At 38.9% G+C, this 72,089-nt stretch overlaps 3 protein-coding genes across 3 annotated transcripts; 1 reads left to right on the forward strand and 2 right to left on the reverse strand.

Moving 5' to 3' along the window:
* The first annotated feature begins 8,018 nt into the window (after positions 1-8,018).
* LOC124283350 (UBX domain-containing protein 4-like) lies at positions 8,019-47,258 on the forward strand. Its single transcript, XM_046719390.1, has 12 exons — positions 8,019-8,187; positions 11,868-11,973; positions 12,197-12,225; positions 13,565-13,683; positions 15,660-15,871; positions 16,299-16,353; positions 19,079-19,248; positions 19,610-19,732; positions 20,013-20,112; positions 20,225-20,347; positions 44,870-44,902; positions 47,148-47,258. The coding sequence occupies exons 1-12, from the start codon at positions 8,106-8,108 to the stop codon at positions 47,256-47,258; spliced, it is 1,263 nt and encodes a 420-aa protein (XP_046575346.1). The 5' UTR covers positions 8,019-8,105.
* Positions 20,919-42,112, reverse strand: LOC124283308 (meiosis-specific coiled-coil domain-containing protein MEIOC-like). The gene is made up of 8 exons (XM_046719340.1): positions 42,009-42,112; positions 39,680-39,814; positions 37,791-38,137; positions 34,792-36,240; positions 34,390-34,474; positions 30,971-31,105; positions 23,205-23,385; positions 20,919-22,438 (listed from the first exon to the last, which is right to left on the reverse strand). The coding sequence occupies exons 1-8, from the start codon at positions 42,102-42,104 to the stop codon at positions 22,209-22,211; spliced, it is 2,658 nt and encodes an 885-aa protein (XP_046575296.1). The 5' UTR covers positions 42,105-42,112; the 3' UTR covers positions 20,919-22,208.
* Positions 47,259-50,506: 3,248 nt separating the features above from the next.
* Positions 50,507-55,041, reverse strand: LOC124283309 (dnaJ homolog subfamily C member 9-like). Its single transcript, XM_046719341.1, has 5 exons — positions 54,864-55,041; positions 54,167-54,319; positions 53,739-53,855; positions 52,000-52,211; positions 50,507-50,940 (listed from the first exon to the last, which is right to left on the reverse strand). The coding sequence occupies exons 1-5, from the start codon at positions 54,955-54,957 to the stop codon at positions 50,743-50,745; spliced, it is 774 nt and encodes a 257-aa protein (XP_046575297.1). The 5' UTR covers positions 54,958-55,041; the 3' UTR covers positions 50,507-50,742.
* Positions 55,042-72,089: the final 17,048 nt, after the last annotated feature.

Raw genomic sequence — 72,089 nt, forward strand, 5'->3', positions numbered from 1 at the left:
ATAATAATAAAGTAATAATAATAGTCCACTTTTATAGCACCAATAAAGGATGAATATCTTGCTCAAAGCCCTATTATTTATATTAGGCCAAATAAAAAAAATGTTGTGGTTCCGATTACACCTCTTTAAAATTTAGGGTAGGTAGGCATTTTACCTGTTACAGCTTTCGTGTTAATTCCCTTTCTCACATGACAGTCATGGTGACAGAAACTAAAAAAGGTGGGGTATGGTCATATTTAGATCTAAATTGACAACTGACTTTAAAGATGGTGGCACTTCCTAAATGTGGAAACGCCTGGCTTCCAGTTACATTTGATGTTCAATAGAATGGCAGAGGATTAGAAGACCACTGTTGACATGGCAACTAATACTCAGTAATAGTCACATGAAATCAGTTTATAAAATAATTCTAGATAGGTGTCACATTGGTCATTTCAGGGAATTATGTGAGTGAGGTTATGGCATTGTGTATTTCATAGGTTATGCATGTTAATCAAAATTTAACTTTGTGATTTTTAGTGCAACATGATTGGTTATTGTAATAACATGTTGTGAATGAGATGTTTACTGTATGCTAAAACTGGTTGTGAATACTGACTTTTAATACTTACTTGGTGTTAAAATCAAGCTGTGCCAAGAATGTAATTTCACCCAAAATAGGCCCCTTTGAGGTCAAAACTTGTGATTTTTAGTGCAACATGACTGGTTATTGTAACAACATGTTGTCAATGAGATGTGTACTGTATATTTGCAAGAATGGTTGTAAATACTGAGTTTTAACACTTTGTTAAAATCAAGCTATGCCCAAAATGAAATTAGACCCAAAACGGGCCCCTGTGATTTTAGTGCGACAGGATTGGTTATCATTAGTACATGTTGTAAAAGTGACCTATAGTTTATATTTGCAAAGAAAGTTGTGAGTAATGAGTGTTTTGGTAAACAACTGGCAAGTAATTGAATTACTGTCCACAATGTATTGCAACCCTAATTGGGCCCCTTGAAGTTAAAACCTTGTGATTGATGTTGACATGTTTTTTTCATCATGAATACCTGATGTAAAACTGATACTATTTGTATGTAAATAAAATGATAGTTGTAACTAAGTCATTATGGCACACTGATATTTCAGACTTCTTGCTATTTTTCAAGGGAACTGATAAAACCCATTTTGGGCCCCTCTGCATTGAAATTACGCCTCAGATCATCTAAAAAATAGTAGTTTTATGCAAAGCAATCTTGTCTCTAAACAAATAACATGTGTTCAACCAATTCTGTTTGTGGGCCAAAACCTTGTCCTTCATGCAAATGCAATTTGCAAATGCAATTTGCGCAGTTTCTAAAAAACAAAAAACAACAACAGAGAACCATGTAATACTTATCTGCAATAACAATCTGAATTGGAAAATCTGAAGAATGAAGCTAACCAATTGTTTTCAATGATTGCTCATTGGTAATGAACCAATCATCAATTGTGAGATTTCAACCAATTCCCAACACTAGCACTGTAGCACAGACAGCGTTTGTGAAATCATTTAGCTTATATCATTGTGACCGTGCACTGTGATCATGGTCAGGGATATCATCATATATCACAGTATCACTACCAATCCAAATGCAGGACCATAGGTACTAAACATGCTAAACTGATGATTCACTGTTACATAAATGTGCATAAACAATATGATTACCATGCTTTAAAGAGACAATGATAAGATAGAAAACTAAATTTGAGACCTTTAATGTACCAGCCTAGTTCAAATACTAAGATATATAGCAAATGTTTACACACAGGATTTATAACAATAAAAGTAATAATAATAGTCCACTTTTATAGCACCAATTGCTTCCTAATAAATCAGAAATTCCAAGGATTGGTATGTTAAACTCTACTCTACAAAACAAAATTTGACAAAATTGGTTATTGTGGTGTTCATTTGAAGATGAATTGAAGTGGTCAGTGAAACTATGATAAGCTTGGATTGGTGAAGAGAGACCCACTCCTGCCTAAATGCACCAATCGCCAATAATGTAACACAAAACCTTATACAGAAGAAGCAAATTTGTCATGCTCATTTTTATGAATGAATAACGAATAAAAGCTGTTCATGAAATAAAGTAATGTATCAGCTAGACCATCAGTTTCATTTCACCGTGTCTGGGTAGAAACTGCCCTTTGCAGTTCTGTAAATAATCAAGTCATGACCCTATTATCAGGGTCATATATAACAGGAATCAAAATCATCAGCACATTATCATGTTCACATCATTTCCATTAAGAAATCTTGCCTTGTTCATTTTTTATGCTAACAATCGTCCTCGCTGCAGCTTAAAGTTAAAGGCTGCTGATGTATAACGTTGTATCATCGGCTGATGGCCTACATAAAGTACATTCACATGAATAAAGAACTGAGAGACTCTATTCATGAAAGTGACATAATGAAAGACAGACTATTTCGACATTCCTGAATAAAACTGTAAGAATTTACTTTACAATCCTTTGAACACATCTTTAACATCATCCTTCAACAATCGGGTAACTGATCAACAATCGGATGACTGACACTTTCATCACCTAAAGTTCAGGAACATATTTGGAAATTTCACCTATCATGTTTATCGTTCATTTGTTTATCATGTCAGCCATTTGTAAGTAAATGTATTTGATGCAAATGAATTATGACAAACTGTTACTCTGATCAACTAACTGATGCAGACACTCTTATCATCTAAAGGTATTATTTGAATATCAAACTCCAATGTTCATACAGTGTAGCCTTTGCTCCATTAAAGTTCATTCTCCGTGAAACTCCCACAAAGTCAAAGCCAATTCTTAACTGAATGTTGGAGCACCACATTGTCATACAAATGATTCATGACTGTTGTTTGTTTCGCAAGTGAAATACAAAACCTAACGAGCAAAATACTGACAGAAACATAACATAACAAGAAATTATGTGTTTCTTAAAGATCACATATACTCTAGGGGGGTACAAATACATAAATCACTAACTGGCATCGCTATAAATGAAACCCCGTCATTAAAACTACTCACTTCAATCTTTAAATAACTTAAATTGACCTTTTGACAACAATGCACAATTCTCAACCGCGAATCCAAATTTCAAACAATCAGAGCTGGGCTCTCTGTGACCATATGAGGAATAGATATGAGGGCCGATGCAGAATTCATCTACATTTCAGGGGGTAAATTATCTTGTTTACAGGTTTGTACAAACCTGAAATCGTGACAACTGTTGTGGAAAATGAAAGCTATATGTTCTCACAATCTACTGTCATATAATTTTGTCTCCTGCTTTGCCTAGTTTCCAAGTTACAACTTGTTTTCATAGACGATTCTGTCAAAATCGCTTGGTGTTGTTAGGCCTTATTTGTATAATGACTGATCCAAATTGATCCCATTTCTGTGTTTTTTTACCTAGATATTTAATCATGTCATGTAAAAATATGACGTCTATTACGTATGATATTAAAAATTGACATTTGATTTATTTGAATCGGTAAACTAAACAACCCTATTTTGCCATTGCTAGAAGAATCTGAAATTTTACTTAGGTAAATAGGTACATACAGTTTTAGCACATAGCAAATGCTTATATGTATTTCTTATGCAACAATGAAGTTCTGTTTGTATTCTCAAAACAGTGTCGGCCCATAAGTTTTCACATGCAATTAAAATTGCATGCAATACAGCAATTAATTCTCCCTCGTTGTAACCCGTGTTAGGTGGTATAAATCTACACGTTATTTGTCATCATTCACTTGATGGTCAGTTAACAAATTTATAATAGGTATAATTAGTGGTAACACCACTTAGATTACCCGACAAAGGTTCCCATTTGGCATTTCTTGTGTCTGGAGTAAATATTCAACATTATAAACATCGATCAAAGGATTAACCGATAACACGCTGATTGATTAATTACTTTTATCTTACACAGCAGATTTGTCAAAAGGTAGTGTTTATGTTTGTAGATTTACTAATCTGTACTGAATACACTCTGTCGCGGTCTGTGTCTGGCGAAAAACAACGCCCTTCCTTCAAAGGATTAACCGCCAATACAGTGATTGATTGCTCATTATTGGCTAACTAAATTACCGTTTTTAAAGAATGGCGGACATTATGCAATCAGTTGCCAGGTGTGCTATCTTGGGTGACCAATGAGACTATGCACCAATGTGACATGCCTGAAACGATGTCACTTTTCGTATACTACACTGTTAAAAGACACATTACTTTGAACAGCTGCAGATGAATGGCATATCACTCGTTTTTGTGGATATTGATGGATACATTCCTCGAACAAGGTAATAGCCTGACATTGTTCCTATAAATTTAATCTGTTTTAATTTTAATATTTGCATTTTGTTTTATTCATTTGTTGTAGCATTCAACAGAATCGTTGTTTTCGCCGTGAAGTGTAATGAGACATACACTAGGGCGTGTGTGCGAATTATCATTCACATTGGCAAACTATAAAATGTCTAGATATTACAGTCCTGTTATAAATGCACTATAAGTATCAGCAGATCGTCTGCTTTTTATTTAGTTTCAAAATGCATACAAGTATGATAATAAACTAATTAGGATTATAAGACCAAATATAAAGACGTACATTGACTAGTATCTACATACTGGTGAGTGCACGTTAACCACGTGAATGTAGCAAGAAATTTATCGCACAGTATTGTCATTTCAACCCCCCACCTCGCTTCCGTGGAAGAAATCGTTATGTTATAAGTTGTGTCATGCAAAATGCTTTTGGTTATGATTCAAATACATATTTAACTACGAGTAGAAAGTAGTTTTGATTTTCTAACTTGATGAAAACAAACCATAATCTCATTAATATTCTAACAGACTTTAGCCCGTGACTTCACGATTTTCAAAAATGGCGGCGCCCTGTCGCGAACATCCGCCAGTCTGAGTATAAATGCTATTTAGGTTTGTTTCACCGAGTTACAAAATCAAAACTACTTTCTACTGATAGTAAAATATGTATTTGATTGATGGCCAATAGGATTTTGCATGACATAGCATATAACATAACAATTTCTCTCGTGGAAGCGAGGTGGGTGTCAATATAATACTACTTACAGTATCACTGTTACTTTGACCACAACCTCGCTTCTGAGGAAGAAATCATTATGTTACAAGTTGTGTCATGGAAAATCTTTATGGTCATCAATCATATACATATTTTACTACGACTAGTAAGTAGTTTTGATTCTTTAACTTCTGTGAAGCGATCTGAACACAAGTAAGATATCGTTTCAGGCTTCCACAACGCCAAGCCGCACTCACAAACATAACCCATTTTGCACGAACTGCGGGTCCTGTGGAAATCTGTGCATGGCGACACCATCGCCCGACCTCTAGGAGCAACTGACGACAACGCAAAACGATTTGGCATCTCTTCGTTGATGTCGAGAAATCATCAAAATGACGAGCTTGCTACACACTTTATATACAACTAACTGAAAATCCTTCCTCATATGACGTCACTGCAGTGCTCTGGCGACAGAGTTACGTAACATGTCTGTGGTTTCGTTGGCGGGCGAGAGTGAAGCAGGCGACTTTTAGGCAACTTTTATTCGCTCGGTACTAATTAACCACAAGTTTTTAAAGAATGAATTTGGTGTTCTGCATAAGACTGACCACAAATCTTTCATATGTAATAGTTAAAAGAGTAAAAAAAACAAAGTTTATTTGTTCTTTAAGTGTTTAGTATTTTAGACATAGTATTTGGTTGCTGAGATCTAGTTTGGACATGGACAAGAGATGTGTCTACACCAATAAAACCAGTGCCTGAAAGCATGAACAACAATCACTATCATCAGAGTAATAGGAAAAACAAGCAGCCAAGTCAAACAACATAAGCACTGGATCGCCATTTTGCAATTCCTAGTTGACTCCCATGGCTAGCATGAGATTCCAGAATCACTCAACTAGCAGCCATAGCCACTTCAGAATGTTTGAGAAATAGTGAGTGAAGTATTTAAGTTTCTAAACTGTCAATCTTTCAAAATTTATCATATCACTTCCTGCTTTCAAATACTGAACACAGACTAATCTTCATGCACTTCGTATATGTGACTGAATCAATAACCATTGATAACGTAGCCATCAAAATCAACCTATTCAATGTTATAAACACAAACAATTGTGATCTTACCTTATCATGCAGTTTAACTTATGTTTCACAAATTAGAAGAATATATTCATACCTTGTAATTGGCTACATATCCAGTAGATCCATAACTCATTCTGTAATAGTGTACTCAACATCAAGATGGTACTTAGAACAGTTTGAATACTTTGATACACAATCATGTGATTGTGAACAAAAGTGTATTCAGTGGCTCACATGACCTCACATAAAAGGAATAATAATTTGATGTTTCAATTTTTTATGGTAATAAACGATTAACTAACCGGAGAGGACATGTTGACATACATGTTATTCAAACATGCAACTCATGTTGAAAGGAGGCCCATTCAGTGTGGGTCAAATTCCATTAAGTAGATAGCTGTGCATTCAATGTCTCACTCGCCTGATATGACGAGGAAAGTGGACCTCCGTTCTGTTCGGGGTATTGTTTGCAGCTATATTTGGAAACTTGCTAAGCGGACCCTAGCTGCGCCAATGGCCTGCTTTGTTGTCAAATAGTGAACCACGCCGATTTAAATGTTCTGAACACCTTAAGAACAAAATGCAACATAAGATACGTACCGTATTAAGAGACATCACTGACATGGTCCTAATCTTCCTGTTGTGTCAGCTGTCTAAACATAGTATGCAAATGATCAGTAAATTCTGTCACACGGTACTTCCGCCATTTTGTCCATGTTCATTCTTTTACCGACTAGTGATTCCAGAATCACTCAACTAGCAGCCATAGCCACTTCAGAATGTTTGAGAAATAGTGAGTGAAGTATTTAAGTTTCTAAACTGTCAATCTTTCAAAATTTATCATATCACTTCCTGCTTTCAAATACTGAACACAGACTAATCTTCATGCACTTCGTATATGTGACTGAATCAATAACCATTGATAACGTAGCCATCAAAATCAACCTATTCAATGTTATAAACACAAACAATTGTGATCTTACCTTATCATGCAGTTTAACTTATGTTTCACAAATTAGAAGAATATATTCATACCTTGTAATTGGCTACATATCCAGTAGATCCATAGCTCATTCTGTAATAGTGTACTCCAACATCAAGATGGTACTTAGAACAGTTTGAATACTTTGATACACAATCATGTGATTGTGAACAAAAGTGTATTCAGTGGCTCACATGACCTCACATAAAAGGAATTTCAATTTTTTATGGTAATAAACGATTAACTAACCGGAGAGGACATGTTGACATACATGTTATTCAAACATGCAACTCATGTTGAAAGGAGGCCCATTCAGTGTGGGTCAAATTCCATTAAGTAGATAGCTGTGCATTCAATGTCTCACTCGCCTGATATGACGAGGAAAGTGGACCTCCGTTCTGTTCGGGGTATTGTTTGCAGCTATATTTGGAAACTTGCTAAGCGGACCCTAGCTGCGCCAATGGCCTGCTTTGTTGTCAAATAGTGAACCACGCCGATTTAAATGTTCTGAACACCTTTAAGAACAAAATGCAACATAAGATACGTACCGTATTAAGAGACATCACTGACATGGTCCTAATCTTCCTGTTGTGTCAGCTGTCTAAACATAGTATGCAAATGATCAGTAAATTCTGTCACACGGTACTTCCGCCATTTTGTCCATGTTCATTCTTTTACCGACTAGTGATTTGGTAAGTGGTTTAATAGACACAAATTGAGTAATGCAGCGTGTCAAACACCGAATACAGATTGTGATTCTCTTAGTACCATCCAATTCCTTCCTTCCTATTTTTAGCTATTTCCGCCGAGTACGGACGGTGAAAATTGACAATATAATGTATACGCGAGACATAATGTATTGGGAGTTATTCCCTTGGCGGAACGCTCGCCTAGGAAAGGATAACTTCCGGAAAGAAACCATCAGTGGGAAAACACGTAGATTTACATGATTTGCATATTTTTCTAGAACAATGAAGTGGTTTGAAGGAGCTATTCCCGAAGCTATACAAGCAGCAAAAGTTAAAAACAGTATTTTTATTGTCTACATCGCAGGTAATATTTCTATCGTGGTCAAAATCAGAGAAATGGTGAGAATTGTTTTGAAATTGTTTTACCAAAATGAAAGTGACTGTTATTTTTACGTCTCATTCGGGAAGTTAAAATAACAGAAAATGTGAAATATGACATGAAAAACATTTTCGTATACCCATACATAGGGACCCATACATAGGCACCCATACTCAGGTAGTACATGGCCGTGAAGTGAGAAGCCTACAAATTTAGGTTACTGTCTGCTGTAGACTTAACTAAAATATTCAAAGTAAATAATTTGAGTCAAAAAATAAGTGATGACAACTAAACCCATAAACTAAGTCTAACAACCTCAGTATTTAATGTGTTTTTCCTGTTGGATAAAGCAAGTCCCTGTACGGGTACCTTATTGTTTGCTAGTTATAACAACACGATGTTATTATTATTGTTAAAATACAGTTAACTTATACAACCAATCAAAACATCAATGGAATAGGAAGTGAAAACAGCTATGATATAATCCAGGCATATACGTAATCTGAATTGATTTATGCAATCCCACACCATTAAATGTATTTGAGACATTAACAACAATATACATTGATAAATAAACTTGTAAGATCAATAATATTTTAATCCGACCTTCATTAGTCAAGATATGCTTATAGGTTTGACTGGACAGATGTTAATTACAGTCTTAGTAGGAAACTAATGATCAAATTTTGAGCATGATCAGGAGCTTTGTAGTTTTGTGTATTGTTTGTGTTCATCTTATTAGTGGCTTTACACTCATTGTCATAGTTGAGTCTAGAGTAATTTTCCAGTTGTGTGAATATGACTCAAGTTGAAGGTGTAAGCAAGATTTGGTTCCAGGCTTGTAACATCCCTTTGAATTCAAACACATAATATTAGTTCCTTTCTTCTGTTTCATCCATTAAAGCATTCTTTCCCATTTCAGTGCATTTGTTCCTACATGGTGGGACCTATGCTAAGGATACATGAGAAAACTGCCTGAAGGGGGTTGCTTTGAGGATATGAATGTCTTTTTCAGATGGCAGAGAAAGAATAGATATATCACAAAAAGGAAGGAATCCTTTGTGTCTTAATGTACCTTCTGGAATTTTCTCTTTATGATGGACAGTCCATTATGAGCAACCTATTTATGTTGTTGAATATTGGTTCTTTCATTTTTAAGTAATTATTTCTTTTATCTGGACATACTTAAAGAACAAATAACCTCTTTTAACTATTACATATGAAAGATTTGTGGTCAGTCTTATTAAAACTTGTGGTTCATTAGTACACCAAAAAAGTTGCCCAAAATTCTTTAAAAACTTGTGACAGGTTCATTAGTGTCGCCAGAGCACTGCAGTGTGATGTCATATGAGGAAGGATTTTCAGTTAGCTTCACTCAAGCTCGCCATTTTGATGATTTCTCAACATCAGCGAAGACATGCCAAATCGACGTCAATTGCTCCTAAGGTCGGGCGATGGTGTCCATGCACAGATTTCCACAGGACCCGCAGTTAGTGCAAAATGGGTTATGTTTGTGAGTGAGGCGTTGTGGGGAGCCTGAAGCGATATTTACTTGTGTTCAGATTTCACAGAATTAAAGAATCAAAACTACTTACTAATAGTAAGTAGTAAAAATGCATATGATTGATGACCATAAAGATTTTCCATGACACAACTTGTAACATAATGATTTCTTCCTCAGAAGCGAGGTTGTGGTCAAAGTAACAGTGATGCTGTAAGTAGTATTATATTGACACCCACCTCGCTTCCACGAGAGAAATTGTTATGTTATATGCTATGTCATGCAAAATCCTATTGGCCATCAATCAAATACATATTTTACTATCAGTAGAAAGTAGTTTTGATTTTGTAACTCGGTGAAAACAAACCTAAATAGCATTTATACTCAGACTGGCGGATGTTCGCGACAGGTACTTCCCTTTTGAAAATCGTGAAAGTCACGGGCTAAAGTCTGTTAGAATATTAATGAGATTATGGTTTGTTTTCATCAAGTTAGAAAATCAAAACTACTTTCTACTCGTAGTTAAATATGTATTTGAATCATAACCAAAAGCATTTTGCATGACACAACTTATAACATAACGATTTCTTCCACGGAAGCGAGGTGGGGGGTCGAAGTGACAATACTGCGAGATACATTTCTTGCTACATTCACGTGGTTAACGTGCACTCACCAGTATGTAGATACTAGTCAATGTTCATCTTTATATTTGGTCTTATAATCCTAATTAGTTTATTATCATACTTGTATGCATTTGAAACTAAATAAAAAGCAGACGATCTGCTGATACTTATAGTACATTTATAACAGGACTGTAATATCTAGACATTTTATAGTTTGCCAATGTGAATGATAATTCGCACACACTTCCTAGTGTATGTCTCATTACACTTCACGGCGAAAACAACGATTCTGTTGAATGCTACGACAAATGAATAAAAACAAAATGCAAATATTAAAATTAAAACAGATTAAATTTATAGGAACAATGTCAGGCTATTACCTTGTTCGAGGAATGTATCCATCAATATCCACAAAAATCGAGTGATATGCCATTCATCTGCAGCTGTTCCAAGTAATGTGTGTTTTAACAGTCTAGTATACGAAAAAGTGATATATCGTTTCAGGTATGTCACATTGGTGTATAGTCTCATTGGTCACCCAAGATAGCACACCTGGCAACTGATTGCATAATGTCCGCCATTCTTTAAAAACGGTAATTTAGTTAGCCAATAATGAGCAATCAATCACTGTATTGGCGGTTAATCCTTTGAAGGACTTCATTGTTGCATAAGAAATACATATAAGCATTTGCTGTGTGCTAAAACTGTATGTACCTATTTACCTAAGTAAAATTTCAGATTCTTCTAGCAATGGCAAAATAGGGTTGTTTAGTTTACCGATTCAAATAAATCAAATGTCAATTTTTAATATCATACGTAATAGACGTCATATTTTTACATGACATGATTAAATATCGAGGTAAAAAAACACAGAAATGGGATCAATTTGGATCAGTCATTATACAAATAAGGCCTAACAACACCAAGCGATTTTGACAGAATCGTCTATGAAAACAAGTTGTAACTTGGAAACTAGGCAAAGCAGGAGACAAAATTATATGACAGTAGATTGTGAGAACATATAGCTTTCATTTTCCACAACAGTTGTCACGATTTCAGGTTTGTACAAACCTGTAAACAAGATAATTTACCCCCTGAAATGTAGATGAATTCTGCATCGCCCTCATATCTATTCCTCATATGACTTCACAGAGACGCCCCGCTCTGATTGGTTGAAATTTCGTTCGCGGTTGAGAATTGTGCACTGTTGTCAAAAAGGTCGATTTAAGTTGATTAAAGATCGAAGTGAGTAGTTTTAATGACGGGGTTTCATTTATAGCGATGCCAGTTAGTGATTTATGTATTTGTACCCCCCTAGAGTATATGTGATCTTTAATTGGAACCCAATACAGCATGTGCAGCAACCTAAGTGTAATGATTAATAGGATTCCATTTATTTGTTCATTTTGTATGCAAAAAATGTTCATAAAATCCTGCTTGGGTAACTGCCTCTACATTTAATGTAAGATTGCATTTGTTGAAGCATGACCAGCTATAGTAGGCCATGTCAGAGTGGTGAAGCTGTTCCCAACTTCTTGCAGGTGAAGATGACTTGTCAAAACAGATGAATGCCACATGGGAAGACACACAAGTTACTGAATTATGTGAACAAGAAGGTTGCGTTGCTGTCAAGATCAAAGCCAACAGGTTTGGTCATTTTAATTTTTTTTTGTGCAACCTATCATTCCGTTGTAATCAAGTCACAACATTTTAGAATGACATTTTTTACGCATCAGTACAGTAATTAAAACTTTTCTCATTTTAAGAAGTGAAGATCACATTATTTGTACACAATGTTTAATTTCTTAATTTTCTGTTTACCGGTATATATTTTGTCAATTTTAACTTCTGATTAATTTCTGCTTTTCAGTGATGAGTGTGGCTTTTTCTCACAGATCTGTATCCTTTCATTATGATGTGTGTTAGATTTCTCAGCTGACATTTGCTGATCAGGGCTTAACTGTGTTAACCGCATGATAGATATACATGATAAATGTGTTGCTTGAAAACCACGATTAGTACAATAGTGACAACCATTTGATCGGAATAGAAAATGTGTACAGTGAAGCCCGTTAGTCCGGACCCCGATAATCCGGATGTCTCGCCTCCTGGACGATTTCAGCATGTTACCAATCTATGCCTATTTAATTTGCCTCTGAAATTCGGTTTCCAGAACCGGATGGTAAGTAGCTGTAACCAATCAGTAAAATAAACAGTAAATTGCTTCACAGTCCGGACGCTGTAAGTCGTGTTCACGAACGTAACAACACCTCCCGGCGATGTTTACTTAACTGGCCTCAAACAATAAACACTCGGTGTCATGGAGTTGACAATATGAACTCTTGTTAACTTTTGAGAATGTCAATTAAGTGTTGTTGTTTTAATTAAGAAGAACGAGGTGTTTACAACGGCGTGGATGACAAGTGAGCTGTTTTGTGATTGGTTAATGTACTGACAGACAGATGGGGTCACGTGGACTTAAAGTGATTTTGCTTCTCTGCAACGCGCAAACAATTAGGGTCTTGATTCAGTAGTCCAGACGATTCACAATCCGGACGAATTTGCTTAGAAATGCAACCATCCGGATTAACGAGGCTTCACAGTATTCTGTTGATTGGTCGAAATTTCATATTTTCATTGACCAATTGCAAACAGCATAACAAGCATACATACTATTTCTACAGCCATGACATAAGATATGCACAGTTAGTAGTGTGCATGCAGAGGGACGTAAGTGCATGCTGAACTGGATGTCATTTATAGTATTGCAGCAGTTCACCATTGGGGTCTTGTGTTTGAGATGCTGAATATTTACCTTTTCATATTTCTAATGGAAATAGAAACTAAATGTGCGGAAGGCTTTTTGATGATACGACAGTGCTGGAGAACCAAGACTATTTTTTCACCTTAACATGCTAAAACCTTTCGTGCCTATCTTGATAATATGTTTACCTGTCATGTAGAAAAACAAAGTAAACTTGATCAATGAAAATTATTAATGACTACTTCCTGGTAGGGACCAGGGGTACACAAGAGGTGAAAGTTTTTACTCAATGTTCTGAAGTGTTGACTCTTACACATCTTCTCATCCACACTAGACATCACCAGCACGGGTTAGATATTTCAAAGTTCAAAACATTAACATTTTACCCCAAAGAATTGTCACAATTGATCAGTATCTGCATGTAAATTCAGTTTATTCCAAATCATAGAGTTACTTGCCTTCACCAACACCCAGACCCTGTTGTAGTTGTTCCATCAACATTTTTTATTGGTGCTAATGGCGTCCCTCTGGAGGTGACCGGGGGTTACCTAGGAGAATCAGGGTTCCTGGATAAGGTCAAGTCTGTCGTACAGGTAGGCACACAGCTTCATCATTGGTTCATTCCAAACGATGGACCATACTTATTGGGTCTTCTGGCTCATCAAAACAGGATCATATTTCAGAGGAACAAATTAACAATTAAAAGGTAGGGCTGGGACGGATACTCAGGTACTCGAATCCAGGTCGGGTACAGCTGGAATCAAGTCCTATTTCAAGGAATCGAGTACCCGGTAAGGGAGATAACTCTGTAATGTCAAGGGCATGTAACTCTAACTTAGCGTAAACTGGACGACACACATACTAAGTTGAGTGTTTGGGCTCATTTTGAGCTTGATGCAAATAGCAAGAGAACCAAATGCCGACTCTGTAGTACCATGTTATTTATTGCGAAAGCAGTACAAGTTCAATGCACAAACATCTTGCTCTAAAACACAACGTAAAACATGAAGGTGTTCATTACATTGTGTAACTACACATTCACAATAAAAGAGATTGTAATTAAATGATTGTATGTGTAGGGAATTTCAATTAAAACTAATGAATTAAAATAATAAAACGAACGTTTATTGAAAGAGCACATTCTGATTTGCAAATACAATGTTCGACTGATTATTATGACAATAAGAAAAAAGATGATCAGAAATATATATAGAAGCACAACTCACATAGATCACATATAATGCCATTCAGTTACTATACGTTTTATAGTTTAACAAATAATAATCAGCGTACAGTTATTCCAATGAAGATACGTATTGTTCACTTAAATACAAATTTAGAATAGTTAAATAATAATAGTTTTTGTGGCTTTTTTATTTAAACGTGAAAATATAGCATTTAGATACATTTCGTTATCCCTACATTCAAACAAAAGTATTTCAATGCAATTTTTAATAATCTTCTGGAAGGATAAAGATTTACTCACTACAAATATTTCATATATACGGTTAATGAGTTATTCACGGTCCTGTATTAGCCTGTACTCTGTAATGTATAATAGACAAACTGTAATGCAACTGAGCTGCTCAACAGAACTACATGACCAGTCTTTCTAGCGAAGCATTTTGCTAAGTTGCTTAACTCAGTTGCATTACAGTTTGTCGGTCTGAAAATCTTGTGTAGAATTCTCCAATCAGTAAATACATCAATCAAATTTTATTCTATGTAAGTACATAAAGTCTACATGTAAAACATTATAGGTTCAGTTAGAATATCACATCTGTCTACTAGCTGACAAAATAACCTGTCTTTTTCATTGACGTAACACACATTTACATCTTTGGCATTGTCCGGTTAATTATTAACGACTTTAATTTATCTGCACATGAGCAGTGAGTTGACAAGTCACAGGTAACAGCAGGAAGGAAAAGTGCTGTGGAATGTAAGTAATGGTGTTACTCTTTATATTAGTTAAACAGACGTAAATTGAATAGTCTAAGATCAGTTTCAATGTCTTATTGCCATTCTTTCAAGTTTTCTATAATAATCTCTGTCAAATCGTGATTGAATATTAATAAACTTGACAGAAGCTTTGTATTCCATACATTTCCGGGTACTCGATTCCGATTCGGGTAAGCACATGCAGGTACTCGATTCCATTTTTTCCTACCTGTCCCAGCCCTATTAAAAGGGTCATATATCTCTGACTCAACACTGCTTAATGAGTACAGAGTTCATTCTGATGACAATTGTGCAGATCGATGCTCATGCTGTTGATCACTGGATTGTCTGGTCCAGACACGATTATTTACAGACCGCTGCCATATAGCTGGAATATTGCTGAGTGTGGCATAAAACTACACTCACTCGTTCTGATGACTAAATGCCATTAATGGCAAATCTTGTTTGTACATTGTCACATTTTGGGCTCTGGTATCATCAGCTTGTCAAATCAGTTTTATCAGCTTGAAAATTGGTATGCTATATAAAAATTCAAATTTAATTATTTTTTTAAATGTTATGTAAATGACAAGAGAGCAAATCCAGTGATTTTTTGGGGGTGATTCAGACACATCAGGTCAAGTCACCATCATCTCCAGCAACACCAGCTAATGTCCCTCCATCAGAGCCAAGCCGGTCGGAGCCTGCGGCTGCAGCAGCTGCAGCATCACAGGTTACTGAGCCTGCAGCAGCATCAACCTCTGTGTCTGGGGAGGGAGATGATGGTGTCGAGAGTCAAGCCAAGATACCAAAGCTTGACCATGAGAGTAAAGTAGAGAAGTAAGAACCAGAATTGTCTTTAAAATAAACCTCAGTGAGTAAGCCAACGTATGTAAAGTATTTGTTGTTTGTGTTTTCTGTGTCAGAGTGAGCAAATTTTGTAATGTTTAACCTGGGTTGATTGCAAAAATTCGTTTTCATTCAGCCTCAGAGTAAATGTTTTATATGGAAGTGTTACCATGGTTACTGACGCAAGCAATGCCTCAGAATCAGCATTACACCATGTGCACCACATCAGTCAAAACCATGGTGTGCATTGTGACTGTGAGACAATAATAACATAAATGACCAAGTGAAAGTCTGTCCAATGCTTCCTGAATTAAGTGAAAAACTGTTCACAGTGTGTTTACCACAATCATGGTATGAACTACAGTATTGTCATTGGTATTTGGATCTTCATTATCCATATATTTGTGGTCGGTTGTAGAGCCACGATGATAATTGAACAGAAGAGGTTGGAGAAGAGGAAGCAAGAGGAGGAGGTAAGCACATTTGGTTTTAGCAAACTTTCTGCCACCTGTACAGGCTAGGCGGTTATCTCCCAATTGACAGACACCCATTTGACAGACAGCCAGTTGACAGACACTAAACTAGAAGGTTAATTAGGGTAATACCTACGGGTACAATGGAACAGTCCACTGTCTAGTGAGTAGAGCAGGGTGAACCTGAAACAGGTTCGTTACTGAGAAGTTTCATTGTGAGTAAATAGAACTTTGTTGTGATTAAATGATAATGATTTCTCTTCTCAAAATTTAGTTTACTATCAATTACTATCGAATATAAAAACAGGTTTGTCACTGAGAGGTTTGATTGTGTTTATTGATAGAAAAGCCCCCTCCCAAAAATAGCATATGTATAACAGAAGTTAAGTGTGAAAACGTTTTGTTGGAGAGATATAGATATGAACATTTTTGAAAACATTCTGATTTGCAGAATATGAGACACCTGCATTGCCATGTAAGATACAAATAATACCAATCAGTGTTCTAATTTTAACGATACTTTCTAAAGATTGTAACAGTTTATGTCTTTGAGTAGTATACAATGGTCATTCAAGGAAGTAATGGCCACATTGACATGATGCGTCATATTTTGAATATTTATTCTAAATAAATCGTAATTAAGTGCACTCGTCATATATCTTAATATTGTGTGCAAAACATATAACTTCTTTATTCCATATGAATAATATTTAGGTTCACATTTGTCTTTATTTGATTTATATGATACAACAGTGTATTTTTTGCGCCATGGAAATTCCTAATAGTTAAGCTAATGTTTTCAATATGATGATGCCCCTAGATGTGCTTTTGGGGTTTACATCCAGATATGAATTGTATTTTTGCGTTAGACTAGAAGGTTAAACAGAAATGTTTATGAAAACAAGCTGTTTTTATATTGCAGCAAAGAAAATTCAAATTACTGTCTTTTCGTCCATCTTTCAAAATAAATAATACAGCTTCAGGTTTTTCCTGTGTTTTTATTTGGACTATTCCATTATAATGTGTAGGTAACAGGTAGTAGATAATCTGTTCACTGAACCGTAAATGTTGTTTTATGGTGTCTGGGAACTGGCTGTGTGCGTATTGAGAGGACACCGGTTAGACACACCAGTGCTGCAGGAGGCTCTCTTGTTTTGTAACACTAAGCTACACACACAGGTGCTACAAGAGTGTCTGGTGTGATGTAACACTAGGCTACACAGACAGGTGCTATAATAGGGTCTGGTGTGATGTAACACTAGGCTACACACACAGGTGCTATAAGAGGGTCTGGTGTGATGTAACACTAGGCTACACACACAGGTGCTATAAGAGGGTCTGGTGTGATGTAACACTAGGCTACACAGACAGGTGCTATAAGAGGGTCTGGTGTGATGTAACACTAGGCTACACACACAGGTGCTATAAGAGGGTCTGGTGTGATGTAACACTGGGCTACACACACAGGTGCTATAAGAGAGTCTGGTGTGATGTAACACTAGGCTACACAGACAGGTGCTATAAGAGGGTCTGGTGTGATGTAACACTAGGCTACACAGACCAGTGCTATAAGCTGGTGTGATGTAACACTAAGAGGGTCTGGTGTGATGTAACACTAGGCTACACAGACAGGTGCTATAAGAGGGTCTGGTGTGATGTAACACTAGGCTACACACACAGGTGCTATAAGAGGGTCTGGTGTGATGTAACACTAGGCTACACACACAGGTGCTATAAGAGGGTCTGGTGTGATGTAACACTAGGCTACACACACAGGTGCTATAAGAGGGTCTGGTGTGATGTAACACTAGGCTACACACACAGGTGCTATAAGAGGGTCTGGTGTGATGTAACACTAGGCTACACACACAGGTGCTATAAGAGGGTCTGGTGTGATGTAACACTAGGCTACACAGACCAGTGCTATAAGAGGGTCTGGTGTGATGTAACACTAGGCTACACACACAGGTGCTATAAGAGGGTCTGGTGTGATGTAACACTAGGCTACACACACAGGTGCTATAAGAGGGTCTGGTGTGATGTAACACTATAAGAGGGTCTGGTGTGATGTACACAGGCTACACACACAGGTGCTATAAGAGGGTCTGGTGTGATGTAACACTAGGCTACACACACAGGTGCTATAAGAGGGTCTGGTGTGATGTAACACTAGGCTACACACACAGGTGCTATAAGAGGGTCTGGTGTGATGTAACACTAGGCTACACACACAGGTGCTATAAGAGGGTCTGGTGTGATGTAACACTGGGCTACACACACAGGTGCTATAAGAGGGTCTGGTGTGATGTAACACTAGGCTACACAGACAGGTGCTATAAGAGGGTCTGGTGTGATGTAACACTAGGCTACACAGACAGGTGCTATAAGAGGGTCTGGTGTGATGTAACACTAGGCTACACACACAGGTGCTATAAAGGGTCTGGTGTGATGTGACACTAGGCTACACACACAGGTGTTATAAGAGGGTCTGGTGTGATGTAACACTAGGATACACAGACCAGTGCTATATGAGGCTCTGGTGTAAGACTAAGCTACACAGACCAGTGCTACAAGATGGTCTGGTGTAACACTAAGCTACACGGACCAATGCTACAAGAGGGTCTGGTGTAACACTAAGAGTCACTGACCAATGCTACAAGATGGTCTGGTGTGATGTAACACTAAGCTACACAGGTGAGTGCTACAAGATGGTCTGGTGTTTCAGGAAGCCAAGAAGAAGGAGATGGAGCGGATCAAGCTGGGGCAAGAGGTCCAGAAGCTGAAACAGTTCCAGCAGGATCGTGAGCTGAAAGAAACAGCACAACAGCTGAAAAAGGACAGGGAAGATGACAAAAAGGCTCGAGAGCGGATTAAGGAGCAGATCGCCAGAGACAGGTAGGCAGAGTGATGAGTGGCTGGGTGTTTGGTGCAGTCAGCATTACTTACCTGTTCTACCCTGGACCCCCGATGCAGGTGAGAGAAAGAGTAAATACTAGGTAACAGATGCAGGGCATGGTGGTTTGTAATATACTCATGACCAGCAGCAAATACAAAAAGCTGTGAAAACAAGGAATTTAATTGTTTGGACATATTCAATATATTTAAAGAAACTGTGTGTTTGAACAATGATTGTTAGTAGTTGTTTAGAAAGTTTATCTTTACTCAGAGTAATCGGTGGAATTTTCCTCAAACTTACAGAAACAATTTCAGGGATTGTAGTGTTCTCTTGTGATTGTGTGCCTGTGATGTGATTCAGGGCAGAGAGAGCAGCCCGCTTCAACAAGGAGAAGGCAGATAGGGAGAAGACCCAAGAGGAGGCAAAGCGGGCCAAGCTAATGGCCCAGCAACAAGCAGCAGCAAAGGCGGAGGCTGAAAGAAGGTAACCCTTCCCTTGTCAGACACAGGAGATGAGTTTATGAGCATCATCGGAACCAAACAGTGAAACACAATAGTTATTATGTGCCTTGATGCGCCTCCTGAAATTCAAGTCAGTGAGTTTAATCTTTAGGAACTATGTTTTCTCTGGCGTAGGAATGCCATGTTATGTGATTTATGCCATATTATGTACAAACCTAGACGTAAATATATAGATATTTTGTTGTTCAGTGAGCTGAATCTGTTCAATGTGCTCACCTGGTGCTGACCTTATTTCCAGTGAGACAGGCAAGAATACAGTTCCGTTTACCTGATGGTTCCTCAGTAACCCAGCAGTTCCCATCTCGAAACAACCTACAAGAAGCCTACAACTTTGTGTCACAAGTACGTCAATTATTCCTTTATATACAACATGGAACATCTGTTGTTTGTTTCCAGCCTTCATTTAGTTCAGGTTTAGCATTTTTAGAAACAATTTATTTTTGTTTGTTTTCAGCATGTTGGAAGTACAGTGACCCTTTCAACAACGTTTCCGAGACGAACATTCTCTGATGCCGACATGTCACTGACATTTGCTGATCTGCAGCTGGCTCCTTCCTCCGTCGTCATGGTTATGCCAGTAAGCAGTAAAACATCTCATGTTCCTTGACACAGGTGACCCAGTCATCTAAGGCCCCTTGAAAGATGTACAGAGTTGCATCCCTGAGGCAAGCTAGAACCTGTGATAATGGGTTCAAATCATGGATTGTAGGCACTGTACTTGTGCTCGTGGGTTTTCTCCTAAGTGGGAAAAGCCGACGATTTCTGGCTTTCCTGCCACTTATAAACCAATACTGTGTGCCAAAAAAGGAATTCTGTTGAAAGGGTGTATATTAAAGTCTTGATTACCTACTATCAACATGAAATATTGCAGACTGACGCATATTGTAGTCACTTCCTTACCCTAATTTCACTACAAATATACATGATATATGACCACAGATGGTATCACTATTAGTGCCCCATCCAGAAAGAGATACATGACTGATATCTGACCGGGTTTGATGGCATGGCATCTCGCCTGGACAGCATGGATCAATGTTCCTGCAGTCATAATTTTTCTCACTCCATCACATATATTGCCCCTGTGAGAATTTTGTCTCCAGTGTTTTAGTCTTGTCTTGAGGGAGACAAAGATGTAGTGAAATGGTTGTTTTATCTGTAAGGTATTCTGACAGTGTTCAAGTCAACACTGATGAATAAAATATTCACATATCATTAAATACATATGAATGAAATCAAAGTATACACAAGCATCTATGTAAAGTTAATAACGTCCTTACACAGTTTAAGCAAGACAAATGAGAAAACAGACTATGATCTGAAAGTGTTATATAGGTTATGACTTCTGATATTCTGATATGTGTACATATAAATAACCTATGGACTATGTAGCTCAACTGGCTGAGAAAACATTGTGATGGTCTTATTAATATCTCTATTTCAATACTTGAACATTAACAGGTATAGCTGTTCCAAATGTTGGATTCCATTCAGTCAATACTTGAGAGAATGGACTTTGTAAGAAATATATATATATATTATGGAATTTCTATGAGTTCGCTTTGAACTCATAGTCGATATCAATATTGGTCAAATTTGCTAAAACTCATGTATGCAGATTACATGTCAATATTCACAACCTTCAGTTCAGATCTTCTTTACTTCTAAAAATCAAAGTATGAACTGCTTGCTCTAGAAGCATGTAAGATCTGCAAACAATTGAAAATACAATGAAAATAATTACTATTTATAAATATTCTTCATACATGTGATAATACATTCATGACCCGATTGGTTATGTGGTTGAAAATATCTGATAATCAAATTTTCAGAAGAGACAATCATGTCTGAATTGGACGGAAATATATGACTTGCTGGTTCAAAACTGAGACTTCAATCTTATCCTTCTATGATAAACTTATATAATACAAATTATGATGAAACAAGAAGTCAGATTATTCAAATACATGAGATTCACCGGTGTTAACAAAAATGCTCAATATTCCAAAGGTCTGACTTGAAATCACCTCAGTAGCTTTACAAAAACCACTCATAATGAACTAGGCACATGTTAGCATTCTCTGGTTAATCCAACAAAACAATAAACTTCAAATACTATCACAAATCTATAAAGGTCAATCTAAACCTATATATCACAAGCTACGATACCTGTCAAATGCTTGTCCAAGTTCATATTGCTCTATTATTATTACTCAACCAGCATTTCAGAGATTAACTTTGTTCAACAATAAGCACTAACCCTGTTTGCCTTTGCCGATCCTTTAAACAAGCTTGCAGTGCGCAGCTCACTTGAACAGTGTACAACAGTCAACTACATCAATTTTTCCAAAAATTGGTAGTTGCAACAGTAACAAATATGTCTTACACATCCAACGGATTTCCAAATTTTGAGGTTGTTGCTGAACCCTTTCAGCACCTCACTGTGTTCCCACTGTAATATTTTCTTCTTTTTCTTCATTAACTGGGTTGCCAGTGTCGGGTACTTTCACAAAAGCTTCAATGTTGACTGGGCTTTGCACATTTACACCAGCTTGTGGAATCAGTGGATTTTCCTTATCTGACATCTGCAGGGCACACCATGTTGCTGTTCTAGCTCGTCGAGTGTGCGCAGTAAGTTCACTGATACTTGCAGCCAAAGCCAATACATCTGCAAAATAGAAGATCAAGGCTCAAAATTACATCAATACTTGATGGCATACGAGTCCTTCAACTTAGTCCAAGAACACAAGCTTAGCATAGTTCCTGGTGTAATGATGGTGTTAACTTTATTCTTTCAAAATGTTTTGCATTGTAAAAGGATCATCTGTCAACCAGTGAGTGAGTGAAGGAATGAATTTCTGAATATTTCTTTAAGACACAATCCGACTTGGCAAAAGTTAGACTAAGTGCCATATATTTGAGTCTTTTGCCCTCTTTCCTATTCATTCACACCAAATCGCAGATGGCTACATAAATGATGTATGATTTTGTAAAATAGGATCAAAGAGTACTTGAGATCAAGCCTGTAACATCATCAGCTTGAAGTGACATTACATTTATCAAACTACTCTGTCTCTTACACAAACGTATTATGGGATCTGGAAGAAATGGACGTGAAAAATAATGTCATAACTAGTACAATTCAGTTTTGTTGTTTTTTGTTTTTTGTTTAACGCTGCACTCAGCAATCTTCCAGCTATATGGTGGACTACAATTCAGTGAGACATATTTTCCACAGATCAATTTGTAAACCATCCTCTGTCTGTCCTTGCTACAAAGGATTCTTTTTGACAATGTGTGAAGGGTTTCATTTTGAAAATACATCTCAATGAATTGTTCATATTGGCCAGAATAGTTCTCGACAGGAGACCTGACCAAAGATTAGTTCATGCAACCTAATCATCATTGCAAGCCTCAAAACAAAAATATCCAACCTTTATCTTCCTGATGGCGCGAAACACCTGCTCGATGTCTATTGGCAGCATTAACGATTTCCTCCTTCCTTCTAGCCTGGACTTTCCTGATACCCTCCAACCACTTGTCAAGGGAGGAGTGGACATTAGCATGGATGGATATTGTTCTTAGTTTTTCCATCTTATCAATCAGTGTTATAATCTGAAAAAGGAAGATTGCAGTAATGTGTACCAACAGGTCAAGTATTGCAAAAACAATACATGATGTCAGAAGTTTTTTGTGGGTATACACAAAATTAGAATTACCAAATTGATCAATGATACACAAGTGCAATGATACAACAATAGTGCAATAAAGGTAAACACTAAGTTTTCCTGTTTAACATTCTTGTCCTACAAAGTTCTTAAACATCATAATCTACTACAGGGTTCCCACAGGCATGGCAGGCCAAAATTCCCTGGCTTTTCCCTGACAAGTATAGATTTTTCCCTGACCATGTAAGTGTAAAAAAACTGGCCTCCTTCTTCCCTTTCAGTCAGTCCTAACCACCATTTAAGATATTTCCTTCACACATATCATAAATACACACAGTATTTGTTAATTTATTACATTAAACAAAATATTGATATTTGTGATGAAGAAAATTTTCCTTGACTCTCCTGCCACAATGTTACATAATACTATTAGAAACATTTGACCGTGACCATCAAATATATATTCTCAGGTGAAGTCAATAATATATAATCTGAAAACTTTGTATTTTATATTAAAGGCTTTTGACTAAGAGCATAAATGTGAAACTAATGATTTAATTGAATTGTTTCATTCAAAGTCAGGAACACATTTCTTCATTATCACAAAATGTTGTAATTATCAAAGGTGTATTTGGAAAGCATAAACATGCAAGATGTAACTTTACATTCAGTACAACCATGACAACTAGATTATGAACACCATTCAACCACTTTCAATTTTTTGTGAATAAACAGCAAATGTCAGAGCATAGGGCATATTATAAACCTATGCTGTACTTTAACAATGAAACTTATATGGGCATATTTGGCCAAAATGGGCTTTCTCAATTTGCAAGAAACCACCATAGCCATCATACTATTTATAATATTTTGGAACAGTATACAAATGAATGGAAAATTATCTGTTAACATAGTTATCTTTAGAAGAGATGGATCTGTTGCCTATAAAGAAAAATGTTTTTGAATGGCAAACAATTATCTATTGTTAATCACTATGCCTATCTCGGACTAGTGTTTTTCCATACAAAAGAGTGTTATAAATCTGAAATCACATGCTAAGAAGGCTCTTATCAAATTTATGTCAGTTTCACAGAATTTGGAATTTTAACCCGCAAAATATTGTTTGATTCACAAATCCAACTGATTGTGCTTCATAGAAGAATATGTCTGTTATGTCACCCGGCTGTAGAAGATCAAATTCACCTTATGCTGATTTAAGAAAACAATACATGCCATCTAGGGCTTTATGTAAAACATGTTGTTATGCTTAAAAGCAATCTCTTATCTGAACTGTAATTTTTTTCATGAAATGTCTGTAACATGTGCTGCATCTTTGACTACTACCATACCTGATTAGCGACATTCTGAGTCTTATTTTTCCCTGACCAACACCCCAAATTCCCTGACTGTTCCCTGACTTTTAGAGAAATGCCAAATTTCCCCGACTTTTCCCTGACCTGTGGGAGCCATGTAACACTTTCATTATAATCCATTTCATATCAGGTATGCATGGAGGAGGTCCCCAATGTTAGATATATTCAAAGGCAAAATATATTGTGACACACAAACAACAAACAGAATGGGTTTTACTGCTGCAAATGAAATGGTATTACATGGAAAGCCAAGTAGCTAGCCTGATTTGAACACAAAGTATGATGTGATAAAGGTTATAAGTTATTCTCCAGAATAGAAATTTAACAAGGAGAAAGCTCATTTCTATATTATTCGCAAGACTGTTTGGGTGGGGGTGAAAATATTCATCAACATGTTCATTCTGAGATTTCAGGCACAAATATGAAGCCCACGTCAAGCAAAATGTCCTTAGGTCCAGTAAAATCAGCAGATAATGCTATGTGATAACATTAAAATTTAGATAAACTTGTAGAGGTTTCCAATTCTTTGAAGAGAATCGTCCTTGGGGTACATATATGCATTTTCTGCGGCTGAAAATGTCATGTGACAGTTGTATCAATGTTTTAATAAAAATATTGTACAATAAATAAAATCTTTTTTATCTATTATACGGCCTCCACCACATGGAGTTACCTCCCTGCTACGCATGCGCAGCCAACGAGGTAAGCACCTAGGCCTGTATCATTCCTTCTGCTGAATAAATCAGTGAACAGAATTGTGGGGAGGTGGGTGGCCCTACCCCAAGGACGATTCTCTTCAAAGAATTGGAAACCTCTACAGGTTTAGCTAATTCTTTTTCACAGAGATCGTCCTTGGGGTACATATATGCATTAACTCAGACTCCCAAAGACCAGAGGCTAGGGAGGTGGGAATTCTGTCAAAGTACACATAAATAGAGATCGTTATGAAGAATGTAACAGACGCCACAACACTCACCTGTCACGTGTCCCGAAGCTTTTGCGAGAGGCATGATGGGAGGATAACTGACAGGGAGGAAAGTACTAAGATCCGACCTCATAGGTTAAGCAAAGCAATTCGCACACAGTGCGAAAGTAAAAAAAAACACCCACATAGTGAATCTATCATAAGAGCACCGTAAAGGGGAAACCTAACTCACAACCGACCATAATCTCCTGAGAGAATCGAAAGAAGTTAAATATGATAACAGCCGATATATCAATGATAAACAATTGAAAGCAGCGCCAACTGTCCAGATAACCAAGACTCACTTGGTCAGGGTGGTAGGACATTGTCCACCGCAGAGAACAAAACGGCCAAAACGCGCACGATCACATGAATGTGTATCGAGCTGATAGAAGTGCTAAGCCTGCTCCAAATAGCGACAGAGCATATCTCTTCAATGGGTAGTGCCGATGCAAAAGCCTTTGACGTGGCCACTGCCCTGTCCGAGTGAGCCTTCAACCCCTCAGGGGGAGGCTTGCCCTTAGCCTGATAAGCAGCACAAATGACCGATACAAGCCAGCGTGAAAGTGTCTGTTTGCTAGCCAGCATGCCAGCCTTCCCGCCACCGTAACAGCAGAACAGATGGGTACCTGTACGGATCCCTTGTGTTTGTTTGATATAGACCTTGAGAGTCTAACGGACACCAACGGGTGAGTGCTCATTGCAGAGGTCCCCAATGTGGAAGGCTGGGTAAGAGTAGGAAGTTCCGTAGGAGCTGCATAAGAGGGTGCTGCCCAAGAAGAGCACCATCGGGTGTGGAAAGTGGAAATAGCGGTGGAGTAGCCACGAATGGTCGAAGCCGCCAAGCCTTCTTTCAAACAAGCTTTGAAAACTCCAATACTCGGACTAAATCCGCAGAAAAGGGATCTTCCATCCCCCTATCTGAACACCAGCACGCATAGCGGGACCACCTATCCTCATATTGAACTTTTGTCGAATCCCGCCTCGAAGCCAGAATTGTGTCTGCAACTGCTGCAGGAATTCCGCGTGCTTCATGGCTAGACCTGACAGAGGCCAAGCCACCCACTGAATCCTTGGATCAGGGTATGGCACGCCGTTCTGAGTGAGAATGTCCGGTCGCAAAGGTAATAGAACAGGAGGCTGAGCCAGAAACCTGAGAATTACTGGAAACCAGCTCTGTGACGGCCATAGCGGTGCCAATAGCACAAGTAGCGGAGCTGGCTGGGTGGACAGCTGGGAGAGGACCCGGGGAATGAGTGGTAGAGGCGGGAACGCCCACAGCACCTTGCCCGTCCAATCAAGCAGGAAGGCGTCGGAAGCCAACGCCCACTGTTCCGGTATTCGAGAGCAGAACACGGGTATCTGATTCGTCCCGCCGGAACGCAAACAGATCCACCTGGCTCGAAAACCAACCGCAGCAGCTCTCAGTTCTAAGACGTTGATGTGAAGGTGGGCTTCGGCTTCGGACCAGAGTCCGGACACCGACAGGCTGCCCAGAACACACACCACCACACCCCCACCCCACCCCCACACCCCAGCCCATGAGGGATGCATCTGTTTGAACTGTAAGAGCTGGCATCGGGATTTCCAAAGGGATCCCCTTGGAGAGATTCCCGACATTGGTCCACCACTGAAGGTGAGGATACAACCACCCGGGGACTGTGAGACACTGCTCCAGATCCTCCGAGTGAGCCCACAGCCTCGCCAAAGCTTGCTGTATAGGGCGCATCCTCAACCGCACCCGCTACACGACAGAGATAGTTGCCGCCATATGACCAAGTAGACGGAGCCAAGGCTGCGCGGGTGCCTGGGGCTGGGAGAGGAATGAAGACACAATCTCCCGTACTCTGGTGACCCGGTCGGGCGACAAAGGGACAAGACCCTTGTGAGTTGTGAACCTCGCCCCAAGAAAAAACAAGTGGATACCAGGTCTGATTTCTTGAGGTTGATGATCCACCCCAGTCGAACTAGAATGTCTATCACCATGTGGGTAGAATCTAGGCTCGTCGAGGTAAGGATAACAATGCCTTCCTTGCGACCTTGCGAGGGTAGCCGGCACTAACATGAGCTTGGTGAACACACTGGGGGCAGTGGATATGCCAAAGGGGAGCACAGTGAATTGGTAATACATCCCGTTGTAAGAGAACCGGAGGTACTGCTTGAACGATGGATGAATTGGCACATGTAGATACGCATCCTTTAGGTCGATCGACGTAAGCCAATCGTCGGGCTGAACAGAGGAGATCACCGAGTGAAGTGTTTCCATCTTGAAGGATGGAACCTCTAGCATGCGATTCAACCCCATGAGGTTGAGAATGGGACGGAAACCCGCCGTCCTTCTTCGGAACGAAGAAGTATGTGGAATAAAACCCCGCCTGTTCCTCACCCGGTGGTATGGGCTCTATTGCGGACTTGTCCAGCAAAGCCTGAACTTCGTCTCGCGGTATACCCGCCTTGACCGGACATGAGGTACCGGAGTGTGATGTATGCCGGTCAACTCTGGCGGGCCTCGCTTCCACAGTGGTAGATGGCCGACACTGACGGTGGATAGCAACCCAGTGTTGCTTGTAGCCTTCTCCCACTCCGGCAGACACGGGCGTAGGCTGCGCCCCGGAGGAGGAACCAACTACGGGAGCGAGAAACCTGCGGTTGCTCCAACAAGGCCTTAGAGTCCTTGAAGGAGGTAGCTGCTGCAGCAGCCTCCCAAATGACCTGCTGTCCCCCCGAAAACAACGTCGCTCCCAGCCGAAACGGAAGGGCCAGCAAGGTCTGCTGTGTCGCTGCCGAAAAACAGGATGTAGACAGCCACAGCTTGCGCATCCCCATGACTGCGCACATCACCGTAGACGCGGCAGACCGCAAACTGTCTCGCATCAGGTGGGCCTGCACTTTGGATAAATTGGCGAAGCAGAACAACATTTGGGGAAACATCCCCAGTGCTCCTTTCCGCCTCCAGAGCCGACCTTTGGATAGAGGAAAGGTAGGCCCCGCACCTGCTGCATGGCATTCCGGTAGACTTCCTCGTAAGTCTGGTATGTGTGTTGTAGGGGGGCGCCCGCTAGGGCAAACGGTGGAACTAACCGCACTTGCTTAGCAGCCGGAGCTGCATCTGAGGAAGCGGAGCCTCCCCCGAGGGCGACCGAAGTGAACATGCACTCGTCAACTACCGGCGCAGAGAATCATCCCCCAGCTGGTACCTCTTAACGAGTTCGGGTAAATCGAACGGGAGGCGTGACTCAACCAGGAGGGGATCCATCACGTCCTGCACCAGGGAAGGCAAGATACGGAGCTGTGTCTGCGAGGGCTGCCTAGGGGCAAACGCCTCGCCCGGCAGGCGGAACTCAGTTGAGTCCGAGCGACATGTCGGCACCGCGGCTTGGGGTATATACTCGGCGATACGTTGCCTAACCTCCCGGAGAGCCTACGAGAAACGGAAAGTACTCTCCGACTCCTCAACCTCCCCAACATCCATAGACTTGGCACCCGAGCCAGAGTCAGAATTCATGTCTCCTCGTGAAGAGGCGCCAAACCCCGACCCACAGACGCCGCGGGAAGGGAAGAGCCGAAGAAACTCCCCACTCCGGCAACCGACAACACTCGAACCACGGTCCCAAGACACAGGAGGAAGACCGGGCAGAACCGGCTCGTCCACTCTCATGGGGCGGGGTTGCGCAGGGACCGGAACCCAAGGAATCCTCAACGGTCCCTGCGCCAGCACCGAGAGGGGGACTTGGAGCGAACCCTCCCCCTCCGGGGTAGCCGAGGCGTCTAGACCCGAAGCCATGGGCAAAGGATGAACAGTTGCCTCCAGGCTAAGGGATCGAGCCGGGCTCAGCGATCCCACCCCCAGACTCGCGGTCCCCTGTTCAGAGTGAGCGAGGAACTCCTGGCGGAGACCTCCAACGGACTCATGAACAAGGGACATCACGGAGTCCATGTGCTGCTGAAACAAGTGAGTGATTATTGACATATCAAAACCACTAGATTGGGTTTGAGATTGGGAATGCGACTTATGCCAAGACTTAGGTTTAGCTTTCGGGATATTCTGCCCACAGACAGTACACCAAGTAAACGCCTGAAAGCAAACACGCAAGCATGTAGCTAACGGCGGAACATAGCAGCATAAATATACATGTACAAAACATTGAAAATTATGTGAATGCGACCACGCAACATGAAATACTTGGTTAATAACACAATATTTCAACCACGTGGCGCTGAACTTCCCGCCATGGAATAGCAACACGTGCGAAACCACGGGAAAGCTAGCGTAAAAATTTAATACAAAGCAGGGGTTCAAATTTCTTTTAAAAAGCCACTTGCCACAGGGCAAGTGACTTTAAGAAAGTCACTTGTCCTGACTAATTTTCCACTTGCCCTGATTTTATGACATAATTATGATGATGTAATTATGAAAGAAGAAATCAACATGGTATTTGATGTTAATGTTTCCTGGACTATTTATTGAAAAGTGATAAATAGCAAAGAAAGAATACTCTACTTTATTATCATTGCGAAATTTAATAGCTACATTTTGAGCAGATAACTAAATCAAAGTTTATTTGCAGTTTGAAACCATAAGTGGAAATTATCTAGTAGCCCACGGACAAGTAAGATACCATTATCTGATTGCCCGAAATGAAAACTGACTGGTCCCGGGCGTCGTCAGGCGATTGGATTTTTGAACCCCTGCAAAGTCACATAAATGAGAAATAACAGACTGCAAAGTCAATAAAACTGTTCTTTGTCTTTTTCAAGAACGAATAAAGACCATACATACAGTTGTTGAAGTCTCAGACATTCCTTCACAAGAGAAGTAAATCAGTTTTGTAACTCAGAACACGTGTGAACGCTTGAGCGACAGCAGAAGGAATGATGATACGGGCCTAGGTGCTTACCTGGTTGGCTGCGCATGCGTAGCAGGGAGGTAACTCCATGTGGTGGGAGTCGTATAATAGATAAAAAATAATTATTTTTTGTACAATATTTTTATTAAAACATTGATACAACTGTCACATGACATTTTCAGCCGCAGAAATGCATATATACCCCAAGGACGATCTCTATGTAAAAGAACTACTAATGTGATGCAAAGTTCACAAAGAGAAATAACTAGCATGAGAGAAAGCATTTCAAAATGTTTCTTTAGTTTTGATTGGCAAGCCAAAACCTGTATGAAGAACACAAATCAATACCCTTGCGTGTTCCCTGAAGGAATCCACAATAAGTCGATCCACTCTAGAAGGGTTTGATGGTAGTCGAGGAATGACAATATTGTTGGCACTTGATACTTTCTTTCCTGGATTCTGTCTGGCTAGTTCTGCTTCCGTCTTCAAAAAAGGTAATTACAGGCAAAATTACATAAGGCTATGAGTTATTACAAAAGGAACTGCAACAGAACAAAGTACTATGCAGACATTGACAAATTAGGGATTTCCCGTACAGAACAAATATCAATACCACAAATTCCAAACCATAAATTATGGTGTTATTGGATATTCCTTTAAATAGGACTCCATAATATTTCATGAACCACTCAGTATTTATTCACAAGTTATTGACACAGGTGAGGTGAGGTGAAATTGGGTTTAACGTCGTGCTTGAGAATATTTCGCTCATATGACGACGTATGTGTATGTGCGGTTGCTTGTAGTAGCCCAGACTTAAGCTGGTTTCAAAGTGATAGCCCACTGAGATACCATGCTGCAGTGAAGCATGAATACCCCACTCAGACACATTATACTGACTCCGAGCCAACCAGTCCTTGTTGTACCAATTAATGCCGAACGCTAGGCAGGAACCAACAAGTACCATATTTTAACGTCTTTTGGTATGACACGGTCGGGGATCAAACCCGTGACCTTCCGCTCTCCGGGCGGACGCTCTAATCACTACCCCACGGAGGCGGTCTTTATTGACACAGGGTACTGATAGTTTTCTCTGGGTATTCAGTATACATGTATATGTATTTTACTCCCTTGGGTCCAGTTGTTGGACATTTTTGCACCAACAGGTTAATTTACTCAACATTTTGCCCAAACATCTATCTCTGGTGACTTCTAATTTGTATCTTATTGTACTGCCACAATCATGTTGTATGAACACTCAATAATAAAGTAACTACATCACAAGGAATGAGACAGTAACTTTTTCATGTATTATTCACTGCAGTAGAAATCATACATGCAAGGTGGCTGCATTTGATCAGTAACCTAGAGATAAATAAAGAGGTATGCAAGTTTAAGAGGAAAGCATTGGTTAATCATGCAGTGTAAATCTATCATTAGGTTTTTATGCATTTTCATGAATATTTGTTTGCAAGCAACTCAAAACTATTATAGTGGTATGTGAAAATGAGTTACTGAATCTACTCTTTACTTACAAAGGCACATTTCAATGCAGTCATTTCAAAAGGTCTGTCAGCTGTTCGTTACATACAGCTTGTAATAAATGAACTATCCTTCTCTATGTTTTGATTAATAAAAGTCAACATTATATCTTAATTATTTTTTTTTCTCTGAATGAGGTTTCACCATTTTAGACTATCTGAAAGCAGGTATCACCTCTTCTTTTAACTATTACCTGCACAATATTAGTGACTATTGAACAGTGAATAGTAACTGACTAACTGTAACTCCATCTATTAAAAGGTACAACTTTCACTAATTTATCTCCTGCTTATTATGTTAAGATCAAGATGAAGAACCAGAAATTATACTCATGTGATGTTGGCTGGTCATTATCTGAGCTAACACCACATGATTGTAACTTCAGTTTCTTTGCTCTGGCATTGTAAGCCAATAATAACGTTGATAGTCTCCCTTGCCGTCACGCCGAAGACCCGGGTTCGATTCCCCACATGGGCACAATGTGTTAAGCCCATTTCTGGTGTCCTCCGCCGTGATATTGCTGGAATATTGCTAAAAGCGGCGTAAAACTAAAACTCAGTCAGTCAGTCAGTAGTCTCCCTTGCCTTACACAAGTTCTAGAAAAGTTCTTGATATCCTGACCCTACACTTATCCCAATTTCAAGCCATGCGAATTACTTTCCCCACAGTATTTCAGTCAAAGATGTGACTGGCAAAAATTTTGTACGTCATGTACAATTTCCCTGACAATATCGCTGACCACATCCTTCACTGAGTATCTTAGCATAGACACATTGCTTTAACCTACAAAAGGCTTGCAATAATTTTCTCTGAATGAGATGCAATTTCAGATTTCACCATCAGAGAAAACTAACGAAAACATGCAATGTTCAAAGTGGTTATTTTTTTAGCCAATCAAAACTGAATGAAGCCATATCTGCTGATGCAGAACTGCTTAGCAATGAGGATTCTCCAGTTATGTAGTAGATTCATCATGCATTTCAATTACTTCAACCACAGCAAGCTTATGATATTTATTACATGATAATCTGTTTATTTTTCATTCATATATATCTGCATATCATTTAGCCGTACATATGCTGATATGCTCCATATCTGGAGCACTGTCATTAATATCAAATCAGCTGTCACACTTACACTCTCATCAACCATGCATAATTGATGTCACTGCAGGGATCAAAATGGCGCAGAATTTGAATGCCAAGGCACGTCAATTATTGAAATGGCATGGATGAAAAATTGGCAATGTGCCATGTCAGCACAGCTAATATACACCATCCTCCATGTAATCGAAAATGCGATAAATCTAACCAACCTAAATTACTCAAAAGCTAATTTTGTACCCCATCAGACTGTTTATCTGTGGCACTCTTAGGTGGATGCCAGTGAGTCAGCATAACAGGAAAGCCATTTTGGATGATAACCTAGTTCATGGGTCAGGGACAAATGAAGCTGAATTAAATGAAGTCTCTGAATATATATTTTTAATACTTATATCTCACAATACTTTTGATCGTAACAAATAATCCCATTTACATTGAAAAGGAGCCAAAATGAGATTCAGAACTTGAGGAAATCTAGACTTGGTTCATTAAGAGCTTTGGAATTGCAGAAAAGGACTGAGCAGAAGAGAAATTAATGTGGTTCAGGGTCTGTGAGATAAGACTAGTTTACAGGTCTACTTCATGTTTACTGACTTATTAACAAAAAATTGAAATGACATAATTGTTGTGATGTTTTAAGTTTAACTGGATAATCAAGAGGTATTTGAACACTTACTTTCAAAAAGGCACACCTTAATTATCTGTCTGGTGCCCTGTGGCACCCTTAACAAAATTTGTATCTAACATGGTTATATAAATGAGTGTTATTGTTCACCCATAGCTCTCTTTAGAAAATTATCTATGACAATTTTCAGCATAGGATTAGAAATGCAAATATTGGCAATTGTTTTTTTCAAACACTGACAGCACTATCAATGACACAAGATTACCTTGAAGTTGACCTGAAGCTTGCATGGTCTTGTATGTCAGATGGGTTGAGCATCAGTTAATTTCAATTAAATAATTGTTATGTGTATTTTCTCATGAAATTTCAAATAGTTTTCCAGAGAATCCAGCATTCAATCTGGCCTGTGATGAGTTGAAAATCGAAGACATAAGGTTGTCATTAAAAATGCTTGCGGCCAAACGATATAACAATAGTGTTAAGATCTTGTTTAATACCTTCTTTCTTTCTTTCTCAATTGCCTTGAACTGCTCATAACACTCCTCTAGCTTAAGATGAAGTTCATTGGAGGGTCCACTTCTCCTGTGAATGTGAAAATGTGTGCTGAACTTGATAAAACCACAGTTAAAATTTCATCAGCAATACTTTCACATGTGAGTAAGTAAACATACAATTGTAAACCATGGAAATAGCATCATGCAAGCGTAAGTGAGATAGTTTCAGTAAATTGTGTGATTGTAAATGGACCTGTCTAAATCTATTCATGAATAATTGCAATACATATCAACACTGCCATATTTCACTGATTCTAAAACTGTTTACAACATTATTTAAAACGCAAACATGGTATAACATGCTAAAGTAATTGGCCTTTTCTTATTCTAATTGTGGAAACATACCTGAAAGAACGCATTCCTTGAAAGAAGCCAGGATGGAGGCCTAAGACATATTGTGGGAAGTCAGGGTAGAGCATTTCGGGGATGAATCCAGGTGCAATTCTGGGCAAAGGTTCAATTGGAAAGTAGTCAAATGCTTCAGCAGGCAAGGCACCATGGGAAGGACTGAAGAGAGGGTGGGGAGGATAGTGGAGGAGATGCTGATGATGAGACAGGGAGTGTCGGAGACCTTGATCATGGAGGAGACATTCTTCAAGGAACTTCTGTTTGTCAACTTGGTCATGGTCAAAGGCAAAGGGGAGTAACTCTGGAGAAATGTGATCAAGATTGCCGAGTGCAGGGTGGTGGGTCTCTCTACCAACCTGGTCAGCAGACCAGCGGTCATAGTTTGGAGAGGAGAACATATCATGTGGTAATCCTTTCATTTTTCGATTGTAGAAACCATGAGGAATAAAATTCTGCAATCCATGTTTCTCTCTGCTGAGAGGAGTAGATGAGCTGATTGGCACATAATCCTTTTTCAGGTTCTGCATTTTGTTCAGGAAATGGCCAGGTACCTGAATATTGCCACTGGAGGTGTCTGACTGATGCTGTGGTCTTTCTTGGGGAACATTTCCTTCCCCTGGTGAACTAGGAGTACTAGGGTCAGACAGACTGTAGTTACTTTGATAACTGACTGGAGTATGTGTATTAACATGAATAGGGTGCATAAAATCATTGTCATGCTGCATATGTTGCTGGGAAGAGTGCTGGTGTTTCAAGGCTGCTGCATTGTGAGAATTGAAGTTAGATGATGGCAAATAGTTGAACATCTGCTTCTCAACATCTGGAGGTTGATCGTCAGTCTTGCTTGGGGTTGTCTGGAATGTCTTGTTTTTCTTGAAGCTGAAGGGCTCACTTCCGCCTGGATATGTTTGTTTTGCTGCATTGACATGCTGAGCCACAGCACTTTGAAAGGCGCTTTGAGCCATACTGTGTTCCTGAGAATGGTGAATCTTTGGTGAAGTGTCATGGGCTGATGAAGTAAAAGCAGAACTGATTGCTGGCTGTGAAGGAAAAGGTTTTAACTTTAAGTGATTCTGGAATGTGGCAAAATTCTGTGGTGAGGACATTTCGTTGAACATATCATTGTTCATGTGTTGATAAGACCTGTCCAATTTTTGCTTTCCACTATATTCAGATTGAGCTTGAAATTGTTGGGGAAAGGAGTTTTCATTGATCTGGCCACTGGGAAGTCGGGATGCCTCCTTAGCATTAAAACCCTGTGAAAAAAAGTGATCTGATGTGTCTGAAACATGCGAAGAGGAAAAGCTGTTTTCATCCCATAAATTTTGAGTCATGTTAGAAGCATGCTCAAAACTTCCATACGACGTGGAGTTTTTATCTGACTTTCCAGAAGGTGTACCCTCGCTGCCGGTTGACCACACACTTCCAGATGCAAAACCTGGTGAACTGAAACAGAAACATTATTCTCAAAGCAATGTATATTATTGATATCAGCATGAAGGAAACAATATCTCCTGAGCTTAGGTGGGATTTTGGCCAAGAAGCATTTCCCCACACAATTTATTAGGTCCTGATTTGGGCTGTGTCTTGCCTTGAAGTTTGCATTGCAAAATGCAATGATCCTTTGTGATATGTATAATGTATTGTAATACATTGCAACATATTGTCATTAATATTGTTTCAGGCATGTAAATCAATGATAATTGAGTGGGTGAGTGATTGAGTGAATTGGTTTCAACTCTGCTTATAGCAGGGGAGTCAGCTAACTTTCTGAGGAAAGACGGAAGTGATACAAGACAGGGATGTTTACCACTTCTGTGAAACCCATGAGTACCAGTATGGTGCTGACAAACCTAGAAACACTAGTCAGGTAGAACTGGGATCCAAGCCCAATTCCATTATGATCATATGTTTCTGACGTGCCCATGGGACAATTCTGCAAAGTGAATTGCACCTCCTTGGAGTAGCTGGTCACCAATGACCTCTCAAAGACCTAAGACTTCTTGTTTTTCAGGCACATTCTGTGCACATCTATATTGCAGTCTGACAATGATTACCTGGACCAGAGAAACCAGGTATAAATCTTATTTTCAGTGTACCACCATGTCAGGCTATGATGACACACCATCAACTAAGTCAACAATCCTGACCACCTGATTCTGATAAACCAACATTACACAAGTTCTGATCAACTTTTGTAATTCTTTAAACATTCTTTCAATATTTTTAACTTCTTAGGGTAATGACCAAAAGGACCCTTTTACTTTCATTCATTATTTTGCTGATGCTGGTTGTAGAATGCTGTAGGCTATTCTGACTGGTGGCCATATAAATCCATTATCAGTTAGTTATATGTAGTGGTGGTACGATTAATGGAAATAATCGAAGATTGGTCGCAGTGACTAGACGACCAAGCAATCGAACATGTTTTCTCATAATCGAACACCAAAAAATCTGGAACACTTGTTTGCATTAACAACATTTTTCACCAGGTTGGTTTTGTCGGTGTCATTAAATTTACATTTCATAAGCACTAGAGCTCGTTCCAAGTCATGATTGAATTTATCTAAAAAGACTTCAGGAAAATCATGTTCCTAACATACTAGTCCTCCTTTATAGATGTGACATTTGCAAATGCATTTTGTGCAATTTGAAAAGAGACCTCAAAGAACTTCATGTTTTTTCTTTATTTTGTGTGTGCATTAACAAAGATAACAGGAACATTTGATAAATTATTCTAAACAAATATTTTCAATGATTGTTCGGTTGTCATGGACCAATCATCAATCATGAGATTTTAACCAATTCCCAACACTAGTTATATGCTGTATATGTTTCCTATGGTCAAGGAAAGATAAATTTGAGGCTGGATGGTGCTACACACTTTAGCACACCCTTGGGCAATATCAGTAAAGCAAACTAATTTTTAACCAGATTTACTGAGCTTTTTGGCACAACCAGTAAAAGCTATACCAAATGCATGTTGAAAGACTTACCCATCAAAGGAAAAGACATCTGAGGTGGCCTGTGACTGAGTTTCTTCATTAAACTCTCCAAAGAGGCTGGTTGAGAAAAGGGATGAATCATCATCAACTATCTTGTTGACAAGGTCATCAAAAGCTGAAAGTTTGTCGTTAGAGCAACTGTTGAGTCCCATATTTTGATGATCCGGGAAAGCAAAGGAAAATGGTGATGCATGGTCAGGTTCAAGTTTTTGTGCATTTTTGGAACTGTATGTCATGTGACTCCATTCAGGATAGGCAGTCTGCTGTGTATCTGAGGACACCAGCTGTGAGCCTGTCTGCATTGAGTTTGAATGAGGGAAAGGCTGGAATGTAGCAATCTGTAATGAAAAAAAAAGACATACACTAAAATGCAATAAAGCTATACACATGATACATGAATACTGTTAGAAAATCAACAATACTTTTAGAAACATTGAAAGAATAGGATTCATCATAACTACCGGTACTAATACCTGAAAGCAAACTTTCAAAATTAATCCTGCTCATTTGCCTTGACCTTGCAAAGTGTGTGTTTGCATGTCAATAATATAAACTGATTCTGTTATGACATTTGTCGTGACATCTTCAAAGTGCTCTGTAAAAAATATTTTATCATTATGTTATTAAATATGTTTGGGAAAATGTTATAAACTGAGGCTGAGTATTGGCTAATAAATTCAATTGCAATATATTGCAATATTGGTATCTGCATTCAGTGTCTATTTTACTATTAAGATGAAGTTGGCCCTGGGCCCATGGGTAATGAAACTATAGTACTCTTCGAAATAGAAAAAAACTGTTTTTAGGCTGTTACTCTTTATCCCTAAAATTTACACAATTGCAAATAGCATATGTCGAAATAACCCACTTCGGCCTAACTGGGCGTTCAGTGGGATGCGTATTACGATAGCCAGAAAAGCATGTTTAATTGTAAAATCGGGCAAAACGTAGAAAAAATACGAATAGCTGCTGAAAACAATAGATCAGACTATAGATGGCAATTAGGTCGCTCAGCCAGGTATGACAACGGACCGTCGACTCACCTGGCATGAAATGCACGTGCTGCCGGCAGGCACAAGGGGTCATCTCAAAGATATTTTGTGCTGTTTCATGTGTGTTGACTATGTCTCATCTAGTGATTAACATCTTTCGTGTCTTTCTTTCATAAAGTTTATGTTGAGATATGTAAAAGAATATGATACCCGAAAACCATAGAAACGCATCGTAGTATATAGGTGGCATGACCACCCGAAGATCGACAGGACTGGATATTAATTGTAAATTGTTATGACATGCCGTGTACCTCCCCAGTATAATTGCCCAAAAGGATTATCTTATCTTAGCTGATATCTCTCTCCCCCAGCCCGACCCCAACGATCGTCTATGACACCCGTCCAGGTTTTGCTTTTGAGACGAACCCTCGGTTGTATTGTTAGTGATATTTCATTTTTATACAATTCATCGTGTGTAAAGTATGCCAATTAATTACAAAGGTAAACATCAGAGGCTAATGTAAGTGAGCAGATTTAAACTTTCACCATACTGATAATGAAAAACCAATCATAATTTCTTGGACAATATACCAGTTCTCAGAAAAAAATATTGCAATATGTATCATCTAAAAAGCATATCACGGTCGACTGGTAATACTGTAGAGTCACTCCTGTCATAATCTGCAATTGTCTGTTTATAGACTAATGGTTGCATAAGGCGATTTCAACGTGCACAAGTGAAGTTTTATCAGTGGCAAAGGGCATATACACTGACATAGGTGTTAGAAGGTACAACATACACCATTAAGTGGTGGTATCTTCGCAGATTTTTTCAAGCGTTTTAACCCACTGAAATCAGTTGATTGAACCCCAACAGTGGACACCTACCTGGCCATTTTTATATCCTGGTGCCAAATTCTTGAACTGCTCCTTTGACCCACCTAACTCCACCCTTTCCTGGTATGTATCCAGATCAAACGTGTTGGGTTCAAAAGGCTTTGCTCCAGGGTTGTACCTGCCAGGCTGTCAAGAAATATAAGAAATCCTATCAATTCTGAAAGCAAACCCATTATTCTATAACACATAGCCATTCTTTCCTAATGAACATGAATCTTCTTAGAAAGCACAGAACATGGAGAATATTTAATGTTTTTTTTACTAAATTAATCTGGGGAACACTTTGATCCTAGGGAATATTTGCTTTTAACATTGGAAATTTATTGGAATTTAACATCAGCCTGAGGGAATAAAATAAAGCATAAGCTAATAATGTGCTTGTTGAAAACATCCCATATAGATAGCAACAAGTGATACTGTGTGTCTACATGGGATCTTAAGGTGTACCATGCATAATAATGGAATCTGTACCAGGAAAATCAGAGAATGACAACATGATGCATAACGTTCGACAAGTACTTACAAACGCCTGTTTAGGCCAAGATAATAATTTAACTTCAAAACAATTAAACTTTACATTGAAAGTAACTTTGAACACTGACTAAAAAAATTGTTTTTCCATAAACTGAGTACATTTACTTCTTAAGTTTTACCTTGTCACATTTAAGTTTATGGCAGATGCACTGATAAAAATGACAACCATAAAAATATTTCAAATAAATATTGTGAACAGATTACATAAAATGAAACTTGTTTCACTGAAGAGGTATGCATTATCACAAAGCATATGCCAAAACGACAATGGCAAACACTGCACAGTAAGTTTTAATTCTTATCTTTGCAGTATAACAAAAAATCAGTTCATACCTTTTGAACTGATCAAAAATGCACATTTGATCATAGTTTCACTTAAGTCGTGTCATCGAATGGGGGTGGGTGGGGGGTTCAGACGATTCACAGAATTGATCAATTTGAAATAAAATTGGCAGAAATCTGTGGATCAGCGGAAAATTGCCATAACTGTAAAGTAGGCTGTAATTTCTAAACCTTACAGAAATAACATGGACAAAAATGCCAATAACTGGCAGATGGACAGGTAGAATTTATCAAAACTTTATAAAATGTGGGTGACGCCAATTTAGGATGGCTAAAGACGTAATTGGCTGTACTGAAAAAACAGACCATTCTGATGTGCAAATGTTACACCAAAAATGAAACAAATGCCTGATTTGGCCACCTAATAGCTGGAATATTGCTGAGTGTGGTGCAAACAACAAACAAAGGAAAAAACCTAATAGCTGTTTCTGATCTGCATGAATGAGCTTTCACCGTCTTTTGTATACCACTCAGTAGTGTTACCCATATGCACATAAATCGGGTCCAAATCTGCGTGAATACAAATAATATTACATAAAGTAACACCCTGGATAAAGAACAGAAGTACCTCTCAGTTTCATTCAAAAACTGTTTTACCTTTCTATTATAGACCTTGCCTTTTCACTTTTAAAAATCCACTCATATCTTGCTATGAAGGACGGTTAACGCAATGCTGAAGAATATGTCAATATCAAACAGCTGACGGGCATGGGCCTCATGCTGAAAGGTGGTTATATTTAGACCGGTTCACTCTCTATCAGTATAGATGCTGAACATAATCTTATGCGAAATTAATTAAGAGGACCAAGTGTCAGTGCTGAAAACCGACAATATACGTGTTGTCACGAAAACAAAGACACTCCTGAAGAGTAATTCGGTCGGTGGCATTTGCAGTGTGTACCGGAGTTGCTACAACACCTAGCGTCCGCTATGGCGACCAGCTTCACGTGCAACTCAGCAGAAGTCACTATGTTTTGAAAACGGTTTCGTCCATATTGTTTGTAACCGCTGGACTCGTATAGAGGCATGCATCCCAAATCACATGAACAATTTCTTTCCTCAGATTTTTCTTTCCATACGAAATACCTGCATTTCTCGTTTGGGATGGCGCCATTTCTTAGATTTTTCAATCGGGTCATCTGGAATATTCACAATAACAATCGTACGTGAGCCGTTACTGGAGACTCAAATAGACTCACCACTGCAAAGACACAATGCGTGAAACAATTACTTATATGTCTAAATGACATGTCTTTCACTCGATTGATGAAACAACGCCGAGGAGCACATGTAAATATTTCTCACGTTGACGTATGGAATGCAGGCGAACGATCGAGCCCATCGACATCAACACTTGGTATGTTGACATCGGACGTGAATATACTGCGGCTTCTAAATAATTTGACAACCACAAAACTGGATGAAATATGCACAGTTGGATTACCTGCTGCTTAAGCTGGTTATTTCCAGCCGACCTCATCAATCTTATCCTGGTATTTTCATATTTTTCGCTCTCATTCAGCTGGACCGAGAGCGCCATTGACGTTCATTTTGCTGTATGCTAATCGGATGTTTTCATACTATTTTCCACACGACACATTCAATTGAAACCAAAAGCGCTGTCTGTTGATTCTTGCAGTGACAGTTGAAGCTCAAGTATCAACCTGTGATAAGCAAACAGGATTAAACACAGCTTAAGTAAACAACACGATACGGGAGTATTGCAAAATTATAACTGCTGTCTTTAGATACAACTAATACTGTATATATCTGAACGGATCTTACAAAATGAAATGTTTGGAGATATTCAGTGTTGATTGCCACAGAAAAGAAATTACTTGGAAAAAAATAAAATATACGGGGTTTTTTTCAAACCAAATGGCGAAAAAGTGAATCTGCAGGCGCGTACGGTAACAGGTGTGGTAAGTGAATGGCAATATTTATTTCCAGACCGGAGATCCCAAGTGTGTATTGATGGAATAACCCGAGAAAAGCGGGACGGCCCGTGGGTTACTGATTGCCTTCTAATCTTATCACAAAAGTATGTCATGAAAAAGAGGACGCTTGGTTTCCACCCTTGCACGATCTACACGATCCAATCACGCCCTAGGTGACACAAGCGTGCGTGCTGGATTTAAACGAGCAAGTTACAATCAGCTGGTGTACGTATTCATGAAATTATACTGTATTACGCCTGTAACGCAACATTAAAAACACATAAACATCACTTTTAGTATTCGTTTGTTATTTCCAGGATCAGGATCCATATGTGTAGTAATAGTTCCGGTCACATGAAAACATCGAAGATTGATCGGGTGGTCCAAACGACCAAGCAATTGAAAGCAATTTCTATAATTGAGTTCAGACAATTTTGCCTCTTTCTGAAGTTTTTAACTGCTTTAATCTAGTAACAAGGTATATTTAAAACTTAGCATTAAGACAAAAAGGGTGAATTTTATACATAAAAATATTACAGCTTTGGGCTGAAAACATGTGGGAAGGAGGAGAGGGGTAATTGATTTTGTACATGATATGCAAGGGTGGGTCATTTATTTGTACGTGAATTTTAAGAGGGGGGGTATTCACATTGTACATGCTTCTGCATAAAAATCATCATCAAATCCATCATGAATCTGTAAATTGTAGACGATGAGCTTGTAGCCCAAGTATTCTTTTTCAATAAACTTCTGTTCATTAATGTTAATTAACAAGATTCGCTCAGAAACCCAACCCATCAAGTGAGTTGGGTTTGTTTTTTTGCCGCTTTCAGCAATAGCTCATGAGTGAGGTGAGGGAATCGAACCCGGATCCTTAACCAGGCGCGTAGCAAGCCATTTTTTCGTGTAAGCCCGATAGGTTGCAAAGCTTTGTATTTAAATAGCTACGCCCCTGATGGCGTGACGAGCGGACGCCTGAACCACTGGGCTGCCCCACCGCACAATAGTTCATGAATATCACGACGAGGGATACCAGGAACGGGTATTACATAATGTTCCCATTACATGCATGTTGTTATATTGACTGAATAAATATATTGTCACACTCTGTTTTAATTGGTTTGTTAATTTCGAGAACACTGGGAGTGAAGTCACCCTTGTAGAACATCACCTCCCTTTTCCCGGACTTTCGACAAGTAATTTGGACGGATTATTTCTTGTTGTCGACAGTCCGGGCATAAACCATGAGAATCGACCCACACCCCACACCCCACATCCCACGACCCACGACCGACACCCCACACCCCACGACCCACGCCAGACACCCCACCCCCCAATCAGTTACAGTCAGTCTTATGTCACAACCAGCATGAAGAGTTTATTTGGTAATTTTAGATTAATCCATGTAATGCGTTAACTGAATGTTTATCAAAAGCTGTAGACGAAATAATGGTACCAGTCTCGGGGAGAGCACAAACTAAAAATAAGGCACGAGGTGACAGAAAGGTGTACAAGGTGGATATATAGAAATACCCGTCAAAACACAACGATCTATCTACGTAGACTCTTCATTGTGTGAGAAATCATTTCACATATCGTTAAAACAACTAATTTCTGATACACATACCGACAGTTTGTCCATAGAGTGCTTGGGGTTCACCTGTCGCTTTATATAACTGCGATTAGTTGTCCAACAAGGTGTATCGAGTAATCCGCTGTTCTCTTTAACCCCCTGTTTAAATATTCATCATGAATAGCATTATTGATCGCATTACTTAAGTCTTTTAAACCGAAAGTCGATAGATTTTAAGACGTGTCGATTTATTGATGTATTGGTTATGCATGTAGTGTATGTTTTTTTAAAGGGTTGCATATACTTACATTGTGATTTGAAATTGACCATATGTATAGCCATTCGAAAAAACCCAGAAAAGTACAGAACATAATATTATTTTCTTTCTCCAGGAACAATAGACCGCACCATTAAATAAAAATACGAACATTTTGTTGCTTTTGCTAAATCATATGATTCAATCTGTTTTATCAACATAAAAAATGTACATAGGTCAGATTTATTTGGTTTTTTTTCTACATTTCGATCGCACGTAATGATTATCTGTTTTACATAGTACTTATGGATAAACAATGAACGAAGATTAAAACATATTAACGTCGACACTTCTTGCTCCGTGTACTGTTATGGGTGAGATTAGACTTTGAAAATATACAGTTTTGACAGAAACAAAGAACTGCAACTTGAAATGATAGTGAGCAACAGTGAGGTGGGTGATTCAGAACCCGAGGAACACCCAGACTTATACTTCTTAATATTTACGTTCAGGGACCCAGTCACTGTGAGACAAACTAGGGCCCCATATCTGTGCGCGCTGATTTCAACCAAGTGGGAAACTATGTCCCGTTCCCGAGGAACCTTACCCATCTTTTATCATAAACTGTCACACCATCATATGACGAAAATACAGTACATTGTATATACCTCACTCACTCACTAACAGAGAGTGGGTTGGGTTTTACGTCGCTCTTAGTAATATTTCAGTAACCCCACGGCGGGGGACACCAGAAGTGGATTTCACACATTGCACCCATGTGGGAATCGAACCCTGGACTTCGGTGGGACGAACGAACGCTGTAACCATTATGCTACCCCCACTGACAAGAAACGTCAATCTGATCAATAGTAGCTATATCAGCATGGTTGTCTAGCACGACCGCCTTTAATGAACCACTGCAAGGTGAACGGCCACACCTCGCAAAAGAGTTATTAATTGTAGTTATCATGTTGACTCATCGATATTTTCTAGTCAGTGTTTCATGCTCTTTGGTCTGTGCAAGTATATGTTGTATAGTATCGAAACTTTTGTCCCTTAAAAGAGACGGAGCACGTTATTAGGTGTGTGTTATGGTAACATGCATGATATCGACCATAGTATGCACTGGAGTCATCTGTTGGGAGTTGGTACAGGCTGCTCACTCTAATGAATCTGTACCCTGTACACTCTAATGAATCTGTACTCTGTACACTCTAATGAATCTGTACCCTGTACACTCTAATGAATCTGTACACTCTAATGAATCTGTAACCTGTACACTCTAATGAATCTGTAACCTGTACACTCTAATGAATCTGTACCCTGTACGCTCTAATGAATCTGTAACCTGTACACTCTAATGAATCTGTACCCTGTACACTCTAATGAATCTGTACCCTGTACACTCTAATGAATCTGTACACTCTAATGAATCTGTACCCTGTACACTCTAATGAATCTGTAACCTGTACACTCTAATGAATCTGTACACTCTAATGAATCTGTAACCTGTACACTCTAATGAATCTGTACCCTGTACACTCTAATGAATCTGTACTCTGTACACTCTAATGAATCTGTACCCTGTACACTCTAATGAATCTGTACACTCTAATGAATCTGTAACCTGTACACTCTAATGAATCTGTACACACTCTAATGAATCTGTACCTGTACGCTCTAATGAATCTGTAACCTGTACACTCTAATGAATCTGTACCCTGTACACTCTAATGAATCTGTACCCTGTACACTCTAATGAATCTACTCTGTACACTCTAATGAATCTGTACCCTGTACACTCTAATGAATCTAGACCTATACTGGATCACATGTACAGTCGAACTATCTCGTGCTACCCACCCATCTGATAGTGGATGTCAGGTTTGAGTTTGCGTCACATCGGCATTATTCCAGCCATACTAGTGACGAGATCAAGTCTGCATTCATAAACATTTAGTACAAAGTCCAAATGAGTTCGCTCGTCAAGCCGAAGACCCGGGTTCGATTCCTCACATGGGCACAATGTCCATTCTGGTGTTCCTCGTCGTGATATTGCTGGAATATTGCTAAAAGCGGCGTAAAGCCCTACTCACTCACTTGTGCGTCTGGATATCTTTAGTCCGGATAAGCGGGGTTCCACTGTACAGAAAGCTATATCCCGGCTATGAGTGACACAGTGAGTCAGGTTATACACAGTGGACGACTGAGTGATCGTAGCTGGAGTACGCCCCTTGTGAGATAGATCCTAGTTAACAAGTAAGCACGGGTTTTGTTACAGACAAAGTAGGCTATCACAATTGGGCGATTCTGAAATTCCAACCCATAACGTACAGATCCTGTTACTATTAAGGGAAGCAACTCTTCAGAGCGAGACGAAAACCCGATGGGCGCAAATAGGCCTCTTATTGGCCCACGTCGCCCTAAAACTATAAAACCAACGAAAACCCGAATGGGCGGGAAGTTGACACTGATAATATTGCTGTTGTAATGTAGCTTCTTGTTCCAACTGTCATGACGATAGCTTAGGTATATGGATGATGTACGAGTTCGTATCAGATATGTAAATGTCCTTCAACAGCCGCCCAAAAGAAAATACTCTTTAAACACTGGATTTTACCAATTTCGGAGGAAAATTGTGGAAATCTTTATGTTTGACAATGACATATAGAATGGTAGAGACATGGAGAGACATGCATGTTGAAACGGGTATTTCTAGAAAGGGAGTGTTTAGAGCGTTTCTGTAATCTTTACACTGGGCATTTGAGATTCTTAAAAACAAGCCAAATAGTTAATTCACACTTTGGTTTTTTGTAGGTTTGTTTTGGCCTGGCATTTAAATTACACAAATCCCCGAGCTGTGTGATCAGACGTTCCGAGGTAGTACCGACTCTGCGTGGTCCCAGCAAACGACGCCTCGGCGAGTGACTATAACCTTATCGGCAGTTCTAGACTCGACTGTACGTGCGGTTGAACATGCGCGACTGTACACGTGTGACGAAGGACAGAACAAAGGCGGCACCTGTAGGCCACTTAAAGGGAGGATGAGAAAGCGTGCATTTCAAGAAACACCATCTTCTCGCGATGTTAACGCAATATGGTCGACTCACTGAGTGGTTTAGCGCCGCTTCGACCACTATTTCGATTACGCTACCGATCAAACGAAATTATGCACTTTTAATAATATGGTTTGCATCAATAGGTAAAGAGGTAAAAAGAAATCTAACGGCAACTCAAAGATGTACTTCCCTATCAAGAGAGGCATACAATAGGTTGCTCAAATATTTTTTAAAGCGGCGTAAAAATGCTCACTCACTGACATGATGTCACTGAAATTCTTCATTAGCCGTGGCGGTATAAAAATATATACGAATCTTCATATTTTTACATTGTATTATGTATTTGTGGAATAATTATAGGCTGACGGGCCGGGTTGGTAAAGTAGGTAACAGAAACGTATATCGCCTGCGACATGATGAGCATGTTACAGAGACTGCAACAATCGGCGAACGCATGTTACATCCCTGGTATGTGTTTCACGAGAGGTGTTCCGCTGCTAAACATGCGCTTAGGGAGACTGTGATCTGGTGCAGGCAAAGACAAACACTAGATAAAGGGACGGAAACAATGAGTTGAATGTACACCCACTGCAAACAACTTCACAGGTAACGTGCAGCACGGGCCAATTTATCTAACCTCAACATCCATTCAACCAATTCGACAGCGTCCTTCAAACCTTATACCTTGCAGTTGTACTGTTTCAGATGCATGTTATGTAGAATGTAGTAAATGTGAACGTTAACAGATATAACATAATGAATAGCAATTAAATATAACCAAATTACCATGAAGGGTCGGATTGGCAAACCGATATTATTGTGTTTAACGTAGATAAACAAACAAGTGCATGTCATACAGGACTCGAGACACTTAACATGAATAACAAAACCCCTCTCAATAAAGACATGCCACGTAATGCGGACATCTGCCTATCTGTCGAATTATTTGGGTTTATGTACAATTAAGGTATTAAAGCATTTATATTTTTGGTAAATTACTAATAATTCGTTTTGGGTTATTAATCAGATACTGCAATGCTGTGTACCGTTTTGTGGGTGTTTAAGCGAAGACAGGTATGTACTTGATCTCATTCATAGTTGACAGCAAGTTATATATTGGCATGTTAAAGGATATGTCATATTTGGTGTGTTAGGTAGGCAATTCCTTCGAGGTGCCGCCACGTCGTCATATGAGCGAAATATTCTCAAGCACGACGTTAAACCCAATTTCACCTCACCTCACCTCAAGGTGCCGCGTTTCGCAGTGGAGGGTTGGGTGCCTGAAACAACTGATCGTGAGTTCGATTCTCAAAGTGTGTCTAGGTTTGTCAGCAGGTCACATCGTCGTGGGTTTCAATTTCACCCAAGTGGTAATTGTATGAGACCTGCATCACTTCGGAATTTCCTGTCATATAAAAATTGACTCTCCCTTATGTAACCGATATACTGTTCAAAGAGACATTTAACCAGTTTGCTGTTGATATTAATTTGTAAGTCAGTTATTAACCCCTGGCACTTCTCAGAAGCCGCTTTCTTAAACATGTATTTGATATGACATTTAAAGGGTATTTAATAACAATTATAGCGGCTATAACAGTTGCCTCCTTCTCTGTGAGTGGACTGTTTTTGTGTTTGGAAACGTAACGCGACTTCGACTTACCTGGTTTGGGATAGTATTTGGAATGAAGTATTTTTAACAGGTTATTGAATTACATGACGGAAGCATGTTTCATGGGTAATTTTGTTATATTTCATTGCTATTCATTACGTAATACCTCCTAATGTTTGTATTTACTCTACTCAAACTCCATCTGAAATAATACACCTTTGTGCATGGCAAAAATTCGTTCACGAAACAAACTAAGATGTATCCGCAATCTGTTTGATTGATTTCAAATTCAGAATGGTCCTTTTTGACCAGAGCGTTATGTAAGTTTTAAGTTGAGGACGTAGCCTCTTGTTAAATCTATGATGTACCTCGTTTACCCACTAGCTCCCTTGAAGCGAATTAATTTCTTTGCAAACTGGGACGGTAGCCTGGTGGTTAAAGCGTTCGCTGGTCATACCAAAGACTCCCCACATGGGTACAATGTGTAAAGCCTAATTATGGGCATTATTGCTGTCGCCCAATCGTGATATTACTGAAACTTTGCTGAAAGTTGCTAAAATTCTGCAACTACATTTATTAATCATTCATAGGCTGATCCAGCGTGTGTGTGTGCGCGCGTGTGCGTGTGAACTAATGTTCAAAGGCAGATCAAACCAGGTCCCTCACACACTATTTGTGTGATAGGTTTCCAGCATGTGCACTGTCCATAGTGAATAATGTCGCCCAAAAGAAGACATCAATTAAACAAGGTCCAAATATACTCCTATTCGCTGTTGTCTGGTGAAGTGCTCAACTTTCGTGTTCAAGAATAAAAGCAATCCGTTGAGATTCCAATCAGATATGTCTGACCTAGTGATTTGCTCCAGCCCCAATCAGCAATGTTCCAGCTCTAGTATGATGCATGATGACAGATGTAATCTAATACTCAAAAACAAGTATGCTAAGGATGTATAATTGGTTTCGCGTTAAGGTATTTCCAGCTTTTGCTTTTTCAATTATTTCTCATGCATTTCTTTTCAAAGACAAAACGTAATTCTGAAGTTAAAATTAAAAACAAGGAATTTTGCAGATTGCTTTGTAATCAGTTTTGGAAATATGAAATACATTTTCTCTCCATAAGCTTCAAGATGCTAATGGTTAACTTAGTTTCAAGTTAATTAGTTCTGGAAATGAACACTATCAAACAGTCTGTATCATTTGATCTTCTCTTTCACAGAACTGCCAAAAATACATCACCTTGAGAAATATTCTAGGTTTTAGTAGATCTAATTCAGGATCTTGTTTCCATGGAATTTCCAAAAAAGAAAAGAAAACAATAAAAAGCATCAAACCTTTGACGATTTTGTTGTGTGTTGCCATGTATATGTGAACCCTTGGAGTGTTGTTATCCCAAGCTATTTGTTAGTTTCTCAACTAATGACATCAGTTCACTTGTACATGTCATACTTCACAGTGGTGGATGATGAGGCTAGAACACTTTGCAAGCAGCGTTATGTTGAAATACTCACAACATTTATATATTTTTATTTCACAATACATCTTAAAAGACTAAAGTGTGATAGGTGAAATACAATGTATATCAACAAAGCGACATTTCCATTGCTTAACAGCATAAATAACTCACAACAATAACCATGGTAGACAACTAAATCACCAGCTTGCAAAGACTGGAATAAGAAGCAAACTGGACTTAGGCTTTTCATTTCAAAATTCCCAACCAGTATATTCCCCGAGTCCACAGACATTATGATTTTGACTTTCTGCTGGTGCCAGGCTTTGGCTTCTTTGGCTCAGCATACTTGGCTTCAAGCTGGGCGAAGAAGTCGTCTGCTGAAGCACCCCGTGATGCATGTCTCTTCTGAATCATAGCCTTTAGGGAGTCTGTTTCTTTCATTCCAATTTCTTTCATGGCCTCCTTAGCCTCTTCAGCCTCAGCTTCAGCCTGTAAACATACGATCAAGGCTTCAACGATGGAAAAGAACAAATTTTGTGACTGATAAAATAATCTGACCAAAACAAACCACCCCTGCAGAACAAATGGGTGGTGTCTTGGTCCATGTCGTGTCATTTCAGGATACAAGTGTTAGTGCAACATTCATTGCTGTATACAAACAAGCTGCCAACAACAACCTACAAATATCGACCTGAACATTAACACTGAAACATTCACGGCATCATACGCTTCTAGCCTGCGTAGGAAAACCTCATTGTTCCAGTATCATATGTTATTATATGGGCTATTAATTTCTCAATAATAGAAAAAATTGAAATCTGACAACTGAACTGGTAGCCTGGATCAAGTACATTGTGTACCCCTTTCGTGGAAGCTAAGGCGTTATGTGCCAGCAATAGTTGCCTAACTCTGACAGTGTGGGTTCACAACCCTCCAAAAAGTACTTTACTGTGAAAATGTAAGCCAAAACATAACGTGTTACATTTGACCACTTTCTAAATAGCATTGTGTGTATTCACATTATTCATAGTATCAACCTATCTTTGCTTGAATAATTCCCCCCCATTGAGAAAATCAAACATATAGTATTAGTGTCAGTAGCCTAAGGCCCTATGTGTTATCAGCTGGTATATACAGCCAACTCACAGAACAATCTGAACTGTAAATACAGGAAGTGAACAAAACAGAGTTTGACAAAGCCCGAACTCACTTTCTTTACTGAGCATTGTTGATGTTCATCCCGGGAACTTGTAAGTGATATGATTTAATAGGTGTTTACAAAAGACCAATACCACTTTATAAATAGCTCCTAAAACTAGAGATCTTGACATAAAATCTAGACTGATGAAGTGGTTGATCTGGCAAATCTGTATATGTTTATACAAAGATCATACTATCTGCTAAAACTACAGTGGCAAACTATTGACTAAGAACACTACTATTCTTGTTTATTTTCACTTATCAATGGAAAGTTCATTCAGATATTAAAAAGTGTTTTTTCAAAACAAAAGAAATCAAATTCCTTATAAGCTCACTAAGCTCACAAACCTCTTTCCTCCTCTTTGACTTCTTTGTCTTAGATTCTCTACTAAAGGCCTTGAAATCTGGCACTTCATTCTTCTTGATGAGCTCTTTGAGTATTTTGCCAAATCTTTCTTCATCATCAATGGTAGCACACAACACACTCTCAAGGATCTGGTCCATGTCTCCCTCAGACTCCAGATAGGCTGCCTTCAGGTCCTTCAGTTCCTCCTTAGATCCTGCACAACAAGGAAGCAGTGAATGGATTCTGTTGTCTTAGTCAGCTACAAACTAAACAAATGTTTTCTCATACAATACTGACTGACAGTGACTATGCTTTTTACGCTGTTTCTAGCAATATCATCCCAGGGGACACCAGAAATAGGTTTCCCACATGGGTACACCATGTGGGTAATCAAACCTGGGTCTTTGGCCTAGTGAGCGAACGCTTGAACCACTTGGCTACCCCACCTCCCCCATACAATACTGAAATGGTGGAAATAAAATGGAGAAAACAAAACATGCTTGTGATCATTATTACATAGGCCTGTATCATTGGTCCGTGGTAACAATACTTATATGTGTGCTTGTTGTTCAACTCTGCATCCAGCAATAATTCATCTGTATGAAGTGGTATGTAAACAATAAGGTCTGGAGCAGACGATCCAGTGATTGACATCATGAGTGAGTAAGGCTTTTACGTCGCTTTTTGCAATATTCCTGCAATATCACGGCGGGGGACACCAGAAATGGGCTTCACACATTGTACCCATGTGGGGGATTGACATCGTACACCTGAAACTGTGCATCTGCTCTATGGTGATGTGCATCAACCAAGTCGGAGAACCTGACCACCTGGTCCTGTTAGTCAAGCATGGGCTGCTGAAGACCACTTCATAGGGATTCATATAATTAACAAAGATCCATGCAAACAGAGATAGATCACACTCCATCAATCTTATCTCCTCCAGAGCTCCAGATAAGATTTAGCTCATGTGGGTACTGTACCCACTGTATTTTTTTTGAGTGGGTATTATGAATGTTGAGTGGGTATTTCATTTTCCGTTACCCACTGCTTTCAAATATGTGCGTATTTGAGTCATTTTACTCACCTAAGGTATGTTCTGCCTTATGTCATACCTAATCAAAACCAACTTAAATATAATGGAAATGATTTCATAAAAAATCACTCATCCTATACTGACAGTACAACACTTGTCCAATACTAACAGTACAACTTGATAGCAATCGATGTCTTTTTCATTACGCAAGCGATTTTTATAAATATATTTCGTACGCATTTGTTTTAAACTTTTTGCGTATCTAACATTTTTAATGCGTAATTGGTACGCAACAATTATTTTTCAATGCGTAATTGGAAATTTTCTATGCGTATTTTACCCGGATACGCAGCTTATCTGGGCCTCTGTCCTCCCATCTATATAGTGACCACTTACAACCAGCATATGCTGCTGGGGTAAAATTCTAAACTGTGACCCACTCCATGCCATGCTAGTACTATCGGATTATCAACAGGAATGTTAAATGATAAAATCAATATACATTTCATGAACTTGTCAACAAAGTAACAAAAGACCTAAAACTCTTTACCATTGTTTGTTGCTACTCATATCATCAGTGAATTGTCTTTTACAATTAACTTTTAGAGCAAATTACATGTACTCCTTGATATTATACACCATGTATTGTTTCATTTCACAGTATATTGCATAGAACCAATCTTTTACAGTGATTGCAATTCATACCTTTGTACTTTTTTTCATATTGCTCAATATCTTTGATGGATATCTTGGCAAAAAGCATTCTCCAGTACTCATACCAATCTTTGTCCTGTTCCACATCATTCTCCTCATCAATGTCCCCTGAAGATGAAACAAGCAAGGCATGAAGTGTTTACAAGATCAATCTAATGAGCTTAAAGGAAAGCCTGAAGTATTTATATGAAAGCTAAGAAATCTGTGAACCACAGTGAAACTTCTTATATATTCTAGTTATATCTATGCTAGACGTAGCATTAAAAAGTTGGTTATAAATGGCATTTGGAAAACATATAATTGTTATCTCAAAAATTGACTCGATTTATTAATCTAGTTTTAGTCACTGTAAAGACTGTCAAAAATCCTTCCGTGGGGCATGTACAAAGTATCTCTGGACCACGGGATAAATAGTTTACCAGTTTCATCATAAATTGCTCGCTTCTCTTTATCGGACAGAATGCTGTAGATCTTGCCGAGAGTCTGGAACTTTTTAGTGGCCTCACTCTTGTCTTCCTGCTTAACTCGGTCTGGGTGTACCTTTAGCGATAACTTATGGTAACCTTTCTTAACTGAAATAAAGGACAAAGTTTACACACATTATCAACAGATTCCATAAATACAAAATATGACATGTTAGATACGTCATCACTAAAGATAGCCTTAAATAAAATTAATTCACGCACAAAAAATACACAGCTGGGAACGATCTAATAAGTTAGTGACATGTTTTACAATCGCTACTAGCTATGAAATACATCAGGCTTAGGGTTAAAGATAGTGTTCTGGTTAGGTAACCACGAACATAACTCTGTCCACAAAAACGTGGGAGGAACGATCTGAATTCTTCCCTCCTCTTATTATTAAATTTTAATATTAGCCAAATATTTTACAAATAGTCGATCAACTTAGCATTCAACAAAAAGTTCCACCAGATAATATTGAAACAAGATTAGGTAGAAACCTAACTGTGTCCAACTGTACATACAAGACCCTCTCAACTCACGGCTACCTACACGCAAGGTATTTGTTTACATTCGCATTTGTGGATCACACTCGGCCGTCAGATTATAAGACATGGAGACGGTATCGTACGTACGTAATAGATCAACTTACTCTCTTGTAGGCTAGCAGTTTTTCTTACTTTCAGCACATCGTACAGATCTTCCGTGTCATACAGATCACGACACGACTCTAAAAGACCTGGCATTTTTCTTTGTCAGCAAAAACTATCTATCGTTTGGTAAAGCAGCGCTTTCGCGCGTTATTTCACGACATCTCTAATCGTAGAGAGTTACAGAGGGGGCACAACTTGGATTAGATTGGAGTGGCCTCCCTTTGATTGCTCGATTTGTTCAAGTTACCTAGTCTATATTTTATGTGCCGCTTCTTTCATTATGCTCTGTGGATTTGAGAAAAGAGTCGTGTAAATTTTGAATGTATATTTATTGGTAACTAAATCAGATCGTACTATTAGTTCTTTTTAGGCCAAGGTTAGAAACGTATGCAAATCAGCGCTAAAACCAATAATTTTGTCGAAAACAAACACATTATAGACCCGGTATTGTCCAAATGAACCATTCTTTGAATCTTCATATGATCCGTATTTGTCAAATCAATATGTGTATATATTTGGTTGTAGCTCTCAACAAACCGTTTGTTGTTGGGTACAGGCGCCATTTTGACATACCAACTTCAACCATCTTCGTCACGGCTCGAGCTCTCGAAAGGCTATCGAGGCTCTGTCACGATCTTTTCTCTCAGCCTGATGGCCGGGTGAAGTTGAAGCTTTGTTCCTTCCCTGTGTCATCAAAACATCGTGACTGATCCTACTGTCGAAGACGATGTATCATTGTACGTTTTTCTCTCTTTGATACCAACGTTTTGTAAAAAAGAATCACTGTAAATGTGATCAACGAGTTTCCCCATAAACAATGACGTGTCATGTCAGCTTGTCGAGTTTGTCCCTGAAGGTAAGTACTCGTGTATATACAAATATAATGAGACGACATTCTACCACTGACGCTAAACGCCTCATCAATGTAGTAATCGGAAAATATATTGCAAAAACAATTTGATTTTAATAAGCATGGGGTAATTCAGCAAATAACCTTTTTTAGGTCACATAATTGTGTCTGTGAAAAACATTATAAACATGATCGACACAAACGTTGTCTTAGTTGTCAGACTTGCAGGACCCCATTTTATAAAGTGTGGCCTCAAATTACGTGTTAAAAAGCTGCCAGCGAACATATGTATTCTAACGTTGTAGGAAAACATATGTGTTGTAAAATCTCAGGATAACGTCAGTGTTCTGAAGTTGAACGTGGCTGACAAGACTGCTTGTTGTGCATGGAAACACGGTCGTTGGGTGCACACAGTAAACAACATCAAAGCCCTTCACCCAGTGCAGAATACAACGTTGGTTGTGTCTGTTTGAGTGAACAATTCAAGGTGTGGGCGTTTCTGAGTATATTGTGAATTAGCCGTGTAATTCTATGTAGTGTTAATCTGGTTTTAGATCTTTGTTACTTCTAGTATCTTTAAATCGGATTTTAGATAATGCAGTTTTAAGTGTAATACACACACATGCATTGTTTAAATTACATGTGTATTTATTTTTTAAGAATATACATAAGGAACTCAGACTTTGGCTGCACCATGCATTGATTTTTAGATATGCACGTGCTACAATCAAAGGTGAACAGCATGTGCAACACGCATGTACCCGTCGTTATCAAGCATCGGTAAACTGCAAGCTCGCTGACATAAAACATCATTTGCATTCGTTGTTGATAAGCAAACTCAACTGATGACAACTGATAGCAATTTGCAAGAGATGCTGGTCGTGACCCATCTCGACTATCATCCGATTGGCCAGAGAACATCAGCAAACTAACGACTGCACCACCATGGGGGGAGGAGGAGACGCAATTCGATTAGACAGGGTTGTTGCATCACATTTTTATGGCCATCCTCTGAACACCAGGCCAATGTTCATGGACGTCATTGGTAGGCCAGATGGTGTACACGCCGTTGGTGATTTCTTACGTCAAGAGACCCTAGGTCTAGATCTCAATGCCATAGAGCATGTTTAGAACATTAAGGGTCTCACAATACGCCAGAGATCATCGTTCAGTACAAAATTTTGAACATGTATCAGAACAAACCATCCATCAAGACTGGAACGCAATAACCTCAACGTCTGTGAAAAGGAGGTGTAGATATGTAATTGCAGTGGGTGGAGGTCACACTAGGTATTGACATACTTATGTGATTTCTTGAGGACTGTAAGCCAGAATCTTGGCATGTTTGCTTCCATGAATAACATACAGGTTTTCGTTCTTTTGGGAATTTAGATTTGCCATTTAATTGTTCCTCGAGGGTCAGTTTATCCAGATAGTAAGTTAAATTGAGGTTGGATAAGTTTGCAATGGTTGATGGTAACATGGTGATGCTATGAAAAATACAATGATACTGTTGTACATTTTGGATGCATTTTTACGGGATTTGGTGTAAATCATTGTATTTTACGTTAACTCGGGTTTTGGTGTATGTAATTCTATATGTTGTTAACACATTTTTGGATGTGTGCAATGATATTTATTGTTAACTCGGCTTCAATTCCAAATACTGTTAACATATTGTATGTGTGCTTCGATAGATCAAACTCAGATTTGACGCATATGCGCTATACCAAAGTATGATGTTCACAAAACTTTGTCTTGCTCCTAATTCTCAATTACAGTATATATCTGTACACAATTCCACTACATCACTGAGTTCAACAGCCGATATTGGTGGAGGTCAAAACTGGAAATAAATCGCCAACTCTATGTAAACCAACAGAACAAAGTTAACCATCTGATCCGTAGAGAGAAGGTGCGATATTTCAATTCACAAATCACCAACGGTGAATCTAACTCTAAGAAACTGTTTGAGATCACATCGAGGCTATTGAATCAGAACTCTGACATAGTACTACCAGACACAGACTCAAATGAAGATCTATCTGTGACTTTTGGAAACTACTTTCGTGACAAGATTGACGCAATTCATGAAAAGCTAATGGAAGGCAACTCTGAATCTCCTGTACCACATCCGACGAGTGAACAGTACAAGGATTTAAACATCCTGTCTGACGTTATCCCTTTCATAGAGGATGGTGTGCATAAACTGATTAGACAAACGAACAACAAATGTTGTGAACTGGATCCCATTCCAACATCCCTTCTGGTCGAATGTATTGATGCTTTACTACCGTTCATTACCAGGCTGATAAATATGTCCTTGAAAACAGGAACTGTTCCAAGGTCATTCAAGAAAGCCATTGTCAGACCTCAACTGAAAAAGACAGGACTTGACAAGAATACACTGAAAAACTACGGGCCTGTTTCCAACTTGTCATTCTCATCTAAGCTCCAAGAAAAGACAGTAGCGTCACGGCTTGAAGATCATCTCTATAGGAATAACCTACATGAAGAATTTCAATCGGCATATAGGAGTGGCCACAGTACTGAAACAGCTTTGGTACGAGTGACCAATGACATCTTAGCAGTAGCAGATCAAGGGAAGATGTCGGTGCTGATTTTATTAGACTTGTCTTCAGCATTTGATTCTTGTATCAACACTTCAGGAGGAGCTTGGGATAAGAGACACAGCCATAGACTGGTTCAGATCGTATCTGTCAGAACGACGTCAGAGTGTTACCATCAACTCGTCAGAAACTCCATTTTATGAACTGAACACAGGTGTGCCACAAGAGTCAGTATTGGGCCCAATTGTGTTTACTCTTTATACACGATCTTTTGGTAACATTGCCAGAAGGTATGGTCTCAACCAACACCAATATGCGGACGACAATCAGCTTTATGCATGTTTCACCTCTGACAAGTCTCAAGAACATGCTTCTAAGATCAAAGACTGCTGCACTAACATTGGATGAAATCACACATGTTAAAACTCAATCAGGACAAGACTGAATTTATAATTATTGGCCCGACTTGTCTTACTCAAAATTGCATCGACATTGGTGAACTCAAAATCGACGATGCCACCACCATTGCCTCCCAACAAATCAAGAACCTGGGTTGTTGTTCTAGATAAACAGCTCACGATGAAACATCGTGTAACAAAGCCCTGTCAGACAGCCAACTTTCATTTACGGAATATTGGAAAAAATCGCCCCTACCTAACAAAATCATCAGCTGAAAAACTACTGCTCTCTTTAATTATCTCACGCATTGACTACTGCAACAGCCTTCTGACCAACATCTCCAAGGAACAGATCACCCGTATACAACATATCCAAAATACAGCTGCAAGAGTGATCTACAGAACTTCTAAATTTGACCATATCTCTCCTCTGCTACGACAACTTCATTGGCTTCCAGTTGCTGCACGCACTGACAATAAAGTCCTTGTTCTTGCCTATAAATGTTTTACCAACAGTGCTCCTTCGTACTTGACAGAAGTTCTACCAGCTTGCGGCCCACAAGATCACAAGATAAATGTTTATTCTCAACCCCTGGAGTGAAAACTTCAACTTTTGGCAAAAGAACATTCTCCTTCGATGCAGCATCAAAATGGAACAATCTCCCAGAAATCTGCCTCCAGTCTCTCGTCTTTTAAATATCACTTGTTGCTACACTACCTTTAAAATTATTGTTTTCTTTTAGCGCAAAGAGTACATTTATTTTGTGAATTTACGCGCTCTATAAATGAATGTATTATTTTTATTATCATATTATCCTTTCAGAGGGACATGATTTCATGTTATCTACATTCAAAGCATCTATTTCTGTATACACAGATAGTTGTTTGCATATGATCACGCACTTGTCATAAGGGGATATCCACTTTACGCTCTATTCAGAGAGATAGCAAATGCAGCCATTACTTGACAGACCGCTGATTAATCTCTGGTAGAAACTACGTATAAGCTTGGTAAGGCTTTAATGTTGATTTATGTCAGTTTTGGAGAATCTCGGTTAAAGAATCACATCACAACACAGCTTATTATTAACATAGAAACATATCAGCAGTTGTTTTGTATACAATTCAGCAACCCCAGTTCAACATAAAAAAAATGTCAGATTCTTGTGCGTGATCGATCAATTAAATGTGAATTTTGTGGTTATGGCTAAATGACCCCCTAGTGATGGGAATGGTGGAGTGAGTTTGTTCGACGTCGTATCTGCTGGTTTATGTCCGTTCATCACGCGGAGGCGAAACCAGAATCAGCAGGGTTGTTTATAAAACACCATGAGTCCAACTTGCCTATATTTCACAGATCATTTGAAACTGCTGAGATCATAAACAATGTTTTCGGCGAATATATATATTTCAACAAGGACCACACAAATGTCATAAGATACGGTGGGCCCCTTTTGTAAACTGACAACAATTTTGTTCCATAAGCAATGCAAAGGATTAACCTTCTTTTAAAGCTAATGGCGCGATAGCTCGAGAATGCGACCAGAAACATACTCCTTCTTTCACCAATTCCAAACGAAGGATAATAAAATATAAATTAATTGATCGGATAGCGAGAATCATGGTATACTCCAATTAGCTGCCGTGGCAGGGGTTGTTACTTTACTAACGTTTAGATCTAGTTCGACGCCTTCTCCCGCCGAAACACGGCCCAAAACGGCCGTAATCATATCACTCTGGACTGATGAATGGGGGCGTAATTTAAAACGACGATTATATTATAGGGCTATATGAATTTATGAGTGTGCTATGTGACCAGGTCTTCAAGGGCGAACTCGTTAGAAGGCAGCTAGTCGACAATTACCTTTACATCAAAGAGCGCTTAATGGAAGCACCGGAGCACACACGTACAAAGATGAAAATCATGGAGTCGAAATAATTGATTCGAAACGTGCTCGCCGCTTTCACTGCCAATCTGACAAATCCCTTCTGTGTGTGAAGCTTTTTTAATTGAGCAAAATATTTTTATGTCCCTCCGCCTATTTGTAGTAGCACTAGCTGTCAGTGCGAACCTTCATTCTCGCACAGTGGCCGTTTCTTTTCATGCCACACGTCCGAATGCAAAATGGCGCCGGGTGTCGTCTGCTTATGACGTCTGCCACACCTGGACCACGAGATACACCTATTGACCGGATACCACGCACTTACATTTGTTCTTATCCCTTTAGAAAAACAAATCCCCTTCTGTAGCTGTCATACACATATCATCTATCAAGCTGTTTTCGACATGCTATCGTTGTCAGTAGCTTTTACATACAATAATTGTCTCTAGAAAGTCCAGTTTCCAATAGTATAATCAACGTTTTCTTCTCCAATATAGCAACAACCACGTGAGCATAAACATCCACGGTCCCGTTTCACTAAGCGATTTTCAAATGTTATTGAAGCGTTACAGGACTTTAAAACATTGCAAACTTTAGGTCTAAACACAACTAAGATACGTATCAAACGCATCACCATCGAATACCATGTCCTGTTTATTTCACTGTACGCCGCCATGCGAGTGTATACGTTTATTGCCAGGCTGTTTAGATGATGGCAGAAAGTTATGATGTCTAAAACTTAACAGTTTTACAGAATTCGTCCCTATCAGTTTAATGGGTCGGATGGTCAGACCGCTGACTTGGCTGATGACATGGCGATGTAGCCTGACTGTGTGGGTTGTTGCTCATGATATCAGTCACTGGATTGTTTGGACCAGACTCGAAGACGCACCTGGGACATATATGAGAGACTAGGAATTCTAAATCGACTTTCGTGACAGACTTATAATCGTTGAAGTTAAGGATTCCCACGTTTTACGTATACCAAATATTCTTCTTTTTCTTCTTCTTAAAGAAAACGTTGATCTTAAAATAGACATTGAAATACTCGAATATAACTTACATGTGACAGTGGCTTTATCGGGAATTCAGAAATATCTCTGCTAGTTAAGGAGAACATGTGTCATGTCAGATTTGCCGTACTAGCCTCAGAAAAGCATATCCGTAACTTCAATCGAAATATGCATGTGGCTTATCTTACAGTTGAAAATATATATGTCTGCTTGTCGGCCATATTGAAAATTGTACATCAACATACATATACACAGACGCGGCATCATCATATCGAGATCCTGAAACATGTATGTCCGTATGTTAATAATACACATATATAAATTCGAAGGAAAACAATTAACATCACTATTAACCAAAAAAGGAAATTCAAACTATATTTTCACACATCGTTCCTGACAAATATTTGTTTAATCACCTACAGTGAAACATTGTTTTGGTTTTGTATAACCCCTTACAATGTAACAGTCCTTTTGTCGTTATTTTCTCAAAACAGGGATTATCCCTTTAACCGATCTGTCACGCACAACTGTCCAATTCGCACGTAGTATTAGAACTCCATATTTGAATATGTATGGGTAGAAAGTTGTGGTAATCTTCAGGCCATTAAAATTACACAATAGTACACATATCACCTATCAGCACCGTTGTCGTTCAGACAATCGGGGTGCTCAATTTCAATCAATCTCCCCTTCGGTGCTAACGCGCTGTGTTACCTAAACTTGTAAACGATAACGCGCGGTTATCCTCCTGCCCCACACCCGGTAATGATAGGGGATGTTAAAGGGGGCTATTAAGGGTATTATTGGCCCATATTATAATGCTCGTATCGCATCTTTTGCTTTAGGATAGCCCCTTTTTATTTCCGAAGGTATTTAGTTACAAGTAAAATTGACACATGGGCGGTTTGAACAAATTTGGGTGGAACTGGAAACCGCGCGAGTATGAGAGTGGGGCAGGTTGGGGGGTGCAAGGTGAGTGAGTGAGATTCATCATCAGAACTGAATAAGAATAACTATAGAATGAGAGACAATTATTTAGACGTGTGAGTGAGTTTTTATGCGGCTTGGAGCAATATTCAAACAACTTCACGACGGGGAACAACACACCCGGATGTCCAGATGATGGATCGAACCATACATATCGGCGTGAGAGGAAAAACGAGAGACAGAGACATGGAGAGCTGACAAACGACTCTCTTTACCGTCGCCATATTGATTTGTGTAAACCAATATTTAACCCAAATCCAGTCTCTCAATTTTTTTCCTTAATTCCCCAATTAACTATTCGAGGTGTAGGTACACACACATTTCTTAAACCATCTCCAATAAAATCACCATATAACTAATTTAAAATTTGATATAGGTTTCTGATTGGCTAAGTTCCTCGGCGCCACCCCACCGGCCCCGGACTCCATACCAAGACCCCTACAATGGGAGAGGGTGAAAGGGATCACCCTGTCGCAGGCTAACGCTGAAAACTGACCCTCCTCCGTCGTTAGACGGCGCAGCAAAACAAACACTTGAGAGAAATGATAAATTACCGACGAGGCTGGATCCACTCAGGTAGGCCTCAAACACCCCCTCAAGAGCACGATTAGACACTGATCAGTTTTCACTGTTCTAGAATTAATGACTTTAGAAAATACGCTAAGTGTGGAATTTTATTAGGAGATCTTAGCGAGAGAAAACGAGACCCTTGTAAAAGCCACGTGACTAATCTCTTCCGAGGAGGCCCCCTGGTGTTGACTGTCGAGACGAGGCGCTCGGTGCTTGTGTTAATAGTTCTCACAACTCTCTAGCTATATGGTAATTGTCTATATAAATAAAATGATACGGTGATGATTGGGCGTTTTAATACTCGTATCAGTACCGGGGTCTCTCTACACAACACCTCCACACGACTGGTCAAGACGTGTTTAGCGCAAATGAATACGCAAACATTTGTCCAGATTCTAGCAGTATACTCTAGAAAATAAGTATGCAAATGAATGTTTGGACAAAAATTCAAAATACGTATATGTAAAAACAGCTGACCTATCCCCTCCTGTCAATCAAACAACATGATTCACCAATGAGAAAGTCTGACGGTTTCACAATATCCATCTTGCCCTACAACCTATCGGAATTGTTGGGGTTTTTTTTGTAGAAACAATCCAGAAAACTAATTAGTCCATTATATGAATCTGAAAATAAGAAAACATGAAAGTTTGAAGAAATTGCACTTTAAAAGTCTGTCGAGACCTATTTGATGAAACACTCATATATATAGTGATTACGGTTAAACAGATTATGCTACGATTATGTTACATGTATTTCAGAAACTTCTTCTTATATATGTACTACTGTATGCTCGGTATTCTCAGCACTTTCTTTATATATATATATGTGTGTGTGTGTGTGTGTGTGTGTGTGTGTGTGTGTGTGACATTATTTGAGTGGGTTAGAGTGGTTCACGTACATTATAGCAGCACCAAAGCAATATCACGACGGGGGACACCATAAATGGGTTTGACATATTGTGTCCATAAGGGAATCGAACCTGGACTTGCAATTGAGTCTGACTAACCTCCAGGCTACCACGTCATCCATTTTGTTATTGGAAGTAAACAAATAAAATGTACAACAGTTGAACCCTGTGTCCGTAATGTACTCAACAGACGACATAGAAGCACCCTGAGCAAGTTGAGATGTGGTACTTTGCCATTAGAAATTGAATTCGGACGTTTTTGTCGTCCGCCTATCCCAGTACATGAACGAATATGTCTGAATTGTAATAGTAACTCGGTAGAAGATGAAATTCATTTCCTTACAACTTGCAGTAAGTTTATATTCTGATATTAGGCATGACTTATGGAAACTAGCCTCCAATATGTATGCGCAGTTTCCTATCTTATCCCCAAGTGATCAAGCCATTCACTTAATGCAATGAGCGTATTTATGTAAGCCTCTAGCAACTACTGTTTCCACTATGTTTCAACGTAGGCAAGTTCACAAGACTAATTAACTCTCCTTTTTAGAGGTGTGAATCTTTTGGGATATGATCTTAGCATTTTGTGATATGTATGATTTCAAATCACTATCTATATTTCAATGCTTTTATGGAAGACACTCGTGTCTCGTAGGCCTTATGGCCGGATATTGCATATTATTGATTTTATTATGTATGTTACCCTGTATGTTACACTATATGATAAGCTAATAAAACAATCGACTTCTTCTTCTTCTTCTTCTTCTTCTTCTTCTTCTTCTTCTATATAGATAACCAAGACGCGTGTCATTTCCACCCAGGCAACAGGGTAATTAAATTATATTAGATAGTACTTTCTTGAGCAGTCGGTGCTCGCTGAAGAAACTGACTTCCAGATGGTACCAGCAGTTACCGTTCCTGGAAAGACTCCTTATGCCATGACGGGATTCAGCACCATATGTGTGATTGTGAACAGAAGGTGTCAACACCAGAGGTATCTGCGATAGTTCTTCCAACATTTAACTTGGTGGTATATAACAGATATACTGTTTATATAAGCGTTCCACCTTCCTCAACGTTAGTGGCAGCGAAACAAAAAAACTCACAGAGTACATCTTTAGTTGATCAGAACACGTGTAATTTAAACCATAAGTATGCATGTTTAGCTAATCAAAATACATTTGCTGTAAGTTGAAAAACCCTAGCTTTACACGTTTAATTAATAAATCCTCACGCATGTATTGTACGTTGCCGAACATGGTGGGTTAATCATGATGCCTTTATTGTACGGTGACAAAACCCCAGCATTACATGTTAAGTTAATCAAGAATATATTTTCAGGTGGCAATACCTTCTAGTTGACATATTTAAATATTATCAAGGCAGGCAATTAGACCACATGCAGATACCAGTCCGTTCATGCAGGAACTACGTGTGTATGACATTTTTGCATATGAGTAAGACTAGTAGGATAATAGTGTATACATGTTAAAATGTACAAAGAGGTACACTTAGCAACGCATTATATGTTTATTCTAACCCATTTGTACCAAAATAAAATCGTTATGAAGGAGTTAAATATTTAATATTTAATAAAACTGAAGACAGACATGGACAAAAAGTTCTTGAAAGGCATTTAGAAGTTGGAGGAACATGATTAATGACACGTTTTATGGAAAACAACTTCTTTTCATTATTTGTAGGACGTTTCAGAGTTACTTCTTGCTACTTCATCAGGTAAATGAGGTGAATTCACCTGAAGGAGCGAGAATTAGCTTTCAAACGTCGTATAAAGAATAAGAAGAAGTCGTTATCTATAAAAACGTGCCATGTATTCACAGACATGGAAAAATTAAAAGATAATCAATTTCAAAAACCAAATATGGCACCTCGGACGTTATACTACGTCGGATATACCTCTAAGCATGGATATGTTGCCTGTGGGAGTCATACATAGTGGTGCCAACTGTCATTGTCTCAATAATACAATTTTATGATTTTTTAGCTTGATAAGATGTCAAGTTAAGTGTTGTACAGCCAAGGATGTTAATTTGTTATTGAACATATTTGAAAAAGACAGTACTACTGAGGCTTTTTGTCGTAATGCGTTTTTCTGAATTATTAATCAATGTTGACAGTTTCTGTTAGTATCCCGAAGTGATAAACACACCCCTTCTTCAAATGACAGTTTATACTTCCGAAATGTTTTCCTCATGCCTGTCCATTAAGGAAAGTTTAGTCCACACAATAGTATCACGTTTCAATCGCCAAATGTAGCTTCCAGCGCGGCAGTCGGGACGTCCCCAGAAAACAACAACCCTCGGCCGTCGACTGTCAGCAATTAACATCATGGTGAAACTGGTGCAAATTGCCAAATTCTTTTTATTTGGGATATCGGTTCATTACGTCTGTATGAACGATCGGGTGAGTGAGTAAATGAAGCGACTAACTTGTCTTTATTAAAGAAACAACTGTCTCCGGTGGACGGCCTGGTGACGTCACAGGAAGAGTGATTCTACCACGCCCTATTCACACTTTCCTGAGGTGCTACCAGCCTCGTCTGTTTGCCGTTCAGCAAGATGTTCTTTCCATAATAATGATATCACTGACTGACTGCGTTTAGTTTTACGCCGCTTTTAGCAATATTCCAGCAATATCACGGCGGGGGACACCAGAAATGGTAATAATGATATCAAGGTAAACAATGCTTTCCATATGTTGTTTCAATCAAAGTATTGTTTTTATAAGTTAAGTATTTAGAATTAATTCAGCTGATTTACTGTATGTATGTCTTTTGTGTGGAACGTGAAAAACATCAACAAATCTTTGACAAAACATTTACATTTACTAATTGTAAATCTTAATGATAATGAAACGTGAACAGAAACATTGAACAACTTAAACATGGAGAAGCTATTCTCTCTTTCGTTCTCTGACCTATGGCAACAATATATATATATTAACAGATGTTCCATTTTGTATGAATTTGCTTTGGCAGTATACCCATGTTTACATGTTGTTTTACTATTAAAAACTGTTGTAACGAGTTAAAAATATAATAGCTGTTGTAATTAGTGAAAACTGTTAACATATTCTATATATGAATTATATAGGCATATCTACCATTTAGAAATCGACATACTAAATAGAAGTTCCATTTATCCATACGCCTATGACAAATTAACACTTCTTGTAAGGTTAACAAATTTTGTATCACGAACAACCACAGCAAAATGACAGAACAAAATTTATTATACTGACACCCATCTGAATTACATATCCCCCCAGATTCCAGTCAAAGTATATTCCGGTCTTTCATGCTTAAAACGTATTTCTTGGTAAGAAAGATGTTTACTTAATGTTAAAATAACAATTGTTTCAAGCCCCTCTCTAGACACAGGGACCTTTAATTGTTGGCGCTATCTTAGTTTCTATGCCGTTTACAGGCAATTGAAATCACCCATAAGAAATGTAATGATATGAACACACACGCACGCACGCACGCACACGCACGCACACGCACGCACACACACACACACACACCTTCCCCATCTACATCGTCTGTGTCATGTGGTCTCCGGACAAACAAGGTTCAACACTGAAGAGGTTTGGAAGTTATACTAGAGATTCTGTCGTGTGTTTCTGAAACCCCTTGACATGTTCCCATATTCATGTTTTCAGGCTCACTTCTTTGACGAGTCAACATAGGAGATGCCTCGTACATTGTTCCATCACTACAACGCTGTATATGTGGGGCCTTGATAATAAAGTTCATATTGTCACCAGCCTGGCTTCACCAAACCTACAGATGCACGGACAGACACGAGGACTACTGGACATGTTGTGTGAGGACACCATTGATGATTGGTCCTGTAAACAGATCCAGGTCATATTTTGTCTTGTGTACGTAATGGCCACACAGTAACTTTTGAAGGTCCTGAGCAGTCCGGCTGCTGTTTTCTCAGAAGTCAGGCCGACGGAATATATTTCACGGTACAGACAGGCCAAATGAACTTCCCGTTTCCCAGGCCAGTATATAAACAAGTGCAACCCGATATATAAAGTACTGTATTATGATTGTCGCCGATTTGAAGGCCAGATTGAACAAAGCTTTGCCAATAGAATGTGAAGAAGTTCTCAAAAACCATTTGAAGCAGACGACTCGAAAAACAGCCCGAAGGAATGGCGGGCTTTGAACTTGTTCCATAAATGGCGGACGGTTTGTGTCCAAGTCGGCAGTAGATTGATTATGCAAACGTGTGTGAGCCAGCAGATCACCATGACTCGATTCTCCCTGTTAGGAGCCCCGCTGTGATCCCTAATTGTCCCTTATTGTAGTCTCTGAATACGAGCAGCCCTCTTTCCCAGCCCATTCAGCAGTTTGTTAGGGTTCGGGAGGGATTTAATCATCTGTTGGGACTACTCACTGTTCGTGTTACTTATATTATGGGCCGTGGATGGTGGTGAATAGCGGAGGCTACGAGCAGAAGACGGGCGCTATTGACAATCTGCGCAGACAAGGCTTCTCTACTCACCATCTTGTCAATGGGATCATTCGTTTGAAAACAGCCAAAATTTCGTTGAAAATAGCACAGGCTGATGTCTAAATATGTACGTTGTTGAAAGGAGAATGCACTAATCTCAAAGCACTGTTCCTCTTACAAAACATCAAAGCTGGCCGCGCAAAGATTTCTTTCAATCGGAGGTTGTATTGCTTCATGCAGACGGGCCTGCAAGTATACAGGCACGTGAGGTCCAAAGAAAACCTTGGGGCTACGAATATCGTGGTATGTACGGACAAACACGGTGTAGTAACCCGTGTGGAAAGTTGAAATTTTTGCCGTCAATATTTAAGTACATGGAACAAATAGTTCATTGATAACTAATTCGGTTTCAAACAGAAAACATCACGTCGAGAGTCGCGCGCACTCTTCCTTACTCGCGGTCACAAAGCGTTTCTTTAACTTGCCCATTGCCGCACCAGGTATTCGCCACGATTATATTTTCACTCCTGGAACTTTATAGATTGTGAATTGTGTTGTTAAGAAAACAGTGTCTCGTAGGAGCAATACATTAACAGATAAATACGGAGATATTTACCTGGTAAAAGTGGTGTTGGGCTTATTCACAGCAGTGCAAAATTGATATTTGCTCGCTCCGTAAACCAAATAAGGCTCACAATCAAGGGGGCTTCTTTGATGTTTTCTAACTATTTCAACATTAACACCCTTTTAAAAAACAGTGATAATATTTATAAGAATAATCCATGTTTATTTGACGGAGGCTCGTGAATCCTATTTATTATTGATTTAAATCATCCCATACCACATACATAAAGAAAACCTTTAATGCAGTTTTTACAATGGAAAACAGATTTGACGAGCCCTTTTTCATTTACCGATGTGTTTACTGTACATTGCTTCGCACCGACACTTAGTGGTACTCGTCGGTAATGAAATGAAAATATTTTTAAGAAATTATAAATTCTATTTTAAAGCGAATAATCACACCATTTAAAAGAGAAAAGTGTGTGTAGTAACGCAATCCATTAAGCACATCTTAGCTATCAAAAGTTAATTAATAAATGGTTATGAAGTCTGGATCAATTAATCTCCTAGGTGTGATGTCATGTAACAAAATGGCAGGAATTGATATACAAGCCTAAAGAGGGTCTGTTTCGCATGTGCTAACAAATCAAACTCGTCTGCTGAAATGAATAAAGATGGCGTGTTTTTGTGACATGAAGTGTCGCAAGTTTTCAAAGTGTGGTACAATGTAAAAATTGATTCTGGTTCAATGGCGAGATGTTACTGAATGTTCCCTGAATAAAATGCATGCATTAATGCACACTTCCAGTGACAACACGGTACCGACTACACAAATGCATTTCCGTATCTTGCATTCAAAATGGTGAAACTTTTTCCACCCTTTCATCACTTCCCGAGTCCATTGCTGCATCAATAGATCATTTTTGAAAACTAAAACGCCCGTACATTGCCAAGTAACAAAGACATTATTCTCAACAAATGCCCTTTATTTTGTGACAACAGCGAAGTGGTTGTATAGACGCAATGCCGCCGGGATACCACATCTTGTGCCTCCATGTTTGTGGCTTGATCATAAAGCTAATTGTCAGTCGCTCTTGCTGGCAGTTAACATCACATACATTGTATGCTCATCAGAATGTGCCAATTAGGTAAAAGCCCTATTCAACAAACTACAGGGCACATAACACTGCATACATTTCCATGAGAAATTTGTAATGGTTCTAGGATGGTATTTCCTAATATAATCACCACAGAGTTGCATTTTTAAACATGGTAATTTTCCTAAAAAAGAACGGGTAATGTATGTGAATAGATTGCCTGTAGATAATTTGAACTCTGATTCATAAACATCCAAGATGTATTCTGACATTTATTCTTAAATTATCAACTAAGAGCTTTCCAGCAGACAATCAATTCCTCTGTGATCAAACTACTCTTCAAATACCATCCCTTCATGCTTACACTTCTTACTTATATTTGCATAATTATTCAACATTTACTGTTATTCAAATGACGTTTCCCTAACAACAAGAGTGATTGCGCTGAATCAAATGTCCAGGTCAGGGAATTACTTATTTACAGTGTTCCAGACAGCCTCTGTTTTTTTTTCTTAAACTGACGGTATCGCGAACCGACGGGAAGTAATCCACTAGCTTGTTATTTACTAACATATATCTGCATATTCCCGCGTCACAAATAATGTAATGTGGCTATTGACACACGGATCATGTTCTAAGCAGGTTTTGTATACATCATTTCATACTCATACGATATCTAACAATCATTTCTCATGAGACAGTTCAAAGCTGGTATTTTACATTCATTGAACTAACTTGTGTTACAGTTACTTATTGTTATGACATTATAGTAAACCAATATGTTTACGAGTTCTTTTCACATATAAGCTTTCCAACATAACATTGTATTAAAACTGTTTTGAAGTTATTTTTGTCGATTTAATGCCATAAAACACATTTATACTGTACTAAATCTGAGCTGCAGCGAATGATAATTGATACTGATTATAATGCGTTCCTTAAAAACAAGAACAGAATTTATCTATTATTAATCGTGACCTAATACTGTCATTAAATAACAATATTTAACAGCGAAAATATTACTGAATAGATAGGTGTCTGATATGATATGCAAAGTTGTAAGGTTAGGCAGGAAAGGGTTAAACACTTGGCCAAATAGACAGAGTGATCAAGTATCCTGACTTGCCAAAGACAGTATACTCATAAACATTGGATTTTATCCAAAAATATTAAAATGTTCGTAATCTTTACTTATGGAAACAACCAACGAGTTACCATGAACTATGGGTTATCTAATACAAGGCAAATGTTATGGATAACAGCTTCTGTATTTGTTTGTCATGGCGTTTCTGGGCCAATTCTTGCCCCTTCTTCAGGTGGATAATCAACGAAACATCTTGACAAACAAATAAAGAAGTTGTTATCCAATACATTTGTCTTGTATTACTACACCAATTTCTGAGTGCCTTTGAAGAATTTATGGGTTATCTGTCCCAAGTGGTTGAATTGTGTTAATCCTGAGTCTTTGGCGACTTGCATTAATCCATTCACTAAAAAACCACAAATAATCCGTAATTCATTGTTCCGAGTGGTCATTCTGTTCGTCCTCATTGGCATCTGAAGAGCAAAAATGAATAAATGTTAACACTCAAGAGAAACTTTACTGAAGACAGCCTATCGTCCAGATAAGGATATCGTATCTGCCTGTGACGTCATTCACAATGGGTCACGTCATATCCTGTTTGTTCTCAACAATAAGGCACTGTGAAGTCATGCAGCTTCAAATGACACATCAGCACTGAAGACCGCTAACACGCACACGTACAAATATCGGAATGTTATAACTCACAGTCTTTCCATCTTTATCGGTAATACATTTAGAATACTTAACACATCCTGTGTAATACCAGTTATATTTTATAATATTATACCAGTGCAAAAGTTCAGGTATCTGACAAG

Source organism: Haliotis rubra, unplaced genomic scaffold, assembly GCF_003918875.1.
Source record: "Haliotis rubra isolate DU_JTF1 unplaced genomic scaffold, ASM391887v1 Scf313, whole genome shotgun sequence".
NCBI classification, from domain to species: Eukaryota; Metazoa; Mollusca; class Gastropoda; order Lepetellida; family Haliotidae; genus Haliotis; species Haliotis rubra.

Coding starts and splice junctions, on each gene's coding strand:
- LOC124283350 (XM_046719390.1), top strand. CDS start 8,106: ATGAAGTGGTTTGAAGGAGCTATTCCCGAAGCTATACAAGCAGCAAAA. Junction 19,249..19,609: donor GAGCAGATCGCCAGAGACAG/GTAGGCAGAGTG, acceptor GATGTGATTCAG/GGCAGAGAGAGCAGCCCGCT. Junction 20,113..20,224: donor CCTACAACTTTGTGTCACAA/GTACGTCAATTA, acceptor GTTTGTTTTCAG/CATGTTGGAAGTACAGTGAC.
- LOC124283308 (XM_046719340.1), bottom strand. CDS start 42,104: ATGGCGCTCTCGGTCCAGCTGAATGAGAGCGAAAAATATGAAAATACC. Junction 39,815..42,008: donor ATAACCAGCTTAAGCAGCAG/GTAATCCAACTG, acceptor ATTTCTTGACAG/CCTGGCAGGTACAACCCTGG. Junction 34,475..34,791: donor CAAGGAATGCGTTCTTTCAG/GTATGTTTCCAC, acceptor TCACATTCACAG/GAGAAGTGGACCCTCCAATG.
- LOC124283309 (XM_046719341.1), bottom strand. CDS start 54,957: ATGCCAGGTCTTTTAGAGTCGTGTCGTGATCTGTATGACACGGAAGAT. Junction 54,320..54,863: donor AACTGCTAGCCTACAAGAGA/GTAAGTTGATCT, acceptor CCTTTATTTCAG/TTAAGAAAGGTTACCATAAG. Junction 52,212..53,738: donor ATATGAAAAAAAGTACAAAG/GTATGAATTGCA, acceptor CTTGTTGTGCAG/GATCTAAGGAGGAACTGAAG.